This window comes from Colobus angolensis, unplaced genomic scaffold, assembly GCF_000951035.1.
Source record: "Colobus angolensis palliatus isolate OR3802 unplaced genomic scaffold, Cang.pa_1.0 Scaffold311, whole genome shotgun sequence".
NCBI classification, from domain to species: Eukaryota; Metazoa; Chordata; class Mammalia; order Primates; family Cercopithecidae; genus Colobus; species Colobus angolensis.
In genome coordinates this window covers 2,771,756-2,835,483 of record NW_012116389.1, presented here as the reverse complement: position 1 = coordinate 2,835,483, position 63,728 = coordinate 2,771,756, and the positions used below count along the sequence as shown (strand labels likewise).

General features: G+C 45.9%; 2 protein-coding genes across 2 annotated transcripts in view; one reads left to right on the top strand and one right to left on the bottom strand.

The window, feature by feature from the left end:
- Positions 1-4,719: 4,719 nt before the first annotated feature.
- Positions 4,720-31,121, top strand: POMGNT2 (protein O-linked mannose N-acetylglucosaminyltransferase 2 (beta 1,4-)). Its single transcript, XM_011950974.1, has 2 exons — positions 4,720-4,957; positions 28,795-31,121. The coding sequence occupies exon 2, from the start codon at positions 28,900-28,902 to the stop codon at positions 30,640-30,642; it is 1,743 nt and encodes a 580-aa protein (XP_011806364.1). The 5' UTR covers positions 4,720-4,957; positions 28,795-28,899; the 3' UTR covers positions 30,643-31,121.
- Positions 31,122-46,474: 15,353 nt separating this feature from the next.
- The window catches only part of FAM198A (family with sequence similarity 198, member A), a 79,925-nt gene continuing 62,671 nt past the window's right edge, over positions 46,475-63,728 (bottom strand). Inside the window, exons 3-5 of the mRNA XM_011950973.1 lie at positions 50,517-50,639; positions 48,642-48,745; positions 46,475-48,001 (exon numbers count right to left, since the gene is read on the bottom strand). Coding sequence (XP_011806363.1) covers positions 47,791-48,001; positions 48,642-48,745; positions 50,517-50,639 — 438 coding nt within the window. The 3' untranslated portion in view covers positions 46,475-47,790. The remainder of the gene's footprint in view (positions 48,002-48,641; positions 48,746-50,516; positions 50,640-63,728) is intronic.

The window sequence follows — 63,728 nt, the reverse complement described above, 5'->3', positions numbered from 1 at the left end:
TAGTCTTTCTAATTTTTAATGGCTTTATCGAGGCAATCTTGACTCTATTAATCCGTTCTCACACTGCTGTAAAGAACTACTTGCGACTGGGTAATGTATGAAGAAAAGAAGCCCAATTGACTCACAGTTCTGCAGGCCGTACAGGAAGCATGGCTGGGGAGTCCTCAGGAAACTTACAATCGTAATGGAAAGTGAAGGGGGAGCAAGCATATATTCAGATGGGGACAGGAGAGAGAGCTTGCAAAGCAGGAAGTGCCACACACTTTTAAACCATCAGGTCTCGCGGGATCTCACTCACTATCATGAGAACAGCAAGGGGGAAACCTACCCCCATGATCCAATTACCTCCCACCTGGTCCTTCCCACAACATTGGGGACTGCAATTCACCATGAGATTTAGGTGGAGACACATAGCCAAACGATATCAGGGCTGGAGTCATCTGAGGGCTCATTCGCTCATACGTCTGGCAATTTATATTGGTCGTCAGTTGAAAGCCTAGCTGGGGCTGCTGGCTGGTATACCCATTGTTATGGACTGAATGGTATCTCCCTGCCCTCGAATTCATATGTGGAAGCCCAAACCTTCAATACCTCAGAACGTGACTGTACTTGGAGATACGGCCTTTGAGAGGTAATTGAGTTAACATGAGGTGAATAGGCTCATTTTAGGGTTAGGCCATAATCCCATCTGACTGGTATCCTCATAAGAAGAGGAGACTGGGACACACAAGAGACACAAGGTTGGGCATCCACAGGGAAAAGGCATGTGGGGCTCAGTAAGAAGGCAGCCATCCTCAATCCATGGAGAGAGGCTTCAGAAGAAACCAACCCTGCTGACACCTCAATCCTGGACTTCCAAGCTCCAGAACTGTGAGAAGTAAATCTCTGTTTTTTAAGCTTCCCAGTGTGTGAAATTTTGGTATGGCAGTTCTAGCACATTAATACACTCACGCACGTCCTTTCCATGTAACCTGAGCTTCCTCACAACATGGTGAATCTGTTCCCAGGGAAACCAGAGAGACAGCAAAAGAGAGAGGGGCGGGGGAGAGAGAGAGAGAGAGAGAGAGAGAAGCTGTACCACTTTTATGACCCAGTTTCAGAAGTCACACAGCATCACTTCTGACATTTTCTGTTCATTAGAAGTGCATCACTAAGTTATGACTATATTTGAGGGAAAGGGAACTAGACTCCCCCTTTCAAAGGAAAAACAGTCAAATAATTTGTAGACATATTGAAAAACCATCCCAGTCTTTACCATCACCACCATGTTCATCATGCAGATTTTAAGATGCTGGCTGGCCAGGCAGGTGGAGGTGTGTATGCCCCAAGCAACTTGGATTGGGAATGCGCAGCTGGAACTCAGGGCTAGAGATGTGGGCTTGGAAGGCACCCACACAGAGAAACAGAAAGGGAACATGACCCTAGTGAAAGGGAGAGGGCTTGGCCTTGAGGAATGCCAAACTCAGCTTGGTGCGCATGAATATGAATTTAAAATGCTGGGAAAGACCTCAAAAAGCCAGCTACCTAACTCAACTTGGATATTTAATAAAAAGAAATGGTACTAGTTTTTTCCAGTCTACTAAAGCTTCCTACCAGCAATGCTCCACAGCCAGAATAGTTTTCAAAAAATGATGGACTCAAAGATGATCAGTGTGTGCAAACTGGGTCCTAGGTGACCTGCAGGCCATCCTGTTAGATCCTATCCAGGAGATTCGGCTTTGGCCAGAACCCAATCCCTGTCCACCTCCAGCAAGGGGCTGGTCTCTTGGGCTGTTAGGTGCCTCTTTCCATCAGTGACTATGACTGGCTATCTTGTAGAGACTCATAAACTCAACATAGGAGCTTTTTAAAACATTGAAGTTTTTAAAACAACTTACAACTTATTTAAACTTATTTAAAACAACTTATTTAAGATAACAAAACAATGTATGTTCATTTCAGAAATAAATTCATACAGGTAACTAGCAAGATGACAATAAAAATACCCATAATCTTACCACGCTGGGTCATGGCTCATTGAAATTTTGTTGATATCCTTCTGTGCTCTGTGCTCTTCCTGTGCACAAATATGTTCTTTTTAAAAATGGGATCATATGGAATGTTTGATACTTTTTTCATTAAATATGATATAATGTGAAATGTCTTCCACTGCATTAAGTAAATATTATTTTGCAGCATCCTTTTAATGATTTCTGAGATGATCTGTGATTTTACTTCATCCTGTATGACTGAGAAATTAAGCAATTTCCAAATTTGTTTGGTTTCTTTTTTCCTGCTTTTTATCTTGAAATAATTATAGATTTGTGAAAATCTATAATAAGATAGCACAGAGAGGAATCTCTTCATCCAGTTTCCCCCAATGGTTACGTTGTACATAATTATAATACAATATAAAATCAGGAATTTAACCCCGGTAGAAAGTTTGTGTGTAGTTTTAGTCATTTTATCCCATGTGTAGATTTGTGAAACCACTACCACAATCAAGACAAATAACTATTTCATCAGTACAAAGATTTCCCTCCTGCTACCCTTATATATTCACACCTACACCCTGTCTTCAACTTCTGACAACCACTAATATTTTCTCCATCTCTATAGTTTTGACATTTCAAGAATGTTATACAAATGGGAACCATACAGTATGTAACCTTTTGAGACTGACTTTTTTTCACCCAGCATAATGCCCAAGTTGTGGCATGTGTCAATTATTCCTTTTTATTGTTGAATGATATTCTTTATATAGATGTAATAACAGTTTATTTAGCCATTCACCTATTGAGGGGCATTTTGTTTCTTGACAGTTTTTGACAATTACAAATAAAGAAAGTAGGAACAATTGTGTACAAGTTTGTGTGTTAACATAAGTTTCCGTTTCTCTGTGATAAATGCCCAAGAGTGTGACTGATGAGTCATATGGGAGGTATATGTTTAGTTTTTTAAAAGAAACTACCAAGCTATTCCCACCAGTCAGTAATGTATGAGAGATCCAGTTCTTTGCATACTCACAGCATTTGGTATTTTATTTTTTAAGCTGTCTTTTGTTGTTATTGTTGTTGTTGTTTGTTTGTTTGTTTTTGAGATGGAATCTTGCTCTGTCGCCCAGGCTGGAGTACAATAGCGTGATCTCAGCTCACTGCAACCTCCGCTTCCTGGGTTTAAGTGATTCTCCTCTGCCTTAGCCTCCTGAGTAGCTGGGTTTACAGACACGTGCAACCATGTCCAGCTATTTTTTGTATTTTCAGTAGAGATGAGGTTTCACTATGTTGGCCAGGCTGGTCTCGAACTCCTGACCTCGTGATCCGCCCGCTACAGCCTGCCAAAGTGCTGGGATTACAGGCATGAGCCACCACATTATGTCTTTTTAAGTTGTTTTAATAGATGTATGGTGATACCTCAGCATAGTCTTAATTTGCATTTCCTTAATGGCTAGTGATGTTGAACATTTGTCCATATTTGCCATCTGCATATCTACTTTGGTAAAATATATATTAATGCCTTCTGTATTTTTTAAAATTTATGACCCAGGATACAGTTTATCTTAATATATATACCTTGGTTCCTTGAAAAGAATGTGTATTCTGTTGGTGGGTGAAGTATTATGTAAATGTCAATTAGATCAGGTTGGTTTTAGTGTTGAGCTTTTCTATATCCTTGCTGACTTTCTGTCTAGTGTTCTATCAGTTGTTGAGAGAGGGATGTTGAAGTCTCCAATTACAATTGCAGAGTTGTCTATTTCTAATTATAGTTCTATCATTTGATTTATTTATGTTGAGGCTATGTTTTTAGGTGCATCCACATTTAGAATTATGTCTTCTTGGTGAATTGACCCTTTTGTCATTATATAATTATCCCTTTTTTATTCCTGGTAATTTTCCTTGCTCTCGATTCTACTCTCTGTGAAAGTGGTATCACCACTTCAGCCGTTCAGTTTATTATCATCTAAACAACCCTATTCAGCCTTTGCAGTCATCCACAATTATTAGAAATTCTTGGTTACAGGCTTTTGACTACATGTTTTTAAAGGCTTTGGCTGAATTGACAAATTGCCCTGCATAAATTTACCAACTTAATACCTAAACATTTGGCTTATTTAAAATCATTATCAACTAAAGGCATGGCTTTCCCAATTTGATAGGCAGAAATCTTATAACTCTATGGAGGTGGAGTTGGTGGTGATAGGTGAATCTTTAGATGACTTAAATTCAAAAAAGTCAAGAGATCTAAGAAAGAAGTCAATAGATCTAAAATTCATAAATTGAGAAATAGGGGCATATGTATATTCTTAGAATCCGCGGGAATGCCAGATGCCACAGCCATAAGTAGCTGCCCTTGAGGACTGGACAGCCAGGACTGGACAGTGGGATAAGGTGACAGATGGTTAATGAAATGGTGCCGCAAAGGACTGGTGCTTTTGTATTTAAGTTATCTGTAGCATTACAATTTTTAAAAGCATGTAAACCTATTACCTTGACTTTACAAATGACATTTGGTTGTTCGTTAAGCTTGCATTTAAATTTATTATCAGAACTCTCATAACTGTGTAATCCTAATACTAAATAAAACTCAGCCTCTCTGGGAGCAAATTGTCACTCTCAACATTCCGCAGGCTGGTGGCGGCTCGGGATGTCCTCGGACGCAAACTACACGTCCCAGGATTCCGCGAGCCAAGGGGCTGGTTCTGGCCGGGGCCGGAGCGACTGAACTCGCGGTTTTGCGCACGCGCACAGGCTCCGCGCCGGGCTCGCTAGCCGGGCAGGCGCACGGGGGACACCTGCGAGCCTGGAGGTGGCGGAGGGTGCGAACCCGGCAGCGCGGCCAAACCTGCGCTGGCTGCCTGGGCCTCCTGGGCCAGGAGCTGGCACTGGGGGCGGCGACGGTGTGGGAAAGTGGCCCCGCGGTGGGGCCTCCTGGATGTGTCGGCGGAGGTGGCTTCAGTCCCGCGGAGCCCAGGCTTCAGGTAAGACGCGCACACTCGGGGCTGGCGCGGACTCTGACACCCGCGTGGGACTTGGAGTGGAGGGGCCGAACCCTCGACCCCCTGCAGGAGACGACGCGGTGCCGGGCCCCAGAGTGACGGGGAGGTTCTAGGACGCCTTCCGGAGATAGGAGAGTTTGCAGAACGGAGGGGTGTCGTGTGAAGCGAGCTGAGGGAGGCGCGGGAGGTGGGCGGGGCGGGGGTGGACCCTCAGGGTCGGGGGCCGAGGATGGGGGCAGCGCCCTGGGGCTTGCCAGTTGGAGCCCTCAGCTCGTGGCAGGCACTGGCGTTGGGTCCTCAGGCCCTTTTGCTTTGGGAGGTAATGGGTGGTGCGCATTTCGCGCGGGCGGTGGGGAGCCAAGCGAGGTGCGCGGAGCGGGCCTGGGCCTCCCGAACTGCCAACCCGGGCAGGCCTGCAGCTGATCCCTGGGCGCCTTGGGGGCGAGTGGGGCACCTACCATGTGTGTCCGGTGTAAGAGCTTGCCACGGCCTGCTTGGCAGTGCCGGGGTAGCCTCTGAAGTAGGAACCCAGTGAACTCCTGACTCCGTGTGTGTGTAGGAACCCGTCTCCCGCTCACTGATGGGAACTCTGCTAAAGTATGTGACCCTCAGGCTGGAGTCTTGCACCAGGTGCAGAGCGACCAGTGTGCGCCTACTTTATGCCAGCCAACACTTAGAGCCTGCTCTTGGGAGAAACAAGGCTCCGCGTGGAAAGGGATGACTTCAGGGTTATGGGGTGAGCTTGGTAGGACTTAGTAGCTAAGAGCATAGACAGAGGAGGTTTCATTCACCAAATGTTTACTATAATATGTGCCCGGCCTTCAAATCCTGGTTCTCCGCCACTAGCGGTGTGCGCTTGAGCAAGTCATTTATCGTCTCTGAGCCTCTGTTTCTTTCTCTGTGAAGTGGAGATGAAAGTACAATGCCTTTATCACGGGGTTGCAGTGAGGATGAAATAATGCCAGGCAAGTTCGCAGCCCAGTATGTCTAAACAGTGAGTGCGCAGCAAATATCAGCAGCCGTGATGACTAACGATAGAAACTGTTTGAGGTGCTTGGAGTCCAGGTTCATCTTTACTGGCACTAGCTGCCCTCTCTGGCTCTCGTGAATCTTACAGATCTTCCAGCTCATCCTTTCATATTAGTCATGAGGAATCTCAGTCCCTACAGAGCTAGGAAAGAGCATAGGTCCCCTCATCCCCAGGGATGGTCAGCACGTTCTTTCCTGAGCCTTGGGCCCCTGCGAGGAGGAGAAGAGGAGAGTGGAGATCTTCAGCAGAAAGGAAGACATGGTGCTGGTGGCTGGACCCTCCGTGGCCATGTAAGTATGCTAGTTGGCAAGTTCTTGCTCTAAGCCTTGCATTAGAAAATACTTAGCAATAAACAAAGCCTTCTAGTAAACATTGCACTAACTAGAAAATTAGATTACCAAATCCCCCATTCCCCAATGGTCCTTGTCAATCTCAGCTTGGTTGTCAGTGGAATACTTTCCCCCAGGACCTGCTAATCACGTGATTCCCAGGGTTTCTTAAATTGGATGAAATAATGGATGTGAAAGGTGGAACCTAAAAATGTCATCATGGGCTTTGGAGTCAGTCTTGGTTTTGAATCCTAATCCCTCCACTTAATCGCTGTGTGATGTTGGGCAATTCACTTAATGCCTCTAAGCATACTTCTTTAAATGTGAAATTGAATTAATAGCATTTACTTGAGGTTTGTAGTGGAGGATAAGTGAGATAATAATGTAAAGCAGTTAGCACTGTGCCTGGCTGAGAGTGAAAGCCAGTGAACAGGAGTTATTTTACCATTATGATTAATAATAATATTAGAAAAATAATTGTCAGGCATAGTGCTTTGCCTTTGCTGTCTCTTTGAATTCACAAAACGACCCTGTGAAGTAGGCATAATTTTGTTTTTCAAATCAGGAAATGAAGGCTTGGAGAGGTTAAGAATTGGCCTAGGGTCACATAGTGGCTAAGTGACAGGGATGGGAACTCATATCCTGACATCTCCAGCTCCAGAACTGGTGCCATGTAATTCTCCTTCTCTGCTGCCCATCATCCTTGCTGTTGTTGCATTCTTGAAGCCCAGTTATGACCTGGGGCAGCCTCCAGTCTTGCAGCAGGGAGTCTTCTCACACCAAGTGGTTGGGAGGCGGGACCCTGCAGCCTGGCTGTGTGCTTCCTCTCTGTGGCTGGTGTTGGATGCGTGGTGAAGCTGCAGGGGACAGTCCCTGAGTGAGTTCAGGGGAGGAGGTGTTAGGAAGAGGCAGCCCAGGCAAGGCCTGTGGCCTCTTTAGGGTCTCATCACTGGATGGCAGGGCCGGGTGAGGGTGCAGGCTGGTTGGGACCTGGGAAGCTTGTGTGTGAGAAGAAATGCCGTTGTTTAGCTCCTGGGAAATATTCTGGGGCTGCACAATTATCTGAGCCTGATCTCTGCTTTGCGAAGGAGAGCAGCCCTTGAGCTGTGGATGTGAGGAGAAGGAGCCCTGGACTGAGAGCCAATATGCTGCCATTTTAATCCTGGCTGCCTGTGAGAGCTCACACTGCCTCTCAAGATCTCTTTTATGAATAAAGAGTTGGAGGAAATCATTTCTAAGGGTTCTTGTAGTTCTAAAGGGCAGTGGTTTTGTAATTCTAAATTGATGGCTTAACCCTCTCAGCACAGTACTAGGGCACATGGGATAATTATCACACTAATATGTTACCTAGACTCTCCTTAGGGTGAGAGAATGTTCACCGCTCCCTAAGCCACCTGTCACAGCCAGGTACTCTCTGCCTGGCTGGGTGAGGAGGAATTCCAGCAAGAAGCCTTGGGTTGCTAAGTTACAGTCCAGGGCCTGTGGTTCTACATTTCCAGGGCCGCCACACCTGCTCTGCCCTTGACTAATAAAAACTCACAGCTCTACAGTTTACTCTGCTTCTCTGCCATTGAGTGTTCCTCCAAGTCTGATGACAGATGAGCATAGTACTAAGAACAAGACCTCTGGAGTGAGAGGCAGGTTCAAATCCTGGTGCCCCTTCTTGAGCTTTAAGAACTTAAGCAAGGTACTTAACTCCAGTAAAACTTGGTTTTCTCATGTTAAAAGAAAGTGGAGATAATACTGGTACTGCACTGGAGGGTGAGGCTTAAATGAAATAGGTCAGGAAAAGGGCTTAAGACAGCACCTCTCACATAGTAGGTGCTCAGTAAAGTAAGATGGTGAGACCATTCATCTCTTTCCCCTACCCAGAGGCCAACATCCTCTTTCTTAGCTAACCTGGACAAGGATCAATCCTTTTGTTTTCTCTGACTTCCCATGTTCTCACTGGTTCATACTCCAGCACCTGTAAGAGAATCAGATCTTTCACTCTGCCAGTAGTGACTGCCGTTGGTATAATCTTATGCTACAAATTTCTCTGTTTTCTCCATTCTGAAAAGGCTAAGAGAGGGCCCCTTCTTTGCTGTGTAGTTGCTCCTCAGCCCTGAGCTAAGCCTCAGGAAGGGGTTGGGGACCTGGTCTGCTGTATTGCCACACCCAGTGATGAAACAGACCGTGGGGTCCTTTGACAGTGGAGGTTTGTGGCAGGAATCATGGCACATCCTGGAGTGGCATCTGGAGTTGCCACAGTTGTGCTGGGTCCCAGAGCTTCCAAGAGAGTCACACAGTAGCCATTGTAAGGAACTGGAGATGCTGTCCAAATTTGCTCTCTTCAGGTGCTCCTTTCTCAGGGGACCTACCTCCTCTCTGCTGGCCTGCAGGGATGGCCATCTCCCTATGTCCCCAACTGGTGGCTGCTTTAGACCCAGGCTCCATCCTTAGTCCATGTAGCTGTGGCCAAGAGATCTGGTCCCGTTTCTTGCCACTCCCATACCACAAGTGGTGCACTTTGTGTGGGAAGGAATGGGTTGGGGCAACTTGTTTCAAAAGAGGGTTTAGAGTCTGGCAGGCTTCTCAGATTTCCCCAGAGCTTAGGCTTATGCATCATCTTAGCAAAAGCTGGGGACAGAATTTATTTAGCCTTTACTGATACTGATGGGGAGGGTTATTCTCAATTGAATCAGTTGTTTAACCTGGGCTACATAGAAATGCCTTGGTATCGCAAAATTGTGAAATGTTAGAAGAACCTCAGAGCAGTTCTTTCAGTATTGTGCACTCATAAGAATCACCTGGAAGCTTTATTAAGACACAGTTCCTAGGTCCTCCTCTCAGAGAGATTCTGGTTCTGCAGGTCTGAAGTGGGGCCCAGGATTCTGCATTTCTCAGATCCCAGGTGATGCTGCTACAACAGGTCCATGGATCCACTGAGTCCTGCTTTGGAGGACACCACGGCCAGCCCTACTCCCCGCTATGGAGTAGCCCACATGGGTTGTTCTTGTTTTTTGCTAGAACACTTCCAGACAGGGGGTTCACTGCCCTACAAAGTAGCTAATTCCTCCATGCTCAAATAGTTTTAGTCTTTAGAGAAGTCTTCCTCCAACTGATCATGCTGAGCTCCACCTCCCCGTGACTTCTTTTTGCAGTTCTTACTCTAGGTCCCTGGAGCAGCTGACACACCTGTGCTGGGCAGGACAGAATGGGAATCATATGTGCCACAGTCCACACTTGTGCCTGGGGCCTGGGTTGCACGTGTCACCATCATCCACGTGTGTCCAGTCAGGTAGAAGGGGTCGCATCTACTCCTCAGGAGCGGCCTCACTCTTGTTGTGCAGCAACTCAGGTATTTAAAGGCGCATGAATGCAGCGGCTTCTTTTCTCCAGGAAAGTGGCCCTACTCCTTCTAGCCTCCTACACAGGATAGGGTTCTCAGTCCTTCCTCATCCTGGCTGCTCCAAGATGAGTGTCCCAGAAACACTCACATAGGGTGGGGTCGTATTAATGACTAATTGTACAGACTCTAATTCCTGACAGAAATGGGTAACCTGAACCTAATCATGAGAAAACATCAGACACTGAGGAATATACTAGAAAGTAGCTGGCCCTGACTCTTAAAGGTTGTCAAGATCATAAGTCGAAGATAGAATGAGAAGCTGCCCCAGATTGGAAAGGACTAGAGAGATGTGATAACTGGATGCCATGCTTCATCCCAGACTGGATTCTGGACCAGAAAATAGAAATCATATGTTAATAGTATTATCATTGTAGTATCAATATTCATTTCATGAATTTTTGTTGTGTAAGAGAAGGTTTTCATTCTTAGGAAATACATGCTAAAGTATTGAGGGCTAAAGGGGCCAGATTTCTCCATCTTGTTTTAAAATGATTCAGAAAAGAGAGAGAATTTGTATTCAGTTGCCCTCCTCAGGGAGACTTGTTCCAGGACCCCCCACAGATAACAAAATCCAAGGATGCTCAAGTCCCTGTTATAAAATGGCACCATTATTTGCATATAACCTATGCAATCCTCCTGTATACTTTAAATCGTCTCTAAATTCTTTATAATACCTAATACAATGTAAATGCTATGTAAATAGTTGTTATACTATATTGTTTTTAAATTGATACTCTTTTTTATTGTATTTTTAAGGTTTTTTTTGAATATTTTTGATCCACAGTTGGTTGAAGTCACATATGCAGAACCTGTAGATATAGAGGGCTGACTGTATATAGAGAGAATGATGAAACAAAGATGTCAAATTAGCAGTTGGTGAATCTGGGTAAGAGTGTAGAAGAGTTCTTTGTCCTATACATGCCACTATTTTGTAAGTTTAAAATTATTTCCAGATAAAAAGAAGGAGATCGCAGACCCTGTAGCCAGCCTACCTGGGTTAGTCTTATCATTGCTTCCTCTATAAACCTGGCTTTCTAACCTCTCTGAGCTTTGATTTTTACCATCTATAAAATAAAGATCATCATTGCAGAGTGAAGAACCTGGCACCTAGTGATTGGCCAGTGGATCTTAGCTATGATAATATCATTATTATTAGGAAAGGGAGGAGTTGAGGGTGACACAGTGGTAATGAGACCAAAGGAAAACTCAGCCTTATCCTGTCACCTCCTTCTGCTTGCTGATGTGGGCTCTCAGGCTCCCTGGGTGTCTGGCAGGGACCTGGCTACTATAAAGCGTCACCCTGCAGAAGGCTTTGCAGGTAGTCACCTGAGCCCATAGGGCTCCAATGTTGAAACCCAGGTCTCCTGACAACTTTATCCCCTGCCTTCCCTGGCACTTCTGTGCCTGCCCCACAGCCTGGGCTCCCCGGACTCTACCTGTCTGGGTATGCAGTGCCCACTGAACTGCACATGGCTTTGGACCTGGCCATCACTGCCCATGGCTTGGAGGCCTCATGGTTTGCTGGACATATGTGAGAACTAGACAGTGATGCTTATCTTACTGTGGATAGATTTGTAGCAGTCATGAGTAATTGGGACATGTAGACACATAACAGAGATGCTCATCTTATCCTCCATCACCACCAAAACACTTCCAAAAACTTGCTCAAAACTCACCCACCCTCCAGCCAGCTTCCCTGGACGATTTCCTGTTGTGCACACTGCCTCGTGTTTCTTTGTGAATGTTTTATGCTTCATATACAGGGTGTCTTCAGACTCTCTTGATCAGTTCAACCCTCTCAAATTGGGCCTGAGGGTCCATCTGGATGTGTGTACACACTGGCGTCTGAGCATTCCCTGTAAGAATTGTTTTCATTTGATTTTGCAGTTCCACCTAGAAAACCTGGTGTAGGCGTGTTCTCCGTTACCTTTGTGAGCCACACAACAGAGGTTCCCACCATTCTGTTCCCTGTTTGCGTCCCTGTTTGTGACCACATTGGTACACAGTGATGCCAGAGAGGACCAATACAGGCACATGTCACTTCCAAGTGACCCATTTGCGCTAAGCAAAAGCCAGATGACACGGCAGGCTATGTGGCAAGCAAAGGTTTCTGCGTTATTTGGAGGCTGAACACCAGTGAGAGGGTTGCAAATGAGCTGGTGGAAAGCCAAACGTCCTGCCCCATACTCAAGCCTTGGTTTATCCTCAACAAAGACTGACATCACCCTTCTCACCAAAGTAGTACTTTGTAGTAGTACACAGATGACTGTGACTTAATTCTGTTGGAGTTTTTCCTGCTTTGAAGGGGTTCCTTTTCTATTGATAAGGCAATATAGTCACAGTCATCAGCTACTGATAGTGGATTAATGTCTCCAGCTTTGACTTTGCTTTGCTCTTTATTCTAAAGCAAGAAGATACTACCCATGTCAAAGTTTTAATCTAAGAAAGTGAGCCCTTAACTAAATGTTAAATATGCCTTGATAATTAAACTTATTAAGTTTTACAAGAACCACTCAGGCTGCCAGGATTTTGCCAAAGGATAAATAACCTTGGTCAGAAAACCTGATCTGTAAATGCCTGAATTTATCAATAGCATTAGGTTAATATTTAGGAGCAAATGTAAGCATTATGTTATTAATACCAGTTCCATGTACTACTTCTGATAACCAAAAAAAAAAGAAAGAAAGAAGGGGGAAAGAGATTATTCCGAGGATAAGGTTGAGTTAGTGAAACATGTTTACTCCTTACTGATTCACAACATGTAAGACCACAAATCAATACAGGACTGAAAGCTTCCACAATCTATCACTAGTACTTCAGGCTGCATTTCGGACAAAAACGCATTTCAGTGACAAAATAAGAGTTCTATAATTTTCAATTGAAAGTGTGAACAATCCTTAAAAGTCAAATTGCTGTAAAAGTAATATAAAACCTTCTGCAGCGTTGCTGACTCCCTCCTGGCCTGGGCCCTGCCTGATCTTCTGCAGCCTGGGTCTGGCAGGTGCTGGCTGTCTGGTCCCTCCACCTCTGTAACCCTTCTCATGGAGGAGTGACCGGTGAGCAGCTGGTTCTGGCAGTCACACAACTGGGAACCCGGGCACAGGCCATGGTGAGGCTAGCAGGACAGGGGATTTGCTTTAGACCAGAGCTTGCAAACGAGCATCCATTTTTACCAGGCAGCAGTGAGGCCAGCAGCCCCAGGCCTTGGTGCATGTTGTCTTCACTCAATTTGAATAATTGTGAGAAGTTACAAATTAGGACATTTCATATTTTCAATTGCTTCTCTGGGAAGATCAGAAGAGTGTTGCTATGGACTGAATCGTGTTCCCCCCATTTATATGTTGAAGACCTAACCCCCATGTGATTATGTTTAGAGATAGGTTGTCCTAATAATAAAGCTTAAATGAGGTCATAAGGGTGGGGCCCTAATCTGATAGAACTGGTGTCCTTATATGAAGAGGAAAAGAGATCAGAGTGTTTCTGTCTCTGTCCCCACCTCCCTCTCCCCCCTTGCTTTCTCCCTCCCTTTCCCACTCACTCACCTGACCCTCTCCTCCCTCCCCGCCACACAGAGAAGAGGCCATCTACAAGCCAGGAAGAGAGGCCTTACCAGAAACCAACCCTGACCTGTGAGAAAATTCTGTCATTTAAAGCACCCAGTCTGATGTTCTGTTATGGCAGCCCAAGCAGACTGATACAGATAGGTACCACCAGGCTGCTTTCATGCCATTCTCCCATCAGCTGGCATTAGGTGTTCAGTCTCCAGGTCACACAGCCCACCTTCAGCTTTACTTTCTCCATTGGCTCAGGCCCTAGCAGGCATGTGAGTGTGCACCTTATACTCTGGGCCCAGAATTCCTGGGGCTTTTACTCCTTATCAAACCTCAAGGCCCTTATGGGCTTTTTTGTGCCCATGTCTGGGGCTGGCCAGGTCCCCCAGAAGTAGAGCCTGCACCCAGCACCAATGACCAGCCTCACATGGTGAGCCCCCCGCCCCAGGCAAGTGGCCCCACCCCAGCTGCCCAGCTGTTACTGGGGTCTGCAGATGTGACAACATTATTGACGCTATCCTCTGATGCTCACAACAACTGGGATCCTAGAAAGGAAGATTCACTAAGTCTGGGAATCTGATAACATTTAGCTGCTCTTGGGAGCTTAGTAAAGTGGTTTGGGGGAGTGAATTGATAGCTTGCTCCTGTCTGCCTCAGTTTCTAAAGGGACTTTCTAGGCATGTTTTTAATCTCTTGATTTATTTTTTCTGTCTTTTGAAAAAAAATGTGTTTTATCATGCTTTGTCCTGGCTGAGTCACTAAGCTCTTTGTTCCCCACTCCAGTTGGTCTCTAAATTTGGTGCCCAATGTAGAGGAGGCAGAAGCAGATAAACATGGTGGTGTTGGAGTACCCTGGTCTGTGTGACCCTGGAATGCCAAGAAGGCGAGGTCCAAATGGTGCCTGGGCTGTTAGCATAAGACAGTGCTTAGAATCCATGTTCAAATCCTGCCTCCATTCCATACATGCTCAGGGACTTGGACACATTTCTTAATATTGGTTTGAAGACTGAATGAGAAAATGTACCTACAGTGTTCAGTATACTGCCTGCAACATTAAGTGTTGGAGGCTGGTGGTTCTGAGTGTGTGTTTCAAGATAAGAGTGGGTTCATATTTAATAGTTGTTCGTAATCTGGGAATCAGTTTTAGGTGCTGATTGGATCCTTGGTAGCAGGATGGGACGGGAGGTACAGCACAGGAATCAGTTGCTCGTTCCGGAGCAGTGGAGGGGCCAAAAGTCTGCTTAGGGCACAAGTAAGAGGAGTGATGGGAAGAGGCAGCTTTTCCTAGTTTGATTACCTCTGCTTTTCTAAAGGAAAGCAAACAAATAAGGATCAAGGTTGTCATGTCCCCCTTGAAGCTCTTTTGTCTCCTTCAAGAGTTTCATCGCTGAGCATGGTGATCACATCCACCCAGCATTCACTCATCTTCCCTTCTCCCTGCCCTACAGCTGGTCAGCTAGTGGCATTCTCTGGTCATTGTCATGGGTCCAGGAGGGGACTAGGCTGCAAAGTAAGGTGGGATGTGTGTGCCCTTATTTGGGCTCACTCCTCCCTGATTGAGTCCTCTGAATGTCTGAGGTGTTTCTTTCTCTTCTCTGCCCCTTGCCCCACTTTAATGAAGACTGGATCTTCTGTATCTTGAGGGTGGTTTTCAACACAGTCTTTAAAGTCCGAGAACACTGGGTTAAGACCTAAGCTTCACACCTTTTGTAACCTTGGACAAGTCACTGAACCTCTCCAACCTCCGGTTCTTCATCTAAAAATAGGGAATAATGATACTTCATAGGCTTGCGGTAAGTACATAGAGGAATGCTTTAGGGCGAGACAGCCGGGAAGCACTGAGCACACAGCTGTCCTGGCTTGGAGCAGGGGCAAGACTGGAGTACCCTTTGTTAGGGCACCTGCCATGTCCTTGCCCAAGCAGGAAAAGGGCTGCTCTGGTTTTTTTTCTCTGTGTGGAATGGCTCGTGTCAGAGACCATCTGTCCTGTACCGATCCCATCTCATTGGAGGCTCTGTAAGCCCAGAGGATGGTGGGGTCCTTTGCATCAGTGACCATTGGACCTTCATGCCCACCCGCACATCCTAAAGAATCAGCCTCTGTTTTCAGGAAGGCACTAAGTAGAGACAAAATGTATTATCCTGGGTGGCCCATGCCTCCAAGTGCCACCTCTCACCTCCTCATGACAAGACTCTGTCTGGGCAGCCCTTGTCTCTGAGAGGCAGCACAGGTGGAGACGCTTGGGGTTGAATCCTGGACTGTCGACACATGGCTCAGCCTCTGAGCCTCTCTCTGAATGGAAAATGGAGACAAAGTGCACCACCCTGCTGAGCAGGGGTAAGGAAGGATTTAGCGAGGATGTGTGTGTGTGTGAGGGACCTAGAATAGCACTGGGACGTAGCAGGAGCTCAACAGGTTGGGGTGGTAGCCAGATCTGACTGCAGACAGGGTGACCTTGCATGACTGCTCAGAAGTGGGTTCGCTAGGAGACAGGATTTAAGGACAGCAGGTGCAGGAGAGGCACATTCCGGCTCTGCTTTTGTGCTCTCAGAGTAAGTGCACAAAGGAGGGTGGGCTGCTTAGGACTGAGAGGGAGTTCCTCGTCACTGCACGGTCAGATTTCTTGTGATGCTGGGATCCTGGCCCCTGCCCATTTCAGCAAAGCCAGGAGACAGATGAAGGAATGGAGGTCTTCAGTCTGAAAGAGTTCTTATCCCTTTGTCGCCAGTGCTCTGGGGAGGCAGTTGGTGCACAGAGCTGCCCTGAATGATCAGACATTAGGACCAAGCAGACAGTGTCTGTCAGACCAGGCTGCAGTCCTGTGGAAGACAGTGGCTTAGCTCCAAGTCTCTTCAGTCTCCAAGGCCAAGGAGGGCCACCTGGGCTCTCTCACGCCCTGAGCCTCTTTGCTGCTGTTCTGTTGTCAGCGAGACTGGCAGCCTCTCCAGGCTGTGATAGCCCCACAGCAGTGAAAATTGGCTCGGAGAAAGGGGAAATCACTGGGTCTGTTGCCCAGTAAGCAACTTGACCCAGTTATTCTTCACCATTGTGAATTTTCCTCCTAGAGAAGTATGTGTGATTATCCAGGAACATTTCGATGTGGTGAAGAGGAAAGGCCTCTTTATCTTCTTTAGGGCTGGAGATCCGATTAATGTACTCCTTGCCTCCATCTGTTGTCTTTTGAAAACCTTCCTGAAGATTTTGCATGATCCTTCAGTTCAGCTGACTTATGCAGGCTGTTGGGAGGAGGGGCAGGTGCCACCGGGGTGTGGGAAACAGACTGACAGTGCTTTGTAGTGACACTGACTGCTCAAGTACTTGTTGGCTTCCTACTACCACACTGTGGCTACCTACTTCACTGTAGGTAGAAGTGCAAGGGTGGCTTTCCATGTCTCCACAGTGACAAAATACAGTAATATCTGTTTATTAAGGTTCCCCTCTGTATTCAGGACTAGATCTATTATTTTTTTTAAGTCTCCCAGGAGCAGATCCTGAGATCCTAAGACAAGGATTCTTTAGCAAGTAGATGATTTGTGTTCAGTCCCAATGGACATGTAAACATGAATGGGGAGTGAGAAAGTGAGAGAGGGAAGGGAAGGCAGCCAAAAAGGGTGTGTGTCACGCTTGTTACCATTGTGGACAGCTGGGGCTTAATCCCATTGGGGAACCCTGGGAGCCAGTGTAGAACATGTCTCAAAGCTAACCTGCCTGCGGAGTATGGGAGTGGGGTATTCATCCGACAGTGGTGTAGGCTGCCTGCTTGTAAGTGGTAAAGTTGGTAGAAACTCCCAGGCAATCAGAACTCCAGGACCTGATTGTTGCTCTGTCCATCTCCAGCAAACCTTTCTTCCCGTTTTCCCCCTGGAAGGGTAACTCAGAAACCTGAAATGCCCAGTGCAGGTCCATGCAGGCCAGTCTGTCCTGCCTTCCATCAACACTATTCTAGCAGGGCCTGAGAGTGGGGATAGGAGGATGGAAGTTGGGAGGGATTAGGGACTGGGGGATTGGGAAGAGCTAATTAGCAGCTAATTAGAAGCAGCCCCCATGTCCCCCAGTCTCGAAGGCTGGTCTCTGCTTAGTTGCCAGTTTGCCTCACAAGGCCCCCACCCATGTTTCCTAGTTTATGAGCTTTGCCCTAAGGCCCTGATATCAGTGCTTTGCTGGGATTGTCCACTGCATGTACAGTCAGTCAGGTGGACCCTAGACTCCTGCCTGCCTGTGGCCACTGCCCCATATCCCCACCTGCTGCCAAGCCTGCCTTAGAGAGGGGCAGGTGGCAGAATGATCACTAGAGAGATGATGAATACCTGGAATACCTGGGGGCTGAGATGCCCACTCACGTTGGAGGTAAGTCTTTCCTCTCTGCTTTCCGTATCTCCGTGAGGGTCTGGCTATTTGATATTCCCTGGGTTTGTGTGTTTTGGCTTTAGCTTCTATTGGAAGCTATTCTTTGATGAGGGCAAAATGTGTGTCAGCTCATAGGACATGCATCTGCCTCCCATCTCTCCAGAGAGGGCCTAGTTTTGTTTTTTCTGAATATCAATTTATTTCTTGTTTACTCTTCAGAATTATCTTATTTATAAATAGTGATTTATTTAATTCTTTATTGTTTCCTTTTTAATGTATTTATTATGTCAAGTAAACACAAAAGAGTACAAACATGTAAAGAACCCCACCATCTTCCACAGTGATCAGTATTCCCCTGTCGGGTTCTGTCTGTCTGCTTTGTTTGCTGGAGCAAACCACATTCATGTCATTTTACATGTCATTAACATTTATAAAGACTCATGTTCTTAGCTGGGTGCGGTGGTTCACACCTGTAATTCCAACACTTTGGGAGGTTGAGGCAGGAGGATTGCTTGAGGACAAGAGTTCAATACCAGCCTAGGCAACATGGCCAGACCCCTTTATCTACAAAAAATTTAAAAATTAGCCAGGCTGGTGGCCCGTGCCTATAGTCCTAACTACCTGGGAGGCGGAGATGGGAGGATCGCCTGAGCCCAGGAATTCGAAGTTGCAGTGAGCTGGTATCATGCCACTGTGCTGTAGCCTGGGTGAAGCAACAGTGAGACGCTGTCTCAAAAGTAAAAATAAAAAATAAAAAAATAAAAATTCACGTTTCTTATGTAATTTATTTTAAAAATAAATAAAATAACTTTTTTATTTTGAATACATTTTAGACTTACAAAAAAGTTACATAAACCACTTCTCCCCACTTCCCCTACTGTTAACATCTTACAGAGCATAGTATAATGATCAAAACCAGGAAATTCACACAACACATTAAACCACAGACCTTATTCAAATTCTGTCTGTTGTCCCACTAATGTTCCTTTTCTGGTCCAGGATGCAAGCCAGAATCCCACACTGCATTAAGTTGCTGTGTCTCCTTAGTCTCCTCCAATCTGAGGCAGGTCCTCCATCTTCCCTTGTCTTTTATGACGTTAGCCCTGTCCAGTACTGGCCAGGTATTTGGTAGAACATCCCTTAATTTGGGTTTAAGGTTTTCTCTATTAGCTAACCTACAGACCTTATTCAGAGCTAGAACTGGAGCTAGAACCATGGATCCCGTTTAGAAATATAGATTGAAGTTACACATTTTGGGCAGGAAAACCATAGAAGTGAGGTCCTGTCTCAGTGCATCATATAAAGGGGTACGTGATGTCAGTGTTATTACAGATGATGTTAATTTTGATTACTTGGTTCGGGGCATATCTGCCAGGCTTCTCTACAGTAGTTTCCATTTTTACCTTTGTAATTAATATGCACCTCATGGGGAGATACTTTGAGACTATGCAAATATCCTCTCATCATACTTTTTCACCCACTAATTTTAGCATCTATCAGCAGAACTTGCCTGCAGCAGTTATCACTGTGATGTTTGCCAAATGGTGATCTTCTATTTCCATGATTGCTTCTACATTTTTTAATTGAAGTTCTCTAAGGAAGATCTGTCCGTTCTCTCCTAATTATTTATTCATATCAATATTGACTCATGGATATTTTATTCTATGGGTTATAATTCATTACTATTACTTTTTAATTTTGGTACTAAAATTATACAAGATTTAGCTGTTGGGACCTCTTTCATGCTGGCTCCTGTGCCTTTTCACTGTCTCCTCATCATTTTTTTTTTAATACTTTTACATTCTGGCACTACAAAATGTTCCAAGCTCGTCTTTTACCTTCCCTGCCCTAGCCCTGGAATAAACCATTTCTCCAAGGAGCTCTGGTTCCTTTTGTAGAGAAAGATTTTTAGAAAGTTAGATCTGGGTGCTGGGTATACTGATTGCTGCTGCACTGTCACTGCTTCCAGGCCCTCTTGGTGAACTGAACTAGGACACCTATAATTCCAACCTTTTCCTTAGCTATGACAGTTATCACTAGACACTTTGTGGGAGGAGAATCAGTGTCTGAAATTAGCACCTTGATCTTTTGTATATACAAAAAGTGTTTGAACTGTGCTTGACATAGTTCCTCTTACAAATGTCAGTCCAGTCATTCCTTTAGGGTAAACACTCACAAATATTCCCACTGCTCCCCCTGCTCATGTTCCTCCCTGGTGCCTTCCTCCCTGCCACCCCAGCATGAGCTCCTCTTCAGTTCCCTGGTTTAGATCTGAGCTGAGGACCTCGGGGTGATCTCCCTTCCACCCCCTGGTAAGACAGTCTCTCCCTGTCTTTCCAGTCTCTTTTTAAACCTTTTTGTCCCTTTTCTAATTTTATCCTTTGTTCTTTTTCTTCTCCTAACCTCAAATGTCAATGAACTCTCCCTCTTCCTGGTCTCTTTCTAGCTCCTGGCTTCTCCTCTTTCCTCCTAGAGATCAGATGTCAGAACTCCAGCTGAGGGCATGTCTTACTGGTCACACAGGTGTTCTTGACCTCTTCTCTCTTGAGAAGAACTGTCCATACCTTGGTGGTGGTAAGGATAGCTGGTTCTTATGGCAGGACCATGGGACACTGGTCAAAAATAGTCATATCAGCACTTTAATGTGGTTCAGCACAGTGGTTCTTAGCTGGTGGGGTTGTATGGAGAATGTCCACTTGGGGGCATGCCTATTTGAAAGAGTATATGCAGTGATATAATTTTACATTGAAAAGTGAAATATATAGATAGATGTTGATATAAAATACTATCATCAGAAAGTAAAGGTTGATGGAATTCACTGGTCTTGAGGAACAGACATTGCAGAAGAGAGTCTTATGAATGAGGGAGAAGGGGATGTTGAACTTTACAGGTCAGTTTGGGGCATGAGAGAGTTTCTCTTTATTATCAATGGGTGTATGGGTTGAAAAGACTGAGGAAACACTGAGTTTAATTAGATTTCTCAGCTTCAGGGTTTCTAGGCTGACAGAGACACTCCCCTAGAGATAAACAAGGCTGACTGGAGGTGCTATTAAAACCCAGCTAAGAAGGCAGCCACAGAGCTCTGGCCTCTCACCTGTGGCTGGCCCAGAAGTTCTCAGCCCGTGTTCCACAAGAGCCTTGAAGACCTGAATGAAGAATATGAAGTCAGGGCCCCCCTATATTCTCCTTTCTGCAGGGCCGTCAAGATAGCTGTGACTTTATCCTCTTCTCTTACCAACAAGAAGGCCCATTAAGATGTGAAAGAGTGGAAGTTTTATTAAAGAATGAGCTTTGAGGTCGTGAGAATTTATTTAAATTTAAATCATCTGCAGACTTTGGGACTTGAATTGCCATCAGGAACATGCTCCTGTGCCCCCTTCATGCAGAGTGTGACCCACCAGCTTCCTCTGTGTGCTCCCTTCTAGGCACCCCCATTCTAACACTCAGGCTCCCCTCTCCTGTATTAAATGGGGAGACGCTGAGTTTGGGAGCTCCTAATTGGTTTTTTTCTACCTCTGTTCTCCTAGAGAACCTCCAGGCTGCTCTGTTCCAAGACTTATAATAGCTCCCCATTGCCTATAGGATATAATTCAAACTCCTGATCTGGCATCACACCCTCAGCTGATTTTTCTAAGTTTCTCTGTACTTCTTCTCCTTGTGAACCATCCATTCCAACCAGACTGAACTGTGTGGTGGCCTTGGGTCACATTCCCTGGACTGCCTCCTACCCCCTGCCTTTGTACTGTTCAGATATCACATCTCTGTCCCTCTGAAAGCTCCAGGAAACAGCCACACCGGAGGACTTGTTTGCTCCTCAGCAGGGGTCTGGCACTTCCTGCCCGCAGGGCTCACTGAAGCCTACCTTCCGCCCGTGCTGTGACACTTTGGTGGCCTTAGTTCTCATTCCCTACTGGCAGATGGCACCTGTGTAGAAAATTGTTGCAGATCCTCTATTTGATTGTTTTCATGTCTCTTGAAAAGATTTCTTAGGGAGAAGGCTTCATTTACCCAAGTTATAGAAGAGTCCAGGGGAAACTGATGCGAAATAATCCCCCTAGGCTAGAGCACAGAGCTCAGAAACAGGAGACGCAGCCAGACCCTGCATGTTTGCCTCACGCATGACACTTTGCAAACAGGTTCTCCTTCCATACCAGTTGGAATGTTCTGGCTGTGGGAAGCCAAAATCCCAACCCAGCCTAGCTTCAGCGATGAGGAAAGTTACCATTTCTCACAGCAGGATGTCCGAGATGGGGCTTGGAGATGTCACCAGGTTCCTCTGTATCTCTTTGGCCATGCCGTCCTAGGCATTGTCTTTGCCTCAAGCTGGTTCCCTCGTGGTCAGCAGATGGCAGCCAGCAGCCCTGGGACAACACCTTCTTTTTCTGTCCAGTGAGTGGGAACATGACATGTGACACCTCATTCCTCAGCTGAATTGGTCCCACTCAGGTAACCTGCCATGGCTGGACCAGTACCTGGTCCCAGAATTAGGCTCTGCTGACAGTCCACCTGAGGTGCAAGGTCTGAGCTTCTCTAAACCTCATGGGTATCAGCTGGAGGGTGGCTCTCTGGAAACACTGGGGATGTTATTAGGAAGAGGAAGAGGGCAGTGGCTGCTGGGGGAAGCAACAGTGTCCATTATGTCATCTCTCAGTACACTCGACCTGGATGCCCAAGAAGCAGAGGGTTGGCAACTGACCAGGCCCAAGGTGCCACCAGTGACACAGTGACAGCATTCACTGTCTGGTCTGTCTCCATCTTCTTTGGAAGGAATCTTCTCCTGCTTAGCTTTAAAATCCTTTGTTTCAAATGACTGTGATGAAAAGTGACAGTTCCTGCCTCACCACTGATCAGTTTTTGCTTTGAGTCAGATGAAGGCAGCCAAGTGTGTCCAAACTGTTTTAAAATGCCAATGTTTTGTCTATATCCCAGTGGCCCTTTATTAGCTACCTGGTGCCTTAAAACCTTTTTATTTTCCTCTCCGCTATATACCGCACCTGTTAGGTTGAACCTGATGGAATGAAATTGTGGTTTTTATAAGATAAAAGTGGTTATCAGCATTCATGAAATTCAACTAATACATCATTTCTGACTTCTACTTTCCTGTGAGGTGGGTGCTGTATCCCCATTTTCGTTGATGAGGAGCCTGAGTGTAGAAAGGACATGCGGTAGGTCGAGGAGCTGGGGTTTGAACCCGAGTCTTTCTGTCTTTATCCTCACACTTATGCAGACAGTGCATATCCTCTTCTGGGAGCTACCTGCAGCCGGTAGTGCATTGGCAGCTGAGAGCCAGGCTGGTTTGGGAGACGATGTGATAGCTACTGATTGATCAGTGATACCTTCAAAGGTGTCTCCAGAGGAGCAAACCCACAAGTCAAACTAATACATGGAGTTGGCTTCCCAAGACTGAGGTGTTCTGACCGTTCTAGATCGAAGTAAGTTCCCCACCCCTCAAGAGGGTTCGAGCAGCTCATCCATATCAGACTGGCCCAGGCCCTGGAGCTAGGCAGGTAGATGGTGAAGCGGAGACTTAATTTCATGAGAACCTGATCACGGAAGCTGCACCAGCTGGGCCTGCTGGTGACCTGCTGGTCTCCCCAGTCGTCCCCACTGGGAGGCAGCGCTGCAGCAGGTGTGTTTTAGAACACTTCCATTCTTATTCCTGATTTGCTGTGTGATGTTGGGCAAATTGCTTTTCTGGGCAAAATGAGGACTTGCTTAGTGGTTGTTAACCTTTGTAGCAATGGAATTCCTTCTTAAGAGCACAGAACCCCTTTTTCAAATGAATTATTATGGTCCCTGTATTAGTTTTCTAGAGCTGCTGCAACAAATTACCACACATTTGGTGGCTTAAAATGAAAGAAATTTATTCTCTCCCAGTTCTGGAAGCCAGAAGTCCAAGATTGAGGTGTCAGCAGGGCCATGCTCCCTCTGAAGGCTCTAGGGGAGAATCCTTCCTTGCTTCTATTTTGCTTCTAATGGTTTTAGTCATCCATTAGATGACTGTTTCTTTGGCTTATAACTGCATCACTCCAGTCTCTGTCTTCCATCTTCACATGGCCTCTGTTTCTCTGTATGTCCTTTTCTGTCTCTTTTAAGGGTAGTCACATTGGATTTATGACCCATCCTCATCCAGTATGATCTCATTTCAAGATTCTTATCTAATTGTCTGTGCAAAGAGCCTTTTTCCAAATAAGGTCATCTTCTAAGGTTAGACATGATTGCCTGAGTGGGAGTCACCTCTCCTTTCTCCCTCGTGAGAACAAAAAATGAAGCCACTCCTTTGTATCCTGGCTTAGCTGGGCTATGCTTATTGCTGGCATCCTGCTTCATAGTTGATTGCTAAGCAGGTGAGAAGCCAAGGTCAGCCTAATGCTTCATCTGATCATCCAGGCACCCAGGAGCCAGAGAGGCATAGCAACATGTCCAGTGTCATGCAGCAAAGTGATAGACCTGATCTGAAGTTCTGCAGGGTTCTGGCTGCAACATTTGGCCCTTTGTCTTTCCCCCATAGTATGTGATAGGTAAGAGTCACATGTATAGCATACTCCTATGGGCATACAGGTGTTGTTGAAACCCAAAAGATATTTTGCAGTGAAGTAGAGCAGAACAGTAACTCATACTAGCTGTTGCTATTAATAAGGCATAACTAGCATGTAGGCTGCTCACTGCTGCCCACAGCTTAGGCAGTGGGGTTGTGGGTTCTTGTGCCAGCTAAACAGTGATCCTCATCTTCCCGACTCAAGATGTATCAGAAAGCAATTGAGTGGTAGTGATGTGATTATAAGGATAACATTGAGCCTACTTTAATTTATATACAAAAGAAATAGGAAAACATTTCCAAGCTTTTAAACTGATAAGTGGTAATGTGATTCATGGCCTGCTTCTTTGGTTAAGAACTACTTGGTTTTCCTCAAATCTGTTTGTACCCCAGAATCACCTGGGAGCTTGGTTAAATAAAAAAAGTAGATGCCAAGGATACCTCAGGTTCTGGTCAAAACGGAGTAGACAAATTTATCCCTATCCCTCTTACTAATATAGCTAAAAGTACTGGACATTATATATAAAACACTGGAAGACTGAAAGGTGGAGAAAGGAGTGAACCAACTAGGGACTCTGGAACTCACAGAACAATGTAATGGTGAGTTCTCAGGATTTTCTTCTTGCCTCCTATATATTCTACCCTGGGTACTAGAGAAGCCCACCGTCCAGGAATGCCAGTGAGCACAGAACAAAACAAAGCCCCAAGGAAGCTTGGTCTCTTTTGTCAAAGGACTGGAAGAAGGAACAGTATAGCACAACTTTTTTTTTTTCTATAAATACTCTATTACTGCAAAACACCAGAGAAAATTGCCTGCCCCTCCAGTCCTCAGTTTTGGTAAAGGCCAAATGGATAGCCTATTAGTCCGTTTTCATGCCAATAAAGACATACCCGAGACTGGGCAATTCACAAAAGAAAGGTTTATTGGACGTACAGTTCCACATGGCTGGGGAGGCCTCACAATCATGGCAGAGGGCAAGAAGGAACAAGGCACATCTTCCGTGAATGGCAGCAGGCAAAGAGAGCGCTTGTGCAGAGAAACTCCTGTTTTTAAAACCATCAGATCTAGTGAGACCCATTCACTATCATGAGAACAGCACAGGAAAGAACCCCCCAAAACCAAGATTCAGTTATCTCACACCAGGTCCCTCCCACAACACGTGGGAACTACGGGAGCTACAAGATGAAATTTGGGTGGGGACACAGAGCCAAACCATGTGAGATAGCTGAGACTTCCACCTTTGCCTAGTGGTAACCAGCTGCCCCACACCCTGCCCACTTGATGGGAAGCCTAGACTTCCACCACCGCCTAGTAGTAATGTACATCCTTCACTGCGATAGTCCTCTTGGGGCCTAGACTTCCATCCACACCCCAGGGTGTCATCGGAGGCCAACTGCAGAGCCTGGGTTTTGACTCCCTGACATACACTCTGTGCTGAGTATCCCTCACCCTCTCAGCCATGATGGTGTTGGTGGAGGCTGAGTAGGGAGCCTGGACGCCCACCCCCAACCAACAGTAAGAGTCAATGCTCTCCTTTCCCCGACCAGTACGGTTTTAACAGAAGCTACTAAAACAGAAGATTTAAGTAAGATCCAGAGTATCATAACATTATAACCAAAATGTCCAGGATAAGTTTTAGCAAAAAAAAAGTTATAAAAACTAAATGGAAATTTTAGATACAAAAAATAGAGTAACCAAAATTTTAAAATTACTGGATGGGCTCAATCGAGAATGGAGAGGACACAGGAAAGAATCAGTGAACCTGAAGCCAGAATGATGGAAGTCATCCAGTCTGAACAACAGGGAGAAAAAATACTGGAAAAAAATTAACAGAGCTTCAGAGGTATGTGGGACAATACAATTTTTTTTTTTTTTTAATCTACCATTGGTGTAATTGGAGTCACTGCAAAAGTTTTCAAGGAACTAATGGCTATTTCCCACATTTGGGGGAAGGCAAGAGCCTACAGATTCAGGAATCTGAGCAAACCCCAAATAGGATAAACCCAAAGAAATACATGCCAAGGCACCTCAGAGTCAAACTTTTAAAAACTCAACAAAATCTTAAGAGCAGCAGGAGACAATGCATTCCCTCCAGGGAAAAACAATTCAAAGGGTAGCAGTTCCTCATCAGCAGTCACAGAGGCCAGATCACACAGCATCACTTTTCACATATTGAAAGGAGGAAAATCTGTACCCCAATTTCTATACCCAGTGAAAATATCCTTTAGGAATGAAGCTAAAATCAGACATTTTGACATGAAGGAAAACTAAGGTAATTTGTTGCCAGGAAATTAACCCTAAAAGAATAGCAAACTAACAGAAGTTCTTCAAAGAAGGGATATAGGAATGGAAGGAAACCTGGAACATCAGGAATGAGGAATGAACATAAAGAGTAAAAATATGGGTGAATATAATAGATGATCCTTTCCCTCTTGAGGAAATCATACTCGACAGTTGAAGCCAAAATTACTGTCTGATGTGGGTCTCATTATATGTAGAGGAAACATGTAAGACAATTATATTATAAAAGAACCTAGGTGGAGCTAAAGTTTCTACACTTATTTGAAAAGTAAAATGTCAATACCAGTAGACTGTGATAAGTTACAGGTTATAATATGATGCCTAGAGCAACCACTAGAAAATCTATATCAAGAGATGTACTCAAAAACACTACTGATAAATCAAAGTGGAATTCAAGTAATTCACAAGAAGGCAGGAAGTAAAAGAAACAAATAATGCAGATGCCTGAGCCATAGTCCAGACCTAGTGAATCAGAACCTCCAGGACTGGTGCCTGGGAATATGGATTTTTATTTAGCAACTACTCCTGAGGATTCCAGTAATCAGCCAGGCTTGAGAACATCTGGAGTAGACCAGTATTTTTTAAACAGCAAGTTGCCAACCTGGTGAGTTAATTAAGATGATTATGGGCAGGTTTTTTCTGTTGTTGTTGTTAATAAACTTAGACTAAAGTATACTAGAAAAAACTAGAATGTATGATACTTGTTCAGGGTAATTCTCATTTCCTGATATTTGGGGGTGGGGAGTATATAATATATTCATATGTGTGGGCTCAACCTTTGGATAAGAGTAGGCCAGAAGAGATCTCATGCCTCCAGGAATGGCCTTCAACTAAGTAATGCCCAACAGGAGTTGATAGACATGTATCCCAGCTTCTATACTATATCCAGCATATGATCATGGGAAGAAGGCTACACATGGCATTAACTGCTCATTAAGGTACCCTGTATGTGTTGGCTTTGGTCCCTTCTCTGTCTCAGTTTCCCACTCTCATACAGGTGTTTCATGGGATAATTTCTCAAACTGTTTGGATTCAAATCCTTGCCCCTGACTCTGCTTCTTAGGGAACCTAGCTGAAGACACCTTCTCTTTCTAGGCAAGATGCTCTTGGATTCTTTTCATCACAGGGAGGTAGGAATTGCATCAGGACCTAGCCACAAGAGAATAAAGGAGCAGCTACTCCCTCCCGGTGCGGTGCCAGGCAGGTGTCAGGTGTTACCTGTGCTGCTCCTGTGTCACAAAGGATGAGCTTCTTCAACTGTCTGAATAATTCTGGGTCCCAGAGCAGGCATGATACCCTTCACAATACTGCAAGAAGAGGGAGTAAATGCTCACCCCTAGCCAGGCCTCTCTGTCAGTGTGTGTATGTGGGAGAGGACATTTAAAACCCTATTGGGTTTTTTTGGTTCAGTATATGAAACATTTTTCAATGATGACACCCAGATACAGTTATCTTACCACTGAGGGGACGAGTTTCTACCCTTCTCTTAAGGGATTCTAAAGCCAGCAGGCCTGATTTCTAAAGGAGCTTTAAGTAGGAGGAAAGCTTAGCTGACCATACACGTGTGTGTCTCTCAGAGGTGGCATACCAGGGTCTTGTACAACCTGGGAACAGTGTTCACAGATCTCCAATGCCAGTTGTTCTCATTTAAGGAAAAGTCATTACCCAGAGTCCAGGAATGTCAGGCCCCTGCAAGGGATTTTGCTATGGCCTGTCATCACAGATACCTCTCTTGGTTAGCTTTTGCTGCAGCAGTGCTTCATCACAAACAGCCCCAGAATTTCAGGGATATTTAATCAGCTGTTGTTCAGCCCCGATGTCTGTGTGTTAGCTGATCTTGGCTGGGTTTGGCTGATGGCACTGCTGCTCTTGGCTGTGCCCACTCAGTCATGAGGGATCAGCTGAACTAGAACAGGGTATGGCCGGAGCAGTTGTGCTTCGTGCGTAACTCGCTCCTCTTGGGGCCAGCAAGTTAGCCTGAATACATTCTTCTTATGCCAATGTCATAAATAGGGCAAGGCCAGGCCAAACACTTTCCAAACCTTTGATTATGTTCTGTCTGCTGACATCGCACTGGCCAAAGCAAGTTAAATGGCTAAGCCCAAAGTCAGGTATGGGGATGCACTCTCCAACATGGAGGCTATGGGGAGGGAGTGAATATTTTAAACAATGGTCTAATCTACTATGCCTACCAATGTGCACAATGGCTGCAAGGATCCAGTGCTGTTGCGGGCACACAGAGCCTAGCACAGTGCCTGGCATATAGCAGGAGCTTGTAATGATGCCAGGCATACTGTGCCAACTCCTTTTTCTTTTCCTTCTCCCCTGCAGGCTTTCACCAGTTCTCGGGATGCCCATAGGGATGGGTGAAGCCCGCCTGGCCTGTGGTGCTCCCCAGTGGCCGTCATCTCACTAGGGCCCCACAGTGGCATTAGGATGCACCTCTCTGCGGTGTTCAACGCCCTCCTGGTGTCGGTGCTGGCGGCGGTCCTGTGGAAGCATGTGCGACTGCGTGAGCATGCAGCCACACTGGAGGAGGAGCTGGCCCTCGGCCGACAGGCCACAGAGCCAGCCCCAGCGCTGAGGATCGACTACCCGAAGGCACTGCAGATCCTGATGGAGGGTGGCACACACATGGTGTGCACAGGCCGCACGCACACAGACCGCATCTGCCGCTTCAAGTGGCTTTGCTACTCCAACGAGGCCGAGGAGTTCATCTTCTTCCACGGCAACACCTCTGTCATGCTACCCAACCTGGGTTCCCGGCGCTTCCAGCCAGCCCTGCTCGACCTGTCCACCGTGGAGGACCACAACACCCAGTACTTCAACTTCGTGGAGCTGCCTGCTGCTGCCCTGCGCTTCATGCCCAAGCCGGTGTTCGTGCCAGATGTGGCCCTCATCGCCAACCGCTTCAACCCCGACAACCTCATGCATGTCTTTCACGACGACCTGCTGCCACTCTTCTACACGCTGCGGCAGTTTCCCGGCCTCGCCCACGAGGCACGACTCTTCTTCATGGAGGGCTGGGGCGAGGGTGCACACTTCGACCTCTACAAGCTGCTCAGCCCCAAGCAGCCTCTCCTGCGGGCACAGCTGAAGACGCTGGGCCGGCTGCTGTGCTTCTCCCATGCTTTTGTGGGCCTCTCCAAGATCACTACCTGGTACCAGTATGGCTTTGTCCAGCCCCAGGGCCCGAAAGCCAACATCCTCATCTCGGGCAATGAGATCCGGCAGTTCGCACGGTTCATGACAGAAAAGCTGAACTTGAGCCACACAGGAGCCCCCCTAGGTGAGGAGTACATTCTGGTCTTTAGCCGAACCCAGAACAGACTCATCCTGAATGAGGCAGAGCTGCTGCTGGCACTGGCCCAGGAGTTCCAGATGAAGACAGTGACAGTGTCCCTGGAGGACCACGCCTTTGCTGATGTTGTGCGACTGGTCAGCAATGCCTCCATGCTGGTCAGCATGCATGGGGCCCAGCTGGTCACCACCCTCTTCCTGCCCCGTGGGGCAACTGTGGTAGAGCTCTTCCCATATGCTGTCAATCCCGACCACTACACTCCCTATAAGACGCTGGCCATGCTGCCTGGCATGGACCTCCAGTATGTAGCCTGGAGGAACATGATGCCAGAGAACACAGTCACACACCCTGAGCGGCCCTGGGACCAGGGGGGCATCACCCATCTGGACCGGGCTGAGCAGGCCCGTATCCTGCAAAGCCGTGAGGTCCCACGGCATCTCTGTTGCCGGAACCCCGAGTGGCTCTTCCGAATCTACCAGGACACCAAGGTGGACATCCCATCCCTCATTCAAACCATACGGCGCGTGGTGAAGGGCCGGCCAGGACCACGGAAGCAGAAGTGGACAGTCGGCCTATATCCAGGCAAGGTGCGGGACGCACGGTGCCAGGCGTCAGTGCATGGCGCCTCCGAGGCCCGCCTCACTGTCTCCTGGCAGATCCCATGGAACCTTAAGTACCTGAAGGTGAGGGAGGTGAAGTATGAGGTGTGGCTGCAGGAGCAGGGGGAGAACACCTATGTGCCTTACATCCTTGCTCTGCAGAACCACACCTTCACTGAGAACATCAAGCCCTTCACCACCTACCTGGTGTGGGTCCGCTGCATCTTCAACAAGATCCTCCTGGGACCCTTTGCAGATGTGCTGGTGTGCAGCACGTAGCGAGCGGGCCACAGCCTGGTCTCGGGAGGGTGGCTTCTGCAGTTCAGCATCCCTGGGCCCGTTAATCCCACTGTGGAGACTTCTGGGAACTGTCTATTTATTGGGCAGGGCTGCCCCAGGCCTGTGCCTCCACGTCATCTTGTTGCCCCAGGGGTGTGGTGTCACAGCACTCCTCTTTGCCCTAGAGATATGGGAGCCCACTTCCCCTTTTCCCATCCTGAACATTTATACCCCTGGAGAAGTTCCTTAGCAGGGCGGAGAAAGAGGAGAGGAGGAAGGAAAGAAAGAATCACAAGGAACCTCTGGCTGGGTGATCCTGATGTTTCCTACTGAGTTTTTCTGGTATCCAGATTTCTGGAAACCGCGTAATCATGTACTGTTTGATTGGGTGGTTCATCTGCTTCCATCCCAGTGAAATTTACCTGTAGCCCAGTTAAGGGTGTGTTTGGAACATTCATTAAATGATTCTAAGCATCTTGGTCAAGTCTTCTTATTGGATGGGAGGAAGGGGAGCTGGTCTTCAAAACCCAGGTGCCCTTTAATCTTGATTGTTAACTAGGGAGACATGGGAATGGGAAAGCGTCCAGGACGGCGAAGTGAGCAAGCTGGTTGGATTTCATCTTGACTAGCTGGACTAGTATCACAGTTCTACCTACATGGGATAAAAGTCTAGAAGCAGGTAGGAGAGGGCTGAGGGGAGAAGGAGCTGTATCTACCATGGGTTTTTCTTAGGCTCAACTAGACATTCAGACTCACAAGACCTGGACAGACCACACCTGGCATCAGAGTTTCTTAGAAGGGTGGAGATAGATGCTCATGCCAGCAGGGCTGTGTCAGCAGTTCCCTTCCACACGAGCAGTCCTCACATCAGTAGTCCTGAGGGCCACCTTGATTCAGAAGCCCATGTCCCATAGGAGTTAGCGTGTTTTCAACAACCCACAATCAGAGTTCCTAGGGTACCTCAAGGGACATGCCCAGTTATGAGTTTCTGCACTTAGGGAAGCCTAAGGCCATGCTTTCTTACCAGAGGGTGTAGCTTATTCTTTGTCCTTCCAGCCCAGGTGTAGCTTATCAATCAGAGATCAAAAACTCCCATGGGCAGTTTGGCCTAATACTGCACCTGACATCCAGCTAACTGGTTTGTCTGCCTTCCCTGGGAGCAGAGCTAGAAAGTTAGCCCAAGATCAAATCTGTCCTGAAGAAAGAGGAGTTTTGGCCTTTTATTGTCGGGGAGACCTGCTGCAGTTCTGACTCCTGTAAGGGGCAGAGGGAAAGAAGCCGGGAAGAGGAGGTGGAGCCTCAGGCTGTAGCTCAGTGCTGAGAACTTCTCAGCAGGCTGATCGGGGAGTTCTTGAGCCAAAGGTGTCCATTAGATAAGTATCCCTCCCCCCCACCACCACCCAGTGCTAGTCGTCACCTGGGAGCTGCAGTGGGAAATGTGGCCTCAGCATCAGTACTTGGTGGATTCAGCATGGCAGCTGGGCCATCCCTTGTTCTCTGCTGCAGGAGATCTGAATGGTGCATTTTCATGGTCGCCATGGATCTTTATAAGACATTCCTTTTACCCAGAATGTCTTTCTCCCTAACTGTAGCTTCCATCTGCCACCACCATAAACTGCCATGAGAACCCACACATCAAGACTCAGCTCAAAGCCAGAGATCTCAGACACTGCTGGGGCTGGGGGAGTGAAATGGTACAACCACTTGGAAAACCATTTGGCAGTTTTTACTAAAGCTGAGCACTTAGTTGCCCTATCTCTCAGCAATTCCACTTCTTGAGATATACCTAAGAGAAATGAGTGCTTATGTCAGCAAAAAGACATGTCTTCAAATGTCCATGGTTCTACTCTTAACGGCCAAACACCATAAAAAATTCAAGTGGCCATCAACAGGTATATTCATACAATGGACACGACAATTTTAAAAAGAATGAAGTGAATCTCAGACAACATTGAGTAAAAGAAGGCAGACCCAAAAGAATACTTACTGTGTGATTCCATTAGTATGAAGTCCTAGAACAGGAATACAAACTTATAGCGATGGAAGTCAGAATGGTGGTTACCGGGAAGGGGGGTAAAGACTGGGATGGACACAAGGGGGTTGTGGGTTGGCAACATTGTGGTCTGGATGGTGGTTGCGCCGTGGACATTGAGGAAAGCCACCATCTTGCTTACACAGTACATTGGTGCATTCACTCACCTCTGTGCTTTCTGTACGGCACACCTTGATTTAAAAGGAAGACCACTTAGCCCAAGGGCCAGCTCTCCTGAAAACCCAGTTTGTCATACCCACAAAGCCTTACCCCTGCTGACCCCGCCACTGTCTCCCGGGAAGCACTTACCTCTCCACGAGGCATTGCTCACAGGCTGGGAGCTCCGTGAGGGTTTGTGTCATGTGGGTCACAGCCAAGTCAATGAATGGTTCCTTGGCTCAATGAATATACGTATCTCTGCCTTTGTCCAAACTGTTTTACAAATTGGGAATCTGTTTTATGTGAAACTTTGCCCCCCTTTTTTTTTTCCTCTAACATTATGACATGACCACTGCCATGTCACTGACAACTACTCTTTGGAAACAAGACTTTGGTTAGCTAGAGAATGTTGTGTACAATCACTAGAAAATTAACCTTCTTCCCCCAGGCTCCACGGAGGAGCTGGATCCATGCTCAGCAGCCCAGGCCACCCCTTGACAGCACTGAGTAGTAGCAGCATTTTTTCTTTTGCTGCTGCTGCTTTTTAAAAAAACCATTTACTGGTGTTTATGTTGAAATACACAGATCTTCAGTGTAGAGTTACATGAATTTTGACAAATACATACATCGATGTAACACACACATCCCCACACAATAGAGACCATCTCCATCATCTCCATATTCATAGGGGGATGAATGTATAAATAATCTCTTATGACTCCTATACACACACACACACACACACACAGAGGAGTGATAAGAGCTTACATTACATCAAGGGCATTTACATTTCTTTATCCTGTTTATTATGAATCTGCATCTTAACCATGAAAGAGTCAGGTGAAGGGAAGAGCACAGGAGAGAGCTGAGGTCTGGGATATGCAGACAGCTACTAAGCCAAAGTCTCACAAGTAACCAGTGGCTCCCAGGGCCAGAGCTCCTCAGCCCTTGGCCTCTGCTCCTCTTCCCCCTGACTTCCGCCATAAGTCCACTCTGAAAGCATCCTGCTGGCTGTGGGTGGGGTGGCAGCAGGGGCGTGCCACGTCTGGGCAGGGGGGCCACATGATAACTTAAACCCATAAGGAATGCCTCAGGTGTTCCTCAGGCCCTGACCAGCCTCCAGCTGTTCCAATCAGCCACAGCCCGATATAGTCAGGCTGTCCCGGTGCCCAGCAGTCCATGTGGCCTACAGCTGATGGAAGACCTAGTTAAGCCAGGATTTCCACCCTTCAGGACAGGAGGGCAGTTTCAGGCCTCCAAGTAGTCCTTTTCCAGATGCAGGGAAGGACAGAAGGGAGGCAGCCTCCTTCTGCCACCACTGGGCTCTGCAGAAGTGCAGCCCTGCACCCTCCCAGTCCAAGCGATGGTGATGATGGCCTGGCTAGGCCCCTGCAGTCAGCACCAGAGGCAGCCAACCAAGGCTGCATTGACCTGTGGACCGGCACTGTGGGCCTCTGTTCAGGAGGGTACAGGTTGTGGGGCCCAGGTCCCACCGCAGAAGCAGCACAAAGCCAGCCTCGCAGTCCGCTCTAGCCACACTGAGCCTGTGGGAAAGCAGGTGGGCAGAGTGAGTTACCTTAAAGGGACGTGGTCTGAAGCCTCCCGTGTTGTTTCTGTTTCCATTATGTTTATATATGAATTTTTGAAAGCCAAATAAATTCGAATTAATATTTTTAAAAAAACAACCCTTCCAAACAGCAGCATAGTCAGCTGTGTGTGCCCTTTAACCAAAGGAGTTTCATTTCTCAAAGAAAAAATCTCATGAAGTCACACACAACTAATTTAGAATTTGAGACAATTCTCTCCTGGATCCTGGGAATAAAAAGTACAAGAAGATGTAATCTTTGCCTTCTGGGAGGTTACATTTAGTGGAAATAATCAAATGATGCGTTTTTGAGTGTTGTACTTTCAGACTTTTGACTGGTTCGGGTAGGTCAGCCTTTTCCTAGGGTTGCTAAATTTGGCAAACAAAAGTAGGGGACACCGAGTTCAATGTGAATTTCTGATAAACAATATTTTGCAATACTACCTTTTCCAACTAATGGAAAATGGGGGTGGGGGTGGATTACTGTATAACCGTGAGGTTAATATCCCCCAGTATCCCCAAATCATTCCCATTTTCCAAGTTCAAATATAGAGACACTGGTGGAGAGGGAAGACTCAACCATGCCACCACTAAAATAAGAAACAGCAACAATACCAAATGCCAGCAATCATGCAGAACAACTGGGTTTACATTCATTGCTGGTCAGAATGGAAAATGGTACTCTGTGAAATAGATGAGCAGTTTCTTAAGAAATTAAACATATACTTATCCTATGACTCAGAAATTGGACTCCTGGGCATTTACCCCAGAGAAATGAAATTGATGTTCACACAAAAGCCTGTACACAAATGTTCCAAGCAGATTTGTTTGCAATAGTCAAGAACTGAAAATGACCCAGATGTCCTTCAATGGGCAAATCGTTAAACAAACTGTGGCACATCTGTACCACGGAATACTACTCAGCAACAAAAGGCATTGGGTTACTGATACATCGACAACTTGGATGGGTCTCAAGGACATTGTGCTGAGTGGAAGAAAAGCCAACCTCAAAAGTTTACATCCTGGGTGGTTCTAGTTATGTAACATTCCTCTTGAAATGACAAAATTTTAGAAATGGAGAACAGATTTGTGGTTGCCAGGGATTATGAATGGGAGAGAGTGAAAGCGGTAGGTGTGACTATATAGGAGTGCAGGAGATCTTTGTGGCAGTGAAACAGTTCTTTATCTTGATTGCCGTGGTGTCTGATGAGTGTACACGTGATAACAGTACTGTGGAATCACATATATTGTACCAATGTCAAGTTCTTGATATCACACTACAATTAAGGAGGATATAACTACAGGGGAAACTAGGTGAAGGGTACACAGGACCTCCCTGTACTATCTTTGCAACTTCTGTGAATTTATAAGTTTTTTCCCAAACAGAAAGTGTTTAGGAAATCCTTGGAAGGGCTGGGGGAGTGTGCTCTAGAGTGAACCTCAAGGAACAGTTCTGCAAACACCACAACCCCAGCGGCTGCTGCTGTGGCTGTGAGTTCAAGAACCACAAATGGAGCTGGGATGTAGGGATCGGGATGCTGTTACCAGTGTCACAACCACCTCTCAACCATCACAAAGCTGGTGACTGGGCACTGGAATCATAGTCCAGCCCCACTCTGCCAGCCTCCCACCCTTGGGACCTAGAAAGCTGGCAAGTGGATACTGAAGCCTGCTCTAGAACACCTCTTATCTCCACCACTTTGCCTGTGAACTGAAAATAGCTAAAAGGCACAGGAGGACGTCCACACAGGAAGACAGCCCTCCCAGGACAGCATCTGAAAGGTAGAGTCTAATTTGCATCCAGAGCCCAGCTGCAAGGGAGCCTGGGTAATGGAGTGTGCAGCATTTCAGTCTCAGCACTGCAGGAGGCTCCGTAGAAAGAGGGTGGGGTGGAGGTTGGGCAGCCCAATTCCTGATTCACCATGGTCACCCACCAGAACTAGATGTGCCTTCATGTGGGCAGCAGAACTTCCATGTGGGCAGGGCAGAGAAAGGATGCATCCATTCATTCCCGATGTGAAAATCATCCGAGATGCCTGGGATCCTACCCCACTGTTGTGTGTGGGTGCGTGTTTTAAATGAAGCAGCAGTCGTGAGAACCAGGCAATCAGATGTCCAAGAAGCAGGGCACCCTTACCATTCCCTGTAGGCGTGGCTTCCCGGGTCATGCTCCTCATACCCAAGGTGATGCCCAGTGCACCACTCACCTGACACATGGACAACAGGGAGGGCAAAGCCTTGTGTCCTGTTGTTATGCAGAGTCTGTGGTATACAATGATCCATGGCAAATGTGGCTGGGAACACACACACACAGGAGAGTGTAAAAATCCATATCCTCATATCCATCAGCTTTAAGTGACTTTACCTGTACCTACACCTTGAGGGGCCCTGGACCTCCATTCCCTTGGGCACTAGGGACCTTCCAGAGCTCACCCACCTTAGCCTGCTCTGGGCCAGGGGACATGCCTGCGTTGGACCTATCACTCCACCTTCTACTCTCTCCATGCACCTGCCTCAAAAGGCCAGATGTTCCCTAGGAATCCTTATGAGGAATTAGGTCCTACAGTGGAATTTTGGACACTAGCAGTAGGTCAGCAGGGCCAAGTAAGATTTTCCTAGCATTTCTCAGATCACACCTCACATATGGCTCCTTCTCCACCTACAAGTAAGTCTGCTTCTTTCTTGCAGGTCAAGTCCCTCCCATCACCAGCACCCCTCCAACCAACACCACCTCTGGGGTTCCCTGGGCCTCACTCCACCATCTCCCCGAGAGGTGCTTCCTCCTCTGCCCCACAGCCTCCCAGAGTCCTGCAGTCCAGCACTCTCCCTTACCCAGCTTCTTCCAAGTCCACTGGACCCATGACCCCTACTGCTATTTTCCTGCACAAACTGGGTGCTGCTACCTCTGCTATTGTGTGAGATGTGTCGAACCCTGAGTTTCCACCTAGAGACACTTTCCTCTCTGGTTACATTGCCTTGGAGACTCAGTGATTCTTCCCTGGTTGCTTGGGCAAAACCACCCAATGTGCCCTGCCCAGAGGTCCCAGAGGCTGAGCTCTCAGGCACCCCAAAAGTCTTCAGTGCCTATACCCAAATGCCATATCTCCAGACCCCCCAAATGAGCACCCCTGAGCAATGCTAACCAGAACCCAAGATAGTTCAGGAGAGGCCTCAGGCAGCACTTTTGCTGGTCCAGGGTTGGGAGAGGGAGGCAACAGAGGAGGAAGAACTCCACAGTTCCTCGGAGAGATCATAAGAAATCCCCCTGGGCCTCCTCCCCATTGAAGAGACCTTGGGGCAGAGTAGGTGCATGTGTGAGGGAGGAAAGACCAGTGTCGGTAGCAAGGCAGGCTTCAGAGCCAAAACCTCCTGCCTGGGCAAAAGGAAAATGGGTAGTCCAGGAGTGGGATGGAGGAAGTCGACCTGAGCCGGCCAGCGCACCTCAGAGGGTCAGGCGGTGGCTGTTTACTCACCCACAAGCCCAGGCCAAGTGGAAATATCTCCAGATATTCACAGAGGTCTCTCCTGCATTTCTGTGTAGGCAGAGATCTTCCTTTGACCCCATTTTGCCAACAGTGCTTTGTCTACCCTCCCAGGCTTTCTGGATCCTCAGTTACAGGAGACGTGCTTACCATACACAACACCAAGACACAGACTCTGACAGCCAGACGGAATATGGAAGACTGGGCCTGTCCCCAAACATCTGGAACGTGGGGCCACCACAGCATGGCCTCTTACTCCTTCCAAATTCTACGTTCTCTGTGGGAAATTTGCTTGATAATAATTGTTGAATAAGTGAATGAATGAATGAATGAATGAATGAATGTAAGAAGGAAGGAGGGATGCTATAGTGGTTGGGACCAAGGGCTCTGGAGTCAAACAGACCTGGGTTCAAATCCCAGCTCCACTAGTTACCTGCTGTGTGATTTTGGGCAAGTGACCCAACCTCTCTGAGCACTGGTTTCCTTATCTGTCAAATGGGAACAATAATGCCTACCTTGTTAAGTTGTGAGAGTTTGAGATGAGGAAGTATCTAAAGCTCCTGGCATGGCGTGAGACCACTGTAAATGTTCAGAACATGCCAGGTGGTGCTTATGGCTGTCTTAGAGTGAGCCTCCTCCCTCAGACAAGCTTAATGCTGCCCATTCACAAGGCAATGCAAGGGTGACATGTTCCAGTCAGGGATGCAGGGACAGGCTTCTCACAAGCAGAGTGGTTTATCGTTCCCTTCATACCCTTTGAAACATGTGGCCTGGGCATCCCCTCATCCCACACCACCTGCTTCTGCCACCAGCCCCTTTGGGGTAAGCTACAGCTCCTGGCAGCTGCCTCCCTGGAGTCACCCAGGCGCTTCTCTGTTGAGGAACAATGACCATATTTCTCCTCACCAACAGGGGGCAGCATTTTCTGCCTGGGATTCCTGCAAGGAGCAGGTGTGGCTTCCCCACCCAGCTCTCTTCCCTAAGTGGACCTGAAATCTGGAGACCCCCTCTGGCATTCCTCAGGGGGACCATCCTTTCCAGCAGCTCTCCAAAGCAAAGAGCCCTGAATTGTAGCATTTACCGATGTCCTTGGTATAAATACTCCTACCGTGGCAGATTCCAGGCCACCAGTGTGACATCACTGAACGCAGAGTTGGAAAGAAATGCATAGTAGCACACACTTACACAGTGTTTCCACTGTACAGATATATAATAGATGTAAATAAGCTCGAGGTCCTGGATGATAGCAAAATATCATAAATAAGCTCGAGGTCATAGATGATAGTAAAATAATTGTAAGTGGTATATTTTGAATACTTATTACTTTTGTTTCAATGTAATTTATTTAATGGTAACTATATATAGTTTTTTTCTCTCTTTTTTAATACCCTTCAATTGGGATATGCTTTAAAAAAAAAAAAATGAGGTGAGGCCTCGCTATATTGCCCAGTCTTGAACTACTGAGCTCAAGTGATCCTCCTACCTCAGCCACCCGAGTAGTTGGGATTACAGGCATGCGCTACCACACCCAGCATATAGTTTAATTTTTTTAATAATGGCTGTGCTTTACAACATAAGCTCTTGCAAGCTAGTATGAACAGACTAGAGTATTTCACTGTGGCCGGCTGAAAGAATGGCCCTCCAAAGAAATATTCACTTCCTAGTATCCAGAATCTATAATTATTACCTTAAATGCAAAAGACTGAATATTATTTTATTTGGTGAAAGTGATATCTAAAAATCCTGAGAGGAGGCTCTTACCCTGGATTATCCAGGTGGGCCCTAGATCTAATAACAAGTGAAGTGTCCTTGTACAAGCAAGGCCGCAGGAGATTCGACACAGACACACATGGAGTGGAGAAGGCAATGTGAAGACAGAGGTAGGGATTGGAGCGATGCAGCCACAAACCAAAACACAAAACAAGACCAGGCGTGGTGGCTCACGCCTGTAATCCTAGCACTTTGGGAGGCCAAGGCGGGTGGATCGCCTGAGGTCAGGAGTTCAAGACCAACCTGACCAACATGGAGAAACCCCATCTCCACCAAAAATACAAAATTAGCCAGGTGTGGTGACATATGCCCGTAGTCCCAGCTACTTGGGAGGCTGAGACAGGAGAATCACTTGAACCTGGGAGGTGGAGGTTGCAGTGAGCTGAGATGTCGCCATTGCACTCCAGTCTGGGCAATAAAAAATGCAACTCCATCTCAAAACAAACAAACAAACAAGACAGGAGGAATGCCAAGCAGCCAGCACATGCTAGAAGAAGCATGCGACAGATTCTCTCCAGAGCCTCAGGTGGCAGCACGGACCTGCCAACATCTTGATTTCAACTCACCCCCAGAACTATGGTTTTGAACCACCCATTGGTGGTAGATTGTCCTGGCAGCCTGAGAAAACAGTTACAGGCCTGACACTTCTTCTCACATGGACCTCAGGTATCTGTCTTGTCCTTAAGCAAACCCAAACCAATGGCTGCCTTCTTTGCAGAGATTTCTTACTTTGGATTAAAAGCTGGGTTAAACTCCTATCCCTCCTGAGTCTTCCTATCAGTCTCCAGACTCTCCTTTTGGAGGGACTTACATAGTTCAGGTTTTGCTAGAATAAGCTATTTGCTTAGTTCTCAGATACATCATAGAATGATTCCATCACAATTTCCAAATTGCCTGGCATTTTCATAAACTCCGGAAAGGCTCCACCTTTTCCTTAATAGAAAAGACTTGAAAAATGTTGTCCCTGCAACAGCAGTGCCAGTAGTACCTGGAACTTGATAGAAATGCAGATTCTCAGGCCACGTCCCAGGCCCACTGAGTCAGAAATTCTGAGTGCGGGGCCTAGCAATCTGTGTTTCAACAAGATCTCCAGATGATTCTGATGCTGGCTCAAGTTCGCAGCTGCAGCCACAGACGGATGGTTTCAGAGTCTGCTCAGGCTCTCAGACTCAGCAGCAGGCCAGGGGACCCGGGATGATGCCTGAGAGTTGGGGTGGAACTAGCCCAGAGCTCCTGCACTGAGGAGGTTGCTCAGTGCTCCAAGCATGTGAGCTGCACACTGCAGGAATTAGAGCACAAGGAAGAGACCAGATCCTGCCAGGAGGGGGAGCCCCTCCAGCCTGGGTGGAGCCCTGCCATCCAGATGGCTTAGGCTATGGGAACTTCTGCCCATTCTTCCGACTGCCACTCTCATCCATCGGAGTACTCACTCTCTGGATCAGCCACAACCTCTCTGGTGCCTTTGAAACACAGAGTGCCTGGAGGTGTGGACAGAGGAGAAGCAGCACTCATGCTTCCTACTTCCACTCAGTTGATAAGAGTCTGCCCAGCACTCTTATACTGGGCCTACAGTATGGTGGAAGTCAGTTAAACCTCAGCCCACTGAGGCACGTGGGCCAGCTCCTCACATCCCTCTAGCCTCATGGGGGATGAACAGGCCAAGGGGCTGCTTAGCTTCCTTCCAATCTTCTGGCTCCCGACCCAACTCAGGGAACCCACATCTGACATTCCACTTAGGGTGGGGGCCGTGGCTAGAGAAGGAGGAGCATCACATTCACCCCTCCAGGGAAGAGCCATCGCCTGCACCCTTGGTCAGGCCTTCCTGTCCCTGGACTTCAGGATCCTTGTCTGCAGAACAGAGGGGTTTGAGCCAAGTCAGGATGGCTCACAGTGCATCTTGAGGAATGCTGACAGATGTTACTTAACGCCTCTGTGCCTCATCTGTAAAACGGAGATAACAACAGCAATACAAAGGCCACAAAAAAACAAAGGAAGGGCTCTTTGACAAAAGTTTAGGAAGGGCTGCACTGAACAGGGCTGTAGCCTCAGGATCACAGAGCCTTCAGATGCTGCTGTGGCCATATGGCCAAGATGCACCACACCCAGAGCCTCCACCTTGGAAACTTCTAAAATCAAAGATCTCAGGATCCCTGAAGCATCTGTCCAGCATCACAGGTTAAAATCTGCTGCTCCCATCTGTGTGGCCTCAGGCAAGCCACCTCTTTCTTTTCCCTCCCCGCTACCTCTGTCATTCGTTCCTTATCTGTAGGGTAACCATAATCAAATTGGGGTTGTTGTAAGTCATTCATGAAATAATCTGTATAAAGCCCGTAGTATGACTTATTACAGGTCTGTCCAGAATCCCATACTCAAACCCTGGGGGCCAGATGTGATTCAGAATTCTGAATCTTTCAGATTTAGAAAGGTGATATGGTGCACATGCCGTGCATTATGTAGTACCCTCAGCAGAGTCCGAGGGTACACCCAATAACAAAACACGTCGCTATTTCTGCAGTAAGTTGTATAAATATTCACACTGAGTGGGACGTGAGTTTTGGCATCAAACATACAAAAAAGCTTTTGATTGTCGTGCTCTCGGGAATTGTTGGAATTGCATCTAGAAGGTTGTGAACCTATGTTACTATCATCAGCTCCTCCAGCTTGGAAACCATCATTTTCTTGGAACAGCCCATTCAGCTGGGGATGCAGGAGGAGCAGGTTGGACCTGGGATGAGGCCTGTCTGGCAGCACAGAGGCTGGCAATCGTGATTGCCTCAGCAGAGCCTCTGAGGCCGGTTTGCCTGAAGCGGAGCAGAACCCCTACCCCACCCACTGCAGACCCATGGCAGCTCCAACCCTACAGACTCTTGTAAGGTTAGTGGGAACATCCTGATTTCCAGCTGTTTGCTTCACTTGGCACATAGTTCTCATTCCAGAGGGAACGGCTGGGTGAACAGCAAGCACTGAGGTGAAGAGGCTTTCTTGAAAACGATAAAAGTGGATGAAGTGTCCAGTAAGCTAATAGATTAGGCAGACTTTAACAAGCAAAAAGGCAAATGCATGTGAATGTGCTTGACCAGGAGTTGCAGTTTGCGGCTACCTGGTCCAGAGAACCAGCCCTGCCACATCATTAACAGAAAGTTCTTCTGCTAATCCTTCTGAATCCAAAGGGATTAGCAGAAGAGGAACTGTCAGGGTAGCTAGGCTGGGGAGCGTGGTGGGAAAAGTGGTGGTCTTGGAAGCGAGACTTGCTAGCACAGTTCCTGCTGGGTTTGAAGTCCCACCCTTCTACCTACAAGCTGGGTGACCTCAGGTACGTTATTTAACCCCTCTGTGCCTCATCTGTAAAATGGAGATAGTAACAATCACACTTCCCCATGTGGTTGCTGTGAGGTTAAAAGCTTTGATCCATGTAAACCACCTATCCTAGGGAGCCTGTCCTTCTCCCAGCCCCAGGGAGGAAGAGGTCTGTGTTGATGGGAGTGCCTGGAAATGGTGTCCTTGCCAGATAAGCTAAGGAGGGAGTGCTGACCCTATGCCACAGTGCTACAAGTGGTTGCTGTGCACTGGGCAGGCTGAGAGGGGCCACTCCATATCTGCCCACATGCCTCCCGTCTATGCTGAGCAGACCTGTTCACGTCAGCACACAAAAGGGCTTGGTGCAAGCTGGGGCCTTGCTCACTGACAGGAAGAGTCTGGTGTGGTCTTTTCAAAGAGAAACTCTACACACACACACACACGCGCGCACGCACACACACACACACACACACAACCAGACAACCCTGCCAGGCAGATTTCCCCTCCTTTCTTAGGTGGCCACCTCTGCCCCATTTCAGTGTAAAGGAAATCTGCTCTCAGGATGTGGCTCAGTTTGCCTGCTCTTCCAGGTGCTGGGCCACTGCCTTCACCTGGATTACCAGCTAACTTTGTTTAATGCTCACAGCCAGGCAGTATGGAAATCAACAAAGACCATCCAAGGGAGAATAGACAGAGGCTTGCTACGGCAAGGGGGTCAACACCATCACTTGCATTTGGCAGGGACTCCGAGACAGGCAGGGACTGGGAAAGCTTTATAGTGAGAAAGAAAGGGAAGGCTCCAGGTGCACCCTGATTGGAGGCTGCTGGCATGAGAGACACTGGAGGAGGGCAAACTAGAAGTGGGGCATCCTAAGTGATTGGTTAGGGGAGCATATTTGGCTTTCTCTGATTGATCCTGAGTTGGAAGTAGGGACAAAAGTAAGGAAGCTGGCCATCACTGACTAGGTCCTCACCCTACTGGGCAGATGCTACAGACATTGTGGTTGGTTCTCTGAGCTGCTACAGAGGTGGTGGGTAGAGTTTTATGATTATATGTAGTTTAGTCATTGTCAACTTGCATGCTCAGTCTCTCGGTGATGAGACAGGATTAGATCTGTTTTATTTCAAAGGGGCTGTTTAAGTCACAAAGTAGAATGAGCCTCATCCTGATGTGAGAGCTCCAACTCTGCTTTGCAATGAAATGTTTCTTTGTATTCCTTTCTCCTTGACATTTTCTAGGATGACAAGTGTCTCACTCCCACCTCTGGCTGAGTGTAGGTCTACCAGGCAGAAGGCAAAGCAGAGACTGTTAAACAGAAACTGGTTGAGGCCTGGAGGAGCAGCATCACTTGATAAGGGTATCCTTGGAAAGAAGTGAGAACACAGGAAGAAGAGAGGAGAAAAGACAAAAAAATCAAAGTCAAATAAACATTGGTGACCTTAAGAGAAATGTCTGAACTCTCTAAATCCAAACTCCCTTTTCCAAGGGCCTGAGTCTTGCCCAGGACACTTCTACATTTCCACACCCACTGAATATGCCAGGCATGTTGGTTTATTGCAGGCCCCTGCTACCTATCTCCTACAGTAGGTTGTAAAAGACCTAGCAAAAGGCACAGGGCCCGGATGGTTTTATGGGAGAGTGCTATAAAACTTTTGAGGAATAAATGGTTCTTATTTAAACTGTTACAAAGCATTAAAAAGATAATATAATTCTGAATTTATTTTATGAGGTATGTTTAAATTCAGTAGTAAGACAGCCATGGAGTGCCCAAAAAAGAAAACCTTATGAATGTATATGCAAAGATTCTAAATAAAATATTTGCAAGTTAAATTCTGCAGTTCCCAAAATACTAACATACCTCAACCAAATAGGTTTATTCTGAGAATGTAAAGATTATTCAGCATTAGAAAATAAAGGAGAAAAACTAAATGCCCAATAGATATTGAAAAGGCATTTAATAAAATTCAATCCCCATTCTTGATTTTTGAAAAAGTATTTTAGTAAGCTAAGAATACAAAGAAACTTCCTTTACTTGATGAAAGACATTTATCAGAATGATTTCATTAAACCTGACAAAACTTAATAGAAACCACAGAGGTGTTCCCATTAAAGTCTGGAATAAGATGTGGATGTCTACTATTGTTGCTCTCCAGAAAGCTCCCAACCTAAGTAATAAGACAATATAAATAAATGAGAGGAGTACACAAACACACTTGTGAAATATAAATGTAAAATTATCATTATTTGAAAGTATTATTTTCTACTTAAAAACTATAAGATATGCACGTAAAAGTCTATGTAGAAAAATCTAATTAAGAAAAAGAACTCATTCTCAATAGGAGTAAAAATTACAAGCTAACTTTAAAATGAGCTTATTTGTCGAAGAAAACTTTAAAATGTTACTAGAGGCCGGGTTCAGTGGCTCATACCTGTAATCCCAGCACTTTGGAGGCTGGGATGGGCGGGTGCTTTGAGCTCAAGAGTTCAAGACCAGCCTGGGCAATATGGCAAAATCCCATCTCTACAAAACAATACAAAAATTAGCTGGTCGTGGTGGTGTGCACTTGCCATCCCAGCTACTCAGAAGACTGAGGTGAGAGGATCATCCGAGCCCGGGAGGCTGAGGCTGCAGTGAGCTGAGATCTTGCCACTGCACTCCAGCCTGGGTGACAGAGTGAGACCCTGTCTCAATAAACAAAAAAATATTGCTAGAGATTATCAAGGAATAGGTGGATTGATAAACCAAGAATAGGTGGATTGATAAACCTGAATGAGAGCACTCAATATTCAAATAAGTCAGATTCCCACTAATTATAAATTCAATATAATCACAACCAAAACACCAATGGGATTTTGAGGATAATAGGAGAGGGGTGGCATGCTTCATAGATTGACATTATCACATGAAAGACAAATGCACAAAAATAGCAAAGGAAAAAAACTAAAGTAGAAGAAAAATATGGGAACTCAGTCTACCAGACAGCAAAACAGAAAAGAATAAAATAACTTTAATTAAAACACTGTCATATGAATGCAGGAACTGAAAAATCATATCAGAACAGAGTTCACAAATGGACCTCCGTGCATGTGGGAACCTAGTATCTGATAAGACTATACTTTCACAGCAGTAGAGAAAGAATAGACTATGAAATAATGTTATAGCAACTAAATATCCATTTGAAGGGAAATGAAACTTGTTAGATCCCTAACTCACACCATTCTCTGCTTAAATCCACATAAAATATAGGTTTTATATATGAATTTACAGGGAATATATAAGAAGTATATGAAAATATATAGTAAATATTATATAATATATAAGAAATATTATATAATACTAGAATAAAACACAGGAGATTATTTCAATAATCTTGAAATGGTGACAACCTTTCTAAGAAGGCATGAAACTCAAAAGACTTAAAGGGAAAGATAAACAAATTTGACTACGTGGAAATTAACATTTTACACTTGGCAAAAGACTATAAACAAAGTAAGAGACAAATGACAGGCTGGAAGAAAACATTTACACCAAGTCAACAGAGAAAAGATTGATTACACTCATTAGAGTCAAAGATTTCCAACAAATTAACAAGCAAAGGGCAAGCATCTTAAAAGAAAAGGACAATGCAGAAAAGAAAATACAAATGTCTGGCAAATAAGTGGAAAGATGATTTCATTCATGATTAAGGAAACACAGTTTTTAAACAGGTTTTCCTCCTAAAAACCAAAAATCTGAGAATGTCAAGTGTTGGTGAGGGTGTAGAAAAATAATCAGTCTCCTACCCTCTTGGGAGAAATGTAAATTGACCCCACCATTTCGGACAGCAATTTGGCAGTTTCTTTCAGAATACTGAATGCCCGTACCCTTTGCCCCAGAAATCCCTTACGGAAATCTGGCTCGCAGAAATACTTGCACGCCACGCAGTCATGTTCAAGGCAGCAATGTCTGTAATTGATGAAAAATTGGAGCTACTTAAATGTTCATGATTATGGGACCAGCTAAAGAAAATATGCCACATCCCTGCCTTGGAATTTCATGCAGTCACCAATAAAGATTGGGTCAAATCAGATGGCTGATACAGAATATAGTTAATAAAGTAAAAATACAGTGAGTTGACAAACAAAGCATGACCGCACTTTTATTTTTTAATTTGCAAGTAGTGTGACCATAAATAACACACACACACATACACACTGCTAGAGAGTTTGTGGAACTTATGCTTTTTGTCATATGCTTCTATTATTTATGAACTTGTTTTTACTGAGCATGTATTACTTTTAGACTTTTATAATTTTTTAAACCAAAAAACATAACTGAGTAATAATTGAAAAGTTAAAGTCTATAAAGACAAACACATTATGTGCCATTTATTAGACCTGAGTCTACTTTCAGCCAGAGCAACTCTTGGCGGCAAGTGCAGTTCTATGAAGATTTTACCTTTATTGGGTTTGTCTCATGTATTGCATGCAGGCATGCACAGATGCCACCCACACCTACACACCTCTACACACACACAAAGTTCTCCAGCTCTGCATATGCACATGCATCACACATTTTTACAGTATCTTGAGCATCTCCAGAACATTTTTTAGTGTATTTATTGGTGCAAGGGAATAAATAGCCAGAGCCGAGAAAGCAGAAAGGGATGCATTGAGATTGAAAACCCCATGCTACCTCCACCATCCCGGGCAGGTGAAATATCCCATGACATCCTTGTGCCCCTCTGGCTTCTGGCTTTTCCCATTTGTCCTCAAGATGAGTGAGCCCAAGAAAATGTGGCCATCAGGATGGATGCTCATTGACTCGGGGCTGGTGTGAGGCTCACGGGTCCTCGTCCCTGAAGAGTGTGAGGTTGTGCTTTCGGACGTGTCCCAGCAGCACCTGTCCTCGCCGCTCCAGGGTCTGGAGGACCTGCTTCAGCCCCTGGGCCCCGCCTTGGCTTTCCCAGAACACGGGGTCCATCTGCAGCGACTTAAGCAGCATATTCTGTAGACACCCTGATGCGAGAACCTTCACGGCAGACTCAGGAAACCTGGAGCGAAGGCCCCAGAACCCCATAACAGAAAGAAAAAGCAACAGTGATCTCAGAGAATTTCAATAACAGGTGAAGTCAGATGGCCAGAGCTTGCATAGTTGAGGAACTCTGGCGAAGTCACCCTGCAAACTCCCCAGGCCTGCACCTGCTATCTCATTAGCAGAGGACCCTTTGCCTAGCTCTGCTGTGAAGACAGGGGATAGACCTTTCAGATGGGTCCCATCCTACAGAGAAGCCAGGTGAACAAATTCTGCTATCCCAGGCTCCATTTGGCAAATGCAGGGCCAGAAAGAATCCTGGGAAGGCAGAGCTGCCTGCCAAGAGTGAGCAGGGAGGGGTAGACTCTTCAGCCTAGCGCTCCCACCCAGAACAAGGGAAGGACTAGCCTCTCCACACCCCAGCAATGCAGCTAGTATTCTGCAGGCACAGGAGGCCCTCTGGATATTGGGGTAGGCCCTGCCAACTGTGTCCCCTCTCAGCTTTCCCAGGGCTCCCCACCACCACCTAAAGTTCTGATCCAACAGCTTGTCTGATGGACCGTGGGCTTCTCAGGGCCACAGTTCAAGGTCCCAAGGTTTGCAGCAAGGCCATCAGGTCTCAGTCCCGTGAACTTCCACCCAACCCTTTTGACTCTCACCCATCTATGCCCTCCAGCAGCCGAAAGTTCAGCTTGTCCTCAGGGTGCTGAAGGTTGCCAGCGTTATCGATGTAGACCAGGTGAGATGGATTGCTGCTCCGGACCTCAGGGAAGAGGGTGGACAGAGACAGAGGTGGGTAAGGGTGCAACTACGGCTGACACCTATGGACTTGGTCAAGATTAAGGGGCTGAGAGCCCTGAGCTGTCAGTCCCACAGTCCATGCTAACAAACAGTCCTCACAGCTGAGCACTTACTCTATGCTGGGCACTGTGCTAAGTGCTTCCAGGCATCCTGTCAGTTAATTCTCCCAGTAACCTTAGGAAGTGGGCACTAGTGTTAGCCCTATTTTACAGAAATGGTGGCACCTTAAATTAAGCAATTTGCACAGAATCACAGTTAGTAAGTAGCTGGGCTGTTTCAAACCTGGACCCATAGGGCTAAGGCAGAGCACCATCTGCTAAATTGCAAGGCCAAAGGACCGATCCTGTTTTGGTGGCTGAAGGGGTGAGGAGCACAGGTGGGAATCGGCAGGTGCCAAGGTAGCCTGCTCCTCAGGGCCATCACTGTGAGAGGCATCACACATGTGCTGCTCACATGTGTACACACTCAGTCACCCCTTTGTGCCACCTGTGCCTATGCACCTGGGCATCCCCCTTAGCATCACTGAGAGCACACAGAGGTGTCCTTTATCCTCAAAAAGCAGTGATCACACTCTGTTTCTATGGAAGAGTTTAGCAGCTCCTAAACATTTTGAAAACCAAAATCAGCACCAGAGAATTCTTTAGTACCTTAAAGAATATGGTGTGGTTGTGAATGGGAGACCATCTCTTCTGGTCCCCACTCCCATGCACGCACTCCTTTCCCACATAGCCTCCAAAAGCCCATGGGCATTTCCCACAATCCTCTCCAGTGGCCTAGGCTTAAGCTATGAACTTCTGTTTCCAGGATCCCAGCTTCCCTTCTCTCTGCCTCTTCTCCTTTCTCACCCCACTCCACATGTCAGGATCACTTTTTGCTCAAAGCTGGGTGGCTCTTCCCTCTAGAAACTGCTGTCTTAAAAGATCTGTGAAATGCCTGCTCACCAGGGGTAAACAACGGCTATTAAAGCTTTGTCTCTCCTGTGGATATTTACCTTTGACAAGGGAAAAGGAGAGATGGCTCTGGGGGTAGAGGAGGAGAATTGCCAGCACCCCCACTAAGCAATCCTGGCCTCCAGGTGATGTGGCCTCTCTGAAGCCCATCCCTGGACACCATGCTGACAGCTACCCTCCAAGAGGAAAGGGAGGCTGTGGGGACACTATGCCTCACTGCAGGAGAAGATAGAGAAGCCCTTCCCTAGGGGAAGCACCTTGCTTCTTATGCAGAAGAAGTGGTTATTCTGCCCTCTCCGATGGCCACAGCACATTGCTTCCTACCCTGGACTCTAGTTTTGACAGGAGCAGCAGCAGCCTGTGAGCCACTGGGGTCTTGGGTTCATGCCCTAATGCTGCTACCATATGGCCTTGGAGATTCCTTTCCCTCCAGACTGCAATTCCTCATTTACTGGCACAACGAGGATGTTGACTAGACACACCATTCTCAAACTCTACTTCCAGGAGCCCTAGTTGTTCTCTGGAGTCTCTTAGGGGCAGTGGAGACAGTGAAAACGGAGCTCCAGCCCTCACGCCACACTCCTCCTCAGGCACATTCTTAAAGCTCCATTTTGTCAGTTTATATATTGCAGACTCCTGGAAATATCCAAACAACTGGTTTTGCTGAAAAGAACAAGACTGGGAAACCCCAGCATCAAATGATCTTTGAAACTTGTTAGCATCTTCTGAAGGACACAGGAAGACCTGGTTCTGGGGTGACAAGGGGATGGTGTGGAGACGTACCAGGATGTGGACCAGCCGCAGCTCGGCCGGGTTCCGACATTTCTCTCGGAGCCTCTCTTCTACACAGGGGTCTGAGGGCTCAGGGTCGAAGCCACAACAGTAGCGATCCAAGCGGTCGTGGACCTGTGGAGACACCCAGCCTTTGGTAGGGTCAGGCAGGGCAGGGGGCCTGCCTCCACCAGGCACAGCACGGAGGCCACCTGACCTACTGTTTCCTACATGACGCTGGCGCCACACCAGGGGTGACCTTCAGTGGTTCTCTGTAATGGTCATTACTAAATGGGGCTTCCGCTTTCCTCCTCTGGTCAGCTCACTCTGCACAGCAGGAGCTGTTTGCTCATGCCTCAGGCCACTGTGGATTTTCACCCAGTGCCCACAGCTTGACCTACACTGTTGCTCTTGAGCTCTAGCCTGGAACCACTGGGGCTCCAAATGCTGACCGTCTGCCTGTCTACCCAGGGAATTCCACATCACTCTATTTTTTCTTTAAGCAGCAAATGCTACATCAAGGATTCCTCCTTTCTTTAGAGGTGCAAGTCCTTTAATGATCATCTCAACAGCTCCAACTGGACAGCTCTTTCACCCTGCAGCAGGCCTGAATCAAGCTGGGGAAAGAGGAGGGCATCCTCAATGTGGTGTGCGGTCAGTTCTGAGGAGCTTTGCCACCCTTCCCCTGAATAGATACATACAGATGACACCCACAGCATTTTAGAGTGGATCAGAGGATTCCTAGAATCACGCTTCCCACTCACTTGCTTCCAGGATGCTTTCTTCAGAAGGAAAGTCACAGCCTGCAAGTCGGCAGTAGGAAGAATCGTGGTCTGCCCCAGCTCTGACCTACATGAGGATAGTATCTGCTGTAAGTATCTAGGACAAAGAGATTGAGGATGGAGAGGCATACAAGCAGAAGTGGTAGAGTCCTCTGAGGATGGTTAGGGGAGGGCTTGCTGTGGGGAGAAAGACAGGAAAGGGAGAATAGTTGAAGTGAGGAGTTGGTCTGGAGAAGGCTTGGGAGATGCTAGGGAGTGGATGAAAGATGAAGTGAGGGCGGCTGAGCAGCAGGGAATCACCATCACACACAGGATGTGCAAGCCTGGGAAAACTCATTCTATTTCCCTTTTACAAAGGAAACTTGGTTTGATGCAATACCTTGATGAGTGCTTAGGGTGGAAGGTGAAATTACAGGAGGTCTGGGTGTGGGAGGACTTGCTTTGCATGGGACAAGAAGAAAAGTTAGTTTCTTGCTGTGGAAGGGGGAGGACAGAGGAATAGAGAAGGTGAAGGGAAGCAGAAAGCAGCAGAAGGCTGGGGCTGTGAGATGTACCCTCCCATAAGTTCTCCATCCTGCAGTGAAGCTGCCGCCCTTGTGAAATGTTTGGTGGATGCTGAGCTTTGAGTTCAGGTTTGGTGTAGGGCAAGTCAAGGTAGTGCTCATGGCACATCAGACAGAAGGAGTCCATCCACTACATCCAAATCCTAGGAAGGGCTCCAAACCCCACAGGTTATGGGACCAGGGGTTTTAGTTGTTTTCTTAAATCTCTCAGGTGGTGATGAAAGTCAGTGGGGAGGCCTTGAGGACCTCTGGGATCTACCAATCAGGACAATGAATCACATAGGTAACTAACTCTCAGGCTGCAAAATATACTAAGTTCCTGAAAGAGCCTGCTGTGGGGAAGACCTAGATTGGACACTCTGATCCCATCTTTGCAGAATGGCTAGTCTGAATCTTTGCTAGAAAGCCTAGGACCACCACTGGAGAGGAAGACATCAGCCTGGGAACCTGGAAACTCAGTATGAAGGGAGCAGAGCAGACCTCATTTCAAGAAAATTGTCATTATCTGAACTGTCTGGTGATTCCCCGGTAAACTCTACTAAAAGGCATGGTTTTTTTTGGTTGCCCGGTACTAAAAGCCTTCTCCTGGACGGGTAGAGGACATGTGTTGAAAACATTTACTGGCAAATGTTTCAACAGCATGGCTGTCTGAGACAATGGATAACAGTTGGGACAAACAATAGATTAACCAAAAAGCTTAAAAAGGAAGAGATAAGAAATGAAATGTCCAAGGGGCTGTGAAAAGCTCCAATATGTTCCTGGAAATCTGGAAGGCCACATACACATGTGTAGGACTGTGCACATGTTCAGGAAAAAACTGAAAAGACCCTAAGCTCTCACCTCTGGTTGACCTTGAGACTGTACAAGCATGAGTGAAGGCAAAAGCAGATTTATCAACTGCATACATATGTGTTGGAGATGCCTCAACACACACACACATACAGACCCTTTGGCAAACACTAGGAGACTTACTGGCTCCAGAAATTCATGAAAATCTGCTCGATCATCAGTTGATCACTGAACTAACTGAGCAGAAATTTCAGTGGCCATATACAATAAAGAATACAGATGAATATAGAATTTGTTCATAAAAATAAAATAAGCAAATAACAAAGAAAATAACTACAAATGAAAAAAACTACAACAAATAGCAACAACAAAAATCCTGGGGAAAAGAAGAATCTGATTTTCAGAGTGGCCACCTTATATTATTTAAATACTCATTTTTCAACAAAAAATATGAGACACTCAAAGAAACAAAGTATGGCCAATATGCATGAAAAAAGGCAATCAATCAAAATTGTTCCTGAGGAAGCCCAGATGTTGCAGAAAAAATTTAAATTAGCTATTTTACATATGTTCAAAGAACTAAAGGAAATCAGGCCTAGAGAAGTAAAGTATGAGAATGATACCTCACCATAAAGACTACATGAATAATGAGATAGAAATTATAAAGAGAAACCAAATATAAATTATGGAGTTGAAAAGTACTATGGCTTTTAAAAATTCACTGAGAGTATCAAACAGCAGTTATGAGCAGGCAGAAGAATAAATCAGAAAACTTGAAGATAGGTCAACTAAGATTATCAAGTATGAGGAATAAGAAGAAAAAAATGAAGAAAAATAAACAGTGCCTCGGAGATCCATGTAACACCATCAAGTGTACCAACATATATATAAGAGGAGTTTTAAAAGGAAGGGAGGAGGATGTGAAAATAATATTAGAATTAATGTCCAAAACCTCCCCAAATTTGGTGAAAAACATTGATCTACACATCCAAGAGGTCCAGTGAACTCCATCATTAATATAAACTGAAAGAGACCTATACCTAGAATAAAACTGTCAAAAGCCAAAGACAGAGAGAGAATCCTAAAAGCAGCAAGAGAGAAGTCACTCATCACATAAAAAGGATTATTTCAAAGAGTGGTTTGGTATCAGATTTATCAAAAACCATGGAGGCCAAAAGGCAGAGGAGTAATATTCAAAGTGTTGAAATTAAATTAAAAAAAAAGAGAGTCAGTCAACCAAGAATTTTATCTACAGCAAAACTATCCTTCAAAAATTAAGGATAAATGAAGACATTAACAGAACAACAAAAACAGAATTTACTGTCAGCAGGCTTGTTCTACAAGAAATACTAAAAGGGGGCCTTCAGGATGAATGAAAGGATACTAAGTAGTAACTTGAATTAATATCAAGAACTAAAAAGCTCTGTTCAAGATAACTATATAGATAAACATAAAAGACAGTATAAATGTATTGTTTTTGGTCTGGACTTCTTTTTTCCTCTCTGATTTTAAAAAACAACTGCTTAAAGCAATAATTATAATCTATGCTGATGGGCAGAAAATGTATAAAGATGTAATTTGTGACAAGAATAGCATAAAAGTGGGAGGGGAACAGATTTATATAGAAAGAAAGTCTTTTTACGTTATTAAATTGCTGGTAATCTGACCTAGATTGTTATAAATCAAGATGTTAATGGTAATCCCAGTGCAACCAACAAGAATATAACTATAGTCCTAGTTACCAACCAATCTCACAAAACCAGATGTTGAGAAATGAGACAGCATTCAATAGTCCCAAGTACTGTCCCCAAACATTATTTTCTCTGTTTTATACAGTTGAAAACGGAGAAATCACACCTCAGGTCTAGACAGGCTGAGGGCATTTCTGTGAGGCCACATTAGTAGCAGTAGAGCAAATGGATTAAATATATCCACTGATTCTAGTAAAAAAGCAAGTTTATGCACAGAGGCCAATGCACAAAGCCCAGAAGATTGGTCCAACTTGGCAAAGAACCACAGCCCTGTTTATGCAGTGAGCCAATTAGCAAGACTGCCTGAGGAGGACCCTCTTTACTGCTTTGGCCTCCTGAACTTTGGGTAACCAATACCCGATTTTCCTTCTTTCCTCTAATACCCTATTATGAAAAATTTCAAACATACAGCAAATTTGAAATAATTTTATGGTGAATACTCACATACCCATCACCAAAATTCTACCATGAATATTTTACTTATTTTATGACATATCTAACCATAGATACATCTCTATATCCATCCATTAAATTATCTTGTTTCTTATTTTTTATGCATTTCAAAGTAAGTTGCAGACATTAGAAATTTCCCTCTAAATATGTTGGCATGCACACTGCTCATTAGAGTTCCTGGTTTTCCTATAAGAGAACCAATCTTCCCTGCTAGATACAGTCTGATGGCATCATCAATCCAAGTATCCTGCACATCCAGCCATGAAGTGAAGATGGGGTCCAAGCTCCTCTAACCATATACCCTCCATCCTTCCCCTGACTCTTCAGGCTTCCCAGGCCTTTTTCTTCCATTCCTTGAAGCCCTTAATATCTTACCAAATACAGATTCTTTCCTTGCTTATGTTAACCAGAGTTAGTCTCTGTTGCTTGGAATCAAACTCCCTTCAAGTGATGCACCCCCTGAATTTTCCTTCTTCCAGGTTAAAACACACTTGGGTTCTGAAACTATGGTAGATATTTCTATCAAACTATGGTAGATCAAAAGATGGCCCCCACCCATCAGCCTAGGGCTCACCTACGGAAGGTCCCAACCATACAGTGCCCATATGTAGAGGTACTCTTGCCCATAACAGGCTTAACCCACCCACACAGTAGGCTGAAAGTGCTGGAAAATCAATGCTCCCAGGAGCAAGCTTCAACCAATGACTTATGGCAGTTAGTGTACAAATATCATAGCCCCTCATCTCCCAGGGGAATGATACCTGACAGCAGTGTTCTACAAAGTCTGTCAAGGGCCCTCATCTGGGTTCAGCCTCACTTGCTCATGGTGGCAGCCTGCTCTTTACTGTACCCTTCATTAGCTTTTCTTCCTTCCCTGTTTCACTTCCCCATTTGCTCACCAGGTTTCCTAGGACCACCTCCCAAATAAATTGCTCTATTCAAATTCAAGTCAGAGTCTCTTTTTGGGGAACTCAAACCTAGATAGAAACCCATCACAGTCTCTATTGCTGTCACATGTCCAAGCTCTTGTTGGTCAATATTCTTGTCATACTTTAGTACCTAGCACTGGACACAACAGCTGAGAATCAAGTTATAGAGTAGCACAGAAACATTGCCTCCCTGATTCCAGATGCTAAGACTAGATTCGCATCTTTGCCAATCTCATCATATTGTTGACACCTATTTTGCATGTCCAAAATTAGCAAGTCTCTGTCTCATATAAGTCCATTCAGCCAGGGCTTCATTAACCTGCATTTATACCACTGACTCACAGGCCCTCAGTAGAAGACTTTGCATTTAACACTATTCTATTTCCTCCTTTAATCTTTCATTGCAACCCATTGAATATTTTTTGGATGGTTTTGTTGTCACATTCATTTGCTTTTCCTTCCCCTGCCAATTTTAGGTTATGTGCCAGCCAGACCAGTAAGCTACTATACCAATGGGAGTGTTTTCAACCACAAGTAACAGAAAACCTGACTCAAAATGGCTTAAACCATAAGGAAGATTGAGATTATCTACAGAAGGAAGTCTTGAGGAAAGGCAGGCTGGGTGGATTTAGCAGCTCTATATTGTCATGATAAGGACTTGGGTTACTTTCTGCCCTCCACATACCACCCACAATGTTAACAGCATCCCAGTGTTGTCTTAGGATGCCTGCAGGTAGTTGCTGTGGGAATATGTTTCCTTGTTCCTGTCCAGCAGGAGAGAAAGAAAAAGAGTATGAGAGAAGGGGAGAGAGAGGAGGAATCTCTCCCCTCAACAACCATGGAATAGAAGGCCTTCCCTTCAGCCAAATTAAGAGGCACACATTCTTGGACCAATAGCACTCAGTGGAAGATGTTAATGCACTGATCCTTGAACCCATTGCCCCTGAATCTAGGAATAGGTGGAAGGTGAATCAAATCAGGGCTCTGTGAGGAAGGACTACAAGAGACTGGTTGGGTCCCCTACAGCCCAGATGTCCTCATTCAGGTTACTAATAAAAATGTTGGCTAGGACAGGGTTAGAGAGCCCTGCAGCATACCACCAGAGACCTCACAGCCTTCCCGTTCATTTTAAGTCACTAAAGCTAGTATCATACCACCTGTATTAGTCTGTTCTCATGCTGATGCAAGAGATGGTCTCCCAGTCTTGGGCAGCTCTGGCCCTGTAGGGTAGAGACCCCTCCCGACTGCTTTCACTGGCTGGCATTGAGTGTCTGCAGCTTTTCCAAGTGCAACAGTGCAAGCTGTCAGTGTATCTACCATTCTGGGATCTGGAGGACGGTGGACCTCTTCTCACAGCTCCATGAGGCAGTGCCCCACTGGGGACTCCGTGTGGGGACTCTGACTCCACATTTCCCTTCCACACTGCTCTAGCAGAGGTTCTCCATGAGGGTTCCACCCCTTCAGCAGACTTCTGCCTGGACATCTAGGTGTTTCCATACATCCTCTGAAATACAGGTGAATGTTCCCAAAGCTCAAGTCTTGTCTTCTGTGTAGCCACAGGCACAGCACCATGTGGAAGCCAATAAGGCTTGGGGCTTGTACCCTCTGAAACAACGGCCTGAGCTGTACCTTGGCCCCTTTTGGTGCAGCTGGGATGGAGGGCACCAAGTCCTAAGACCACACAAAGCAGCAAGGCACTAGACCCGGCCCACACAACCATTTCCTCCTCCCAGGCCTTTGGACCTGTGATGGGAGGGCTGCTGTGAAGACCTCTGACATGCCTTGGAAACATTTTCTCCATTATCTTGGCATTGACATTTGGCTCCTCGTTACTTATGCAAATTTCTGCAGCCAGCTTGAATTTCTCCCCAGAAAATGAGTTTTTCATTTCTACCACATCATCAGGCTGCAAATTTTCCAAACTTTTATGCTCTGATTCCATCTCAATCATAAGTTCCAATTCCAAACCATCTCTGTGAATGCAAAAAACTGAATGCTTCTAAGAGTATCCAGGTCACATCTTGAATGCTTTGCTGCTTAGAAATTTCTTCTGCCAGATACCTTAAATCATCTCTCTCAAGTTCAAAGTTCCACACATCTCCAGGGCAGGGGCAAAATGCCGCCAGTTTCTTTGCTAAAGCATAGCAAGAATCACCTTTATTCCAGTTCCCAGCAAGTTCTCATCTCCATCTGAGTCCACTTCAGCCTGGACTTCATTGTCCATATCACTATCAGCATTTTGTTCAAAGTCATTCAACAAGTTTCTAGGAAGTTCCAAACTTTCCCACATCTCCCTGTCTTCTTCTGAGCCCTCCAAACTGTTCCAACTTCTGCCTGTTTCCCAGTTCCAAAGTCACTTCCACATTTTTAGGTACCTTTATAGCAGCACCTCACTCTTTGTGGTACCAATTTACTGTATTAGTCCATTTTCATACTGCTATAAACAACTGCCCAAGACTGAGTAATTTATAAAGGAAAGAGATTTAATTGACTCACTGGTCTGCATGTCTGAGGAGGCCTCAGGAAATTTACAATTATGGCAGAAGGTGAAGGGAAAGCAAGAAACCTTCTTCACAAGGTGGCAGGAAGGAGAATGAACGCAGGAGGAACTACCAGGCACTTATAAAACCATCAGATCTCATGAGAACTCACTATCACAAGAACAGCATTGAGGAAACCACTGCCATGATTCAGTTACCTCCACCTGGTCTCTTCCTGGACATGTGGGGATTATGGGGATTACAATCCAAGATGAGATTTTGGGTAGGGACACAGTCAAACCACATCACCACCCATATATGAGTCTACTCCATGCTTTCACATGCACCCCATCCTTTGCAAGAGTCACCAGAGGCTACCAACACAGTGGTTTACTGCAGAGATCAGAAAACTTCTCTATAAAGGACCAGAGAGTAAATATTTTAGGCATTGGAAGCCATACAGTCTCTGTCATAACTACTTATGTCTGCCACTGTAGTGCATATCTTATATGTTACAGATAATATATAAACAAATAGGCATGGCTATATTCCAATATGTTGGTAGAAGAGCTGAGGCAGGACTGGCTTGTCTGTCATAATATGAAAGAGTCTTGGAAGATGTCCGGGGTCCAGGGTCTAAAACCCCTCGTGGCCTTTGGAACACCAAGCTCTATGCCAAAGGGTGGAAGTCTACCCTGCCACACCACAAACCTAAGCCCAGGGCATAAAACCCCTCATGACTTGGATGGAATCCAGGGCTCAGGGCATAAAACTCCTCGTAGCCTCTGCAGTATGCACAGACTTGTTGGTTGCTCTCCCAGGCTCGTAAACATGCTCTCCATATCTCAAGCAGCACAGTATATTCTATATGTGTCAAAGAAAATGCTAAACCATCACAGCTACTCTTGATGCACCGCTACATTTCTACCCCAACATCCTCACGCCCTCACCTGTTTACATCCTCAATGTCTTCACCACCTGCTTCTTTGTTTGATCACCAATAAATAGTGGGCTCCCAGAGCTCAGGGCCTTTGCAGCCTCCATACCAGTGTTGGCCCCCTGGACCCACCTTATGCCTTCTTAACTTGTCTTTTCTCATTCCTTTGACTCCACCAGACTCTGTAGCCCCCATGGCCTCATGTTGGGTGTGATCACCCCTTCCCCTTCCACCCTTTGGTACAGTGCTTGGTGTTCCAAAGGCCATGAGGGGTTTTAGACCCTGGACCCAGGACATCTTCCAAGACTCTTTTATATTATGACAGACAAGCCAGTCCTGCCTCAGCTCTTCTACCAACATATTGGAACACAGATAAAACCTTATGTGCACTGAAATTGAATTTCATATAAATTTAGATGTCCCACAATATTATTCTTTCAATTTTTTTAACCACTTAAAAGTGCTAAAATCATTCTAAACCATTCTACAAACAGGTGAGGAGTAAATTTGGTGACATTGTGGGCCATGGTTTAGTTTGTGACCTCCAGTTTGAAGTTCAGATGAATTTGGGGATGAATACTGCCTCCACTATGTCCTGGCTGTGTGAATTCAGGAAATTACTCATTTGCTGTGCCTCAGTTTTTTCATCAACAAAATGGGGAGGTGATACTCCCATGGGGCCATGTTGAGGATCACACAGGATGTAATGCAGGAGGCAGATGTTATGGAGAGTTCCCAGAAGTCTCTGGCCCTGGAGGGGACAGGTCAGTGGTTCTCTCCTAAAAAGCACTGGCCTCACCCCCCACTCACCCAGCACTACAGGCCTGAGAACCAGAGTCTGACATAAAGGAAGTTATGACGGTCTAGTATCTCTTCCATGCACAAGTCTGGTGTTTGGAGCATGGACATATCTGTGAGACAGAAATCCACCAGCTGAATTACCTTGGGCCAGGAGAGCAAATGTCAGGACAGCTCTAGCAAGCCTGAAGTGCAATAACTGCTCTGGATTTTGCTTCACACCAGCTGCGTGGCCAGCCAAACCACCTTGCTCCCACCAAACCCTCCCTGCTCCCGTCTCAAGGCCATTCTATGCAGATTTAAACTTGCAGCAGCATTTATTTCCAGAGGAAGCTACAAGAAATACTGGCCCATATGATGCGTGCAGTGCTGGCTTCCCAGAATCTACACCCATTTGAATGTTTCACCGTGAGGGCTTGGCTGGCACACTTGCCAGTTTGATTATTCTGCAGTGCTGTCTGGTTGGTTTTTTCTACAGAAGAGAAATTAGGTTTAAACAGTAGAAGACTAGCAGCCAAACAAGACCAAACTTGACTTTCATTCCCATATTCCTTCAAGATTTGATTTTTTCCCCTTTTTGAAAAAATGAAGAGATACCAAGAAAAAATGATAAACCTTTAGAGTTTGGGTTTTCTGGCAGTGTTACATAATCGTGTGGACAGAAGTTTTTGTTTAATTTTAGTTAAGCCATTGTAATGCCCTTACTCTGTGCCAGGAATTATCCTTAGTGCTTTACCTATCACAAGTCATTTGACCCCTGCTAGCAGCCAAGAGATAGATACTGTTATTGTTCCCATTTCAAAGATGAGGCTGAATAATGAGTCACAGATGCTGAGTAATGTGATCCAGCCCCCAGAACATGTTTGTCATAACCAGAGACTTAGTTGAAGGTTTTTGGATGCAAGAACAAATCGAAGTGCATGACTGGCTGCCAACATGAAGGATATAGTAGGGTCATTGTCTCTGTGACCTCCCAAACAGGACATCTGGATGGGACAAGATACTGCAGTCTGCCAAGGAGGGATACCAGGTCCAGCTGTGGGGGTGGGAAGTTACAGAGTGAAGGCTCTGGGGCCAAGACTCAGGTTCCTCAAGCACTGCCTGATCTGGGTCTGGTAGGGTCCAGAAGAGCCATCTGCTGTCCCTGCTGTCCCATGCCCCCAGTGCAGAGATGCTTTCCCAAACTGGGAGCAGTCACAGGCCTGGGACCTTCATGGTGGAAAGGGTGGCTGCTGGCTAGGCAGGCTCACTGCCTGGGGATCAGAGAGTTGCAGCATAGTTGGAGGCAGGAGGAGAGCCAACTCCCCTTCCCATACCCTAAAACCTCTCTCCAAGGAGGGTGGCAGGCTGCTCCCACACTGGCTGGCTGGCTGTTGAAGAATTTGGTGAGGCTTTGGGAAGGTCAGAGTGTGGAAGAGGAGGGAGTTACTCGGCACTGACTCTTACTCTCCTCTAAGGACTCACCTTGCTGTGCTCCTTGCCTTTCCACATACATGGCATCTTCCCTGGAAGCTCCAGGGAGGGAACATCTAGACTGCTTCATCTGCCCAAACCCCGAGGCCAGAAGTCTCAGCACCATCTTTGGAAGCCAGTGAATAGACCAGCTGATGGGCTTTGAGGAGCTGGATTGAGAAGGACTACGGCTTATCTAAAAAGACATCTGTGGAGCCTCCTAAATTTTAAACATCAACACAAAACCCAGCAGCTGTTAAAAGATGAATCCACCACAGCAAAGTAGGTTCTGACCAAGAAAGCTAAGATGAATCACCATTGGAACACTGTCACAAAATGTCCCCACTTCAATAATTAGGGGGGAAAATATGGTGACCTCTTCCACGATACCCAAAAGGCATTTGATAAAATTACACATCCATTCCTGACAATGAAACTCTTTTTTTTGTTTTTGTTTTCTTTTGAGACAGGGTCTGGCTCTGTCACCCAGGCTGGAGTGCAGTGGTGTGATTATAGCTCACTGCAACTGCCACCTCCTAAGCCCAAGAGATCCTTCCCCCTCAGTCTCCTGAGTAGCTGTAACTACAGGTGCATGCCACCATGCTTGACTAATTTTTAATTTTTAATTTTTTTTTTAGAGACAAGGTCTCCCTATGTTGCCCAGGCTTGTCTTGAGTTCCTGGGCTCAAGCAATCCTCCCACCTGGCCCACTCAAACTGGAATTACAGTCGTGAGCCACTGCACATGGCCTGAAAACTCTTATTAAAGTAGCAATAATGAAGAATTCCTCATATCTTCAGTCAAAAGCCAGCGTAGTGTTTAATGGTGAAACACTAGAAATTGTTCCAAATCTTTAAGAAACATGTCACGTCTCTGGGGCCAAGACGGGTTCCTCAAGCAGTGCCTGATCTGGGTCTGATAGAGACCAGAAGAGCAACCTGCTGTCCCTGGTGGCCCATGCCCCCAGCACAGAGACGCTTCCCCAGAATGGGAAGAGTCACAGGCCTGGGGCCTTCAGGATGGGAAGTCCTGGGATTACAGGCGTGAGACACTGCACCTGGCCTGAAAAACTCTTAATAAAGCAGGAATAATGAATAGTTCATCACATCTTTGGTCAAAAGCCAGCATGCTGTTTAATGGTGAAACACTAGAAATTGTCCCAAATCTGTAAGAAACATGTCATGTCCATCATTCCATTAATATTTACCGTTGCTCTGTGACACCAGTAAATGTAATGAGGTAAGAGTAAGAAGAGGAAATGAAAAGATAGAATCCCATTTGTTACAGATGAAATGATGGTATGCAGGGGAAGCCCAAGAGGATAAACTGAGCAAACATTAAAAACAAGATGAAGTCAGAAGGTGGATGGTGGCAAAATTAATATGCAGAAGAAATCGCTTAAATATGGACAAAGAGCTACCAGCCAGAACATGTAATGAAAGAAAAGACCCTATTTCCAATAGCCACAAGAAGACAAAATGCCCAGGAATAACCCAACCTGAAAGTGAAGACCCAGCTGAAGAAAACATCAAAATGTTTCTGAGGAACATGAACAGATGGAGAGGCATAACCTGTTCTCGGCTAGAGTGACTATATTTCAGGATGTAAACGCTCTCTATATTAATCCAGAAAAACTTGACTTGATTTCAAGAAAATCCCAAAAAGATCTGGGAAGGGGAAGGAAGTAACAAGCAAAAAAGTACACAAGAATATAAAAAAAATTCTAAAAAAGAGCAGTGAGAAGGACCAAGTCCTACTAGTTATTAACATAAAATATAAAGCTCAGTAATTCAAACAGTGTGACTCTGGCATATAAATAGACCCTTTCCTGGAACAGAAAAGAGTCCAGAAATAGACCTATATACATATGGAAATTGGCTCTATGGGTAAAGGTAGCCTTTCAAGTTGAGGGAAAGATTGATTATTCAACAAATGTCACTGGGACATTTGGGTTGCCATCTGAAAAAAAAAAAATAGTTGTTTTATACCTTATCCCTTACTCCAAAATAACTTCCAGATGGATCAGAGATATATCAAAAACATGAGAGAATTTAAAAAATAACCCTGAAACGAGAATAGCCTTTTAAAATATAGCACATGAACCTAGAAATCAGAGAAAAGCCTGGTCATTTTAACAATGTACATTTTTAAAACTTTCTACAACTGCAAAAAAACTACAAACAAAGCTTAATGACAATTAATCTAAGGGAAATATTATATACTACAACGGAAAACAAAGGGCTAAGTTCCTTAATCTGTAAAAAGTTCTTAAAATCATTAAGAAAAAGAC

Excerpts from the sequence above, each read along its gene's own strand:
- POMGNT2 (XM_011950974.1), top strand. The coding sequence starts at position 28,900 with ATGCACCTCTCTGCGGTGTTCAACGCCCTCCTGGTGTCGGTGCTGGCG.